This window comes from Erinaceus europaeus, chromosome 7, assembly GCF_950295315.1.
Source record: "Erinaceus europaeus chromosome 7, mEriEur2.1, whole genome shotgun sequence".
Lineage (NCBI taxonomy): Eukaryota > Metazoa > Chordata > Mammalia > Eulipotyphla > Erinaceidae > Erinaceus > Erinaceus europaeus.
Window position 1 is genome coordinate 113,721,612 of NC_080168.1, and position 60,789 is coordinate 113,782,400.

Consider the following 60,789-nt stretch of genomic DNA (forward strand, 5'->3'; position numbering starts at 1 on the left):
AGGCTCCGAAGTCTCGGGTTCAATCCTCCGCACCACCATAAACCAGAGCTGAACAGTACTCTGGTTAAAAAAGATATAAATAGGGAGTCGGGCGGTAGCGCGGCGGGTTAAGCGCAGATGGCCCAAAAGCGCAAGGACCTGCATAAGGATCCGGGTTTGAGCCCCCGGCTCCCCACCTGCAGGGGAGTCCCTTCACAGGCGGTGAAGTAGGTCTGCAGGTGTCTCTCCTTTATCTCCTTCTCTCTGTCTTCCCCTCCTCTCTCCATTTCTCTCTGTCCTATCCAACAACAGTGACATCAATAATAACTACAACAATAGAACAACAAGGGCAATAAAAGGGAATAAATAAATAAATAAATATTAAAAACTTTAAAAAAAACTTTAAAAAATATAAATAAATAAAAAGAGAGGAGGGGGAGACAGAAGGGGAGAGAAAGACACCTACAGACCTGCTACACTGCTTGCCAAGCGACCCCTGCAGGTGGGGAGCTGATGCTTGAACCAGGATTCTTGCACTTTGCACTTTGTGAACTTAACTTGGTGTGCTTGGTGGGCCCCCTCTCCCAAACACTTCTAATATGAATATTCATTGATGTGTTGATTTATTCACTCGTTTATTATTTATTTTGTGAACCTGGGCCTCATACCTATGTCCAGGTCAGTTTTTCTAAGATAAAAAAAATCTGAGAGATAGACACCATAACACTGGAGTTTTCCCTTATGTTGTGACACTCCCATGTAGGACTGGGGTACAAACCTGGGGCACACATAAGGTAAGGTGTGTGCCCTACTGGGTGAGTTATCATATGGCCCCTCCTTGCTTTATTTTATCATTTATTTATTTATTGGATAGAGACAGTCAGAAGTTTAGAGGAAGGGAGAGATAGGGAGAGAGACAGAGAGACACCTGCAGCACTGCTTCACCACTTGTGAAACTTTCCCCCTGCAGGTGGGGACTAGGGGCTCGAACCCACGTCCTTGTGCACTATAGTGTGCGTACTTAACTAGGTGCACCACCACCCAGTTCCCCTTTTGTGTACATAACTGGTTTACTTAAATTTTTTAAATTAATTTATTATTGATTGGATAGAAATAGAGAAACAGCGAGAAGGGGAGATAGAGAGAGAGAAAGACATACCTGCAGCACTACTTCACTTGTGAAACTTTCCTTCTGCAGGTGGGGACTGAAGGTTTGAACCTGGGTCCTGGTGCATTGTAACATATGTGCTCAACCAGGTACGCTACCACCCAGCCTCTTGGAAAGAGAGTTGTTTTTTTAAAATATTTTATTTATATATTGAATAGAGATACAAATTGAGAGTAAGGAAAGAGAGAAGGAGAGACAAAGAGAGAGACTTGCAGCACTACTTCACAACTTGTTAAGTCTTCCCTCTGCATCTGGGGACCAGAGGCTTGAACATGTATGCTCAACCAGTTACTCTATCGCCTGGCTCTGAGGAAAGAGATTTTTAAGGTGCAGAACTTTCTTTGTAGAGGTAGCAAGGATGTTTGTGCTAATCCCCTGTAGTCCCAGTGCTATAATTCCATATTTACAACGCTGGACTAGAGACAAGAACCAGTAGGGTATAGATTCTGTAGAAGTCACTGTCAGGTTCCATTTTGTTTCCCTCCACTTGATGGGAGCAGCTGGTGAATACACTATTGGATCTCAGTTTCCATAGTAACTGGCCCTGGAGGCAAATCCATGAGAAATATCCTGCCAACCTATTGCTAAAAGCTGAGCCAGCTAAACTGAGTGCAAGTTCCATAACCAGTTGTAAATGAGGGCCTGTGTCCTTTGAGGCCCTCTCCAACACTGGTAATCTAACTGCACAGACTACTCTAAACTCAGTGCATTGCTGCCCTGGGATAAGGGAATTGGGATTTGAATCTTGACCTCCAGAGAGGTGAGTGTAAGGAGAGAATATTCCTGCAACTAATAAGCGCGACATTGGAGCGTCTGGAAAGTAGTAAAAAGTCCCAGGAGTGGAGGCGGATTCTGGGAGAAAAGAGCAAAGGCTTTATACCTGCACTTTAGGATGATGGATTAAATACAAAAAGGAGGCAGGAACTCAAAGCAGACCGTGCTGAACTTTTACACCGCGACAACTGACAGGCGCCTAAATAGTCCCGCCCACCGTGGCACAGTTAGCCAATCATCATTGCCAAGGCCAACGACGTCTCGTTTTTATTGGCGAGCGACAGGGTGACGTCACGCCTGCGGGATCTGCAAAGAAAGAGGGTATCATGATTGGTTGGCTCTGGGGCGGCGGGCGGTGGAGGAGCTTGGCGAGTCTGGGTTTCAAGCCGGGACTGGACTTTCGCCGTCCATGTGTGTGGAGACTGTGGGCAGCTGTAGGGAGTGGGGTGCTGATTTTTTAGAAATCTGGATTTAGTTCTAGAAACCGCAGGGTTGCGAAGTGGTGACCGGAAGTGATCTTGGAACTGACCGGAAGCTAGGCCTGTAGGGGGAAAGGAAGAGCAGGTCCCGGGAGGAAGGGGTCTTCCAGCAGAAAGGGACCTGGGTGGGTGGAAAAGGTGCAGAAACCGAGTGGAAGCTCTAGGCAGGCAGCGAGCGAGTCGCTGCACCTGAGTTGTTTGAAAAGAAGCGTGTGGCCGGCATGAACTCAAGGGGCAGCCCACATAGAGTGCGGGAATGCTAGGCTGCCTCTGGGTGATCTGTAATATTAAGCAAAAGGAGCCTCTCGTGGCTCTAGAGAGCTCGGAGGGAGAGGCAGCCCAAGTTAGCGGAGATTAGTTGTTGGGGTTGGGGTTTGGCTACTGGGTACTGCCTGGGAAGTCTTGGCTTTCTGTATTGTTGACCCCACTGGGTAGAATCACACTACTCGCCTTTGTACAAGAAAAGGGGCCTCCTGGGGCAGGGAAGGAGCCAGGATGGCCTGGGCTCTGAAGCTGCCTCTGGCCGATGAAGTGATTGAATCCGGGCTGGTGCAGGACTTTGATGCTAGTCTGTCCGGGATTGGCCAGGAACTGGGTGCTGGTGCCTATAGCATGAGGTGAGTGAGCTTTTCCCCCTAGCCCTGCACCTTGTGAATAACAAAGGCACAACAGAATAACAGCTGTTGGGGTGAGTGGGTGGAAGGAAATGTTTAGAGTTGTCTTTTGTATGAAAAGTAACTTCTGTTGTGGAAGGAATAGAAGAGAGAGCTTGTAGGCAGTGTCAAGCCTGTGCAGGATGGGTGGGAAAAGGAAGAATGGTTTTCATTAAGCAACCGTTGGCTTGGACTGGGCTTGTGTGAAGAAGGGGCCACATTGATGATGTGAGAGTGTGTGCTTGTTCACAGAATCTGTGAGGCACTTGTGAAGTTCACATTGTTATTTTAGCCTGCTTTAACATCACTTATTTCTAGAGTTTTGGCCTTTGAAATATAAATTGTCAAATGAAAAAGTGTCAAGGAACTTTGAGATACTTTGCACCATGTATCAAGACAAATGTTGATTATAAAAATCTCATTTGAAAGCAACTTAACTTTCAATGTAATTTGCATGCAGCAGCATTTCATCCCCCCTCCCCTCCATAGTTTGCTTGTTATAAGATGTGCAAGAATCATGTCTGGAAATGTTGAGACACCTACATGTTAAGGCTAGATGGACTATCCAATTAAGATATGCTTTAAAGTTTTAACACTTTTGTTGGCTATATGAGTTTATAGGAATAGATGCATTTTTATGGGGAGAGCAGACAAAGTTGTTATACTCATGGTGAGATCCTTTGAGAATTATGCAAACTTCTACTTTACCCCCTTGCAAAGCCAAAGTGGACTTTCCTCATTGACATAAATTAATCAACTAGATTTTAACACTTCATCTCCAGGAATCCTTTCTTACAGTTAGAAATATATATATATATAATGTTTTCAAGGAAATTTGAGTTCTATCATACAGTTGCCTTATTCTTGAGAAATTTAATTCTACTTTTCCCTGACCTTGTTTATGTAAGTCTGACCATGAAAGAGGTTAACTTGGTTTGAAATGTCCAAAATGTCCTAAAAAATAACTTACATAGCATTTGGCCATTTATTCTTTTGTTCATGTAGAGATCACCATAGTAAAAAGTTTGGAGTGGTATGCCATATATGCATAGGGCCCTCGCTTTGAGCCCTAGTACGACATGGGAGCATCACTGATTGCACTGAGGAAGCTGCAGCTATGGTGGAGTGGTGCTAAGGTGTCTCTTCTCTGTCTCCCACACTTTTCTTTCTATCCCTAAATTAAAAAAAAAAAAAAAAACTGGGCCCAGGAGACTACTCTGCTTTGCTGTGCATAGATCATGCTCAGACATTGCCTGGAGCCATATTAAAAAAGGAAGAAAAATTTGGTTTTGTCTAGGTTCTGAGAGTTTAGAATGGAGATAATTCTTACTGTTAGAAAACCAGTTAACAGCAAGCATTTGCCTATCTCCTAAGTACTCCCTGTACCACTTGATCTTACATTTTAGAGTATTTTCCTATATCACACACTGGTCTTGTAAGATGACTTGCATATTTTCACATTTAGAATTTTTTTTCTAACATTATGTCCATAAGAGCTGTCAAATATTACTTTCTTTTTCCAGTGACACAATGTACCAAAATTTTTAATATTTTCTCTTTTTTATTTTTCTTTTTTCATGTACTTTGTTCTCACTAATGAATTTTATACATATTTAATCTTATTACATTAATTTGTATTTGATATTGGTTCTCAGATTTTTGTTTTCATAGAATTTGTCTGGTGTACTTATTTATAATACAATTTCCGAGGTCTTGTCTTTGTTGATTTTCTAGGGCACAAGCCATATATCTGATTTTTTTTTTTTTATTATCTTTATTGATTCACTGGATAGAGACAGCCAGAAATTGAGAGGAAGGGGAAAATTGAGAGGAAGAGAGAGACAGAGAGAGACAGAGAGACACCCATGTTCCACCACTCCTGAAGCTTCCCCCCTGCAGGTAGGGAATGGGGGCTCGATCCCTGGTCCTTCTGCATGTTAATTGTGTGCTCAGTTAGGTGTGCCACTATCTAACCCCTTCCTTTTGTTTTCTTAATTATACCTATGATTTCTTTTTCTACACCTTTACTAGGGAAAATGTTTATCTTGACAATCTGTTTTGTAAAATATCTTCACTAACATTTATTTTACCTGAGCTTATTTTTTTTTGATGCATCTTATAAATGGCTTTGCTTCCAATTGATTGATTTTCACTTTATAAAAATTCTTTTAACTTAATTTTTGGCTTTTGTGATCTATTGATTGAATAATATTTCATAAATGGTCCCCTAATATTCTCTTTACTTTTGCATTTTAATAACACAGACTTTATAGTTAGAGCAAATTCCCTGAAAACTTGCTGGCTGAAAGAAGTTAGTTACAAAAGATAAAACAACATGTAATTCTGCTTTTCTGAAATCACCAGAATAGGCAAATCTAAGGAGACAGAAAATAGATTAAGAGGAGGGACTGAAAAGTATTGCTAGAGTGTATTGGAACTTTTGGTGGGGGAGACGATAAAAATGTCTGAAAACTGCAATGCTAGCTGCACAATTCTGTGACTACACTAAAGATAACTGTGCCCCTTAAATGGGTGAATTGATGGAATAGGAATTGTATCTCAATGGAGCTGCTATGAGAAAAGAGCCAAAAAAATTAAAATTTGTACTTTGATTTAAATTTCTTTCCCTCTCATTTCGTTTTTTTTTTTTTTAAGTTGGGATGGGACACACATTATCATGAACTCATTTTAAAGGGAACAAGTCAGTGACATTTGGTAGGTTTACAGTGTTGTGCAATCACCACCTCTCTCTACCTAGCTCCAAAACATTTCATCACTCTGAAAGAAAAACCTTGTGCCAGTTAGGCAGCTGGTCTCCCCCCTCTCCCTAGTAACTGCCAGTGTGCACTGTGTCTGTGGATTGAGCTAGACTGGATATTTCATGTATATGAAATCATATAGGATATAACTTCTTGTGTTTGGCTTCTTTTACCTAACATAATATTTTCAGAATTTATCCACATTATAAAGTGTATCATACTTAGATATTTCACTCTGCTTCATGGCTGAATAATATGTCACTTATTTACTGATGGATCTTTTGGTTCTTTCTGCTTTTGAAGAATTATAAACTTTGTTAATATAACATTGTGTTTATAGAAGAAGTCATGAAATATTTATAAGTGTTAATACACAAGTTCCTGTGCAGTTAGCTGCATGGGTTCACTTCTCTTGGGTATATACCTGGAATTGGAATTTCTAGGCTATATGGCAATTCTGTACTTGGCATATGTGTTGGTAGACTTTTTAGAGTAGCTTGAGGTTCATAGTAAAATTGAGAAGAAGGTACAGAGATTCCCCATCTATCTCCTGCCTTCATACATGGATAGTCTTGCCAGTGTCATTTCCCACCAGTGTGCTATACACACTGTACCTGCTCTGATGAGTCCATGTTGACACATCATGATCATGTAGGGTGAGAAATTAACCTTAGGGTTCACTCTTGATGTTGCTTATTCTGTGGATTTGGACAAATACATATTGACATGCAGCATCCTTACAATACCATAGAGAGTATTTTCAGTGCTTCAAAAGTCCTCTGTGCTGTGCTCTGCTTGTTCATTTCTCTCTTTTTAAAAATTTTAAAATTATCTTTATTTATTTATTGGATAGAAACAGCCAGCAACTGAGAGTTGAAGGAGGTGATAGAGAGACAGAGACACCTACAGCACTGCTTCACCACTTGCAAAGCTTTTTCCCCTACAGGTGGGGATGGAGGGCTTGAACCTGGGTCCTTACGCATTATAATGTGTGCTCAACCAGGTGCTCCACCACCCTGCTTGTTCATTTCTCTACTACCACATCTCAACCTCTGGCAACCGTTAATAATTTTTATTATCTCCTTAGTTTTGCCTTTTTCAGACTGCCAGGGAAACCATTTAGTATGGAGGTTGCAACAGTGACTAGTGTCTGTGCTAGTTCCTTAGCAGTCAAAAAACAGTGATCAAAACACATAATCTTAATTTCTAGAGGATAAAGTTCCTGTTGCACACCCTACCACCAGCAACATGCACCAGAATTTTTTAAAGACATTTAAAAAATATATTTATTTATGTGGTCCGGGAGGAGGCGCAGTGATAAAGCTTTGGACTCTCAACCATGAGGTCCTGAGTTCGATCCCAGCAGCACATGTGCCAGAGTGATGTCTGGTTCTTTCTCTCTCCTCCTGTCTTTCTCATAAATAAATAAAATCTTTAAAAAATTTTTTTAATTTATTCCTTTTTGTTGCCCTTGTTTTTTAATTGTAGTTATTATTGTTGTTGTTACTGATGTCGTTGTTGTTGGATAGGACAGAGAAATGGAGAAAGGAGGGGAAGACAGAGAGGGAGAGAGAAAGATAGTCACCTGTAGACCTGCTTCACTGCTTGTGAAGCGACTCCTCTGCAGGTGGGGAGCTGGGGGCTCAAACTGGGATCCTTACGCGGGTCCTTGTGCTTTGCGCCACATCCGCTTAACCCGCTGTGCTACCGCCTGACTCCCACACAAGAATCTTATAACTGTCTGTACACTGTCTGTCATGGGATTCAGAGTTGAAAAAAGATAGCTGCTATGCCAGGTACTGAAAGTAACTAAAATCTATCACTTATTTCTTCATTAAGCACTGCTTTGGATGTTCCAAATGTCCAACTAGAGTTCAGAGTCCAAAAATAGTTACTTTAAGCATTTCTTATCAGCTCAGTAGTTGTTTTGGTTTATGAACTAATTCATTGAGACTGCTAGTTGTTCTTTCATTTGTTTCTGTGCCTTTTCAGCATTTTTTCCTTCAATTCTCAGTTCCTTCAACAATCACCTGTTAGTCTTCTAAATTTTCATCTTATTCTGTATCTCAGAGTTATTCAGTTGTTACTGAGTATCCCTTTGTTTTGCCTGGGTGTCATATGAAGGACAGCATATATATATATATTTTAATTTTATTTATAAAAAGGAAACACTGACAAAAAACAGGATAAAAGGAGTACAACTCCATACAGTTCCCACCACCAGAACTCCATATCCCATCCCCTCCCCTGATAACTTTCCTATTCTTTATCCCTCTGGGAGTATGGACCCAGGGTCATTATGGGGGGTCAAGTTCTGCCTTCTGTAATTGCTTCCCCACTGAACATAGGTGTTGACAGATTGACCCATACTCCTAGCCTGTTTCTCTCTTTATCTAGTGGGGCAGGGCTCTGGGGAAGTGGGGCTCCAGGACACATTGGTGGAGTTGTCTGCCCAGGGAGATCTGGTTGGCATCATGGTATCATCTGGAACCTGCTGGCTGAAAAAAGAGTCAACATATAAAGCCAAACAAATTGTTGACTTATCATGAACCTAAAGGCTGGAATAGTTCAGATGATGAGTTGAAGCCCATGACTATACTAGTTTTTTTGGGTTTTTTTTTCTGAGCCTGACATCTGATATGCAGGTGGATCTCTTGCCCTTATTCAGCTTTTGCAAGAAGGACAGCATATTAAGAGGAGATTCCTTCCTTTACCATAAAATTTTATTCACTATTTTTTTAAGGAGACACTACTAGAAAAATAAATGGATATGAATAAAATTTAAGATACTGCTGTTACTGAGGGCTTCAACTATTAATGTTTTGTTTGTTTTTGTTTTGCCTTCAAGGTTATGGCTGGGGCTCGGTGCCTGCACTATGAATCCACTGCTCCTGGAGGCCGTTTTTTCCATTTTGTTGCCCTTGTTGTTGTTATTGTTGTCATTGCTGTTGTTGTGGGTAGGACAGAGAAATCGAGAGAGGAGGGGATGACAGAGGGGGAGAGAAAGAAAGACACCTGCAGACCTGCTTCACAGCTTGGGAATTGACCCCCTGCAGATGGGGAGCCTGAAGCTCAAGGCGGGAGGTGGGGCACCTGGTTATAGCATATGGTACCATGTAGGATGACCTTTGCAAGGAAGGACCAGAGTTGGAGCTCCCCACCTGCAGCAATGAAGCAAGTCTACAAGTGTCTCTTCTGGCTCCCTCTTTTTTTTTTTAATTGCCTTTAAGGTTATCGCTGGGGCTCAGTGTTGACACACTAGCACTACAAATCCTCCACTCCTGGCTGCCATTTTTTCTTTCCTATTTGTTATTGTAAGAGAGAAAGGGGGGGAGGGAAGGAGAGAAGGGGTGAGAGACAGACCTGTTTTAGTGCTTGTGAAGCATCTCAGCTGCAGGTGGGGAGTGGGGGCTCGAACTCTGGTCCTTGAGCTTAACCAGGTGTGCCACCGCCTGCCCCTTCTTTCTTTCTATCTCTTCTTCCTCTCAATTTTCTCTGTCCTAGGGGTGGGGAGGGTAGAAAAAATGGTCGCCAAGAGCAGTGGATTCATTAGTGGAGGAACCAAACCCCGGTGATAACCCTGAGGATTAAAAAAAAAAAGGACCAAACATCTCATAAGACTGGTGTTTTGATATTTTTACATTTTTCCTGAAACTACCTTTCAATTAAAGTTTTGTTGTTGTTGCTGGGACATCACTGCTCCAGGCTGACCCTTCTTTTTTTTTTTGAGGGTGAGGGAAGGGTACCACAGCACCAAGCTTGAACCTGGGTTGTGTACAGGGCAGAGCCATGCACTCAACAAGTGAGCTGTTTTGCAGGCTCACAGGTAAAGGCTCGTGTTTTACCTCAGGGAGGGAAGAATGGAGGGGGCTGGGAGACTGCTCAGCTTTAAAGCTAAGCTTGGTAGTTGGGATGAAATAGTCAAGGCTAAAGAACCCCTGAGGAAAGTTGGTGAGTAACTCTTGCCAGAGGAAAGGGAGGGAAGCTTAACTGGAAAAAGAGAGAGAGAGAGAGAGAGAGATTTGGATCTGAAAAAAAATGTTTTTTGAGGGGCCGGGTGGTGGCGCACCTCGTTGAGCGCACATGTTGCAGTGCACAAGGACCCGGGTTCGAGCCCCCCCCCCACCTGCAGATGGAAAGCTTTGCAAGTGGTGAAGCAGGGCTGCAGGTGTCTCTCTGTCTCTCTCCCTCTCTATCTGCCCTACCCTCTCGATTTCTGACTGACTCTATCCAATAAATAAAGATAAAAAAAAAATGTTTTTTTTAATGTTTTTTGAGTTTCAACACTATAAAGCTAAGTATGATTTCCCTTTAGTCACAGGGGAAAAATATCTTGTTTTTCTCAGTTAGGTTGTGCTATAGTGGTAGATATCAGATCTGATATTGAGATGGGAGTTCTATATTCTATATCAATTTTTTAAAATATTTATTTTCCTTTTTGTTGCCCTTGTTGTTTTTATTGTTGTTGTTGTAATTATTATTATTGTTGTTGATATCGTCATTGTTGGATAGGACAGAGAGAAATGGAGAGAGGAGGGGAAGGGGGGTGGGAGAAAGACAGACACCTGCAGACCTGCTTCACCGCCTGTGAAGTGACTCCCCTGCAGGTGGGAAGCCGGGCTGGAACTGGGATCCTTGAGCCAATCCTTGCTCTTTGCGCCACTGCCTGACTCCCCTCTATATCAATTTTTAAAAATTTCTTTATTGGGGAATTAATGTTTTACATTCGACAGTAAATACAATAGTTTGTACATGCATAACATTTCCTAGTTTTCCATATAACAATACAACCCCCACTAGGTCCTCTGTCATCCTTTTTTGGACCTGTATTCTTCTCCCCACCCACCCCTTATATCAAATTTTTCATATTCCCTGGAATATATAACAATTGTTCAGATATCTCAACAGAGATATCTATATATAGATATAAATAGATATGTACTTATAGATAGATACTGGCATATATTCACACACACACACACACAAATTGGTACTCACCACCTGAATAGGAAGAGTCGGCGATTTCAGACACATAATGAAAGAACCTAAGTATTAATGATGCTACAGGTGGTGTTCTCAATTAGCAGTCTTTTAATAAGATTTGTAGACTGGTCACAACTAATCCTGTAATGTAGGAAAAAGCCTGAGAAACTATATCTGGCAAATCTCCTGAGGAAAGGCTTTACTGGTTCAGATTTCTTTAGTTTGACTTTTAATATCTTAAAAAACTTTCTGCAAATAAATTTGTATGTACCTTACCTTTGTTAGATATTTTTCAGCTTCCAAAATAAGCTTTGTGGGTAAAATTGAAATTAGAAATTTTTGTGTCTTTCTACACTAAAGGCAAATAAAACAACATTTTTGCTTGTTTGAGGCAAGTCAGTGTCTATTGATTAATAATATAGCAGAATAGAAATGAGGGAGAGTCAAAGATTTGGGTGATGAAAAAAGTTAGCTACTTTTTTCTCTTTTTGAGGGGTAAGCTTTGAGATGTACATAATAAATTAGTTATTTAAAACCCCTTGTCTTCATAATTGTGAAAAGAAAGACAATTATTTATACTCAGAAGCACTTCTTATAGTACTTAGAGGACAGTGAGCCCAGTATTTAGAACTGAGAAACATTTCAGAAATAAGTTTTCTTAAAGAAAGATTATCAGATGATCAACTTTTCTGTCAGGGGCATTAGCATGAAATCCAGATGATAGTGTTTTTTGTTTATTTTTAACTATTGCTATCTTACACTCAATCATCCTTGTTACAGGCTTAAAATTAGAGGTAAAGATACTCATATAAAACATCTACTAGAAACATATTAGGTCCTTTCAGTTTACATAGTTTTTAATATATACTTTCAAATGATTCATTTATTCATTGTGGAGTTATACCCTATAATCAACCCTGGTGATCAATGGGGTGACAGATGTCACAGCCAGATCGCCCTCACATTCAATACACCCTACAATCTTATAAGTCATTATTAACCACAAATTTTTAAAAATGGCTTGAGACATTAAGAGAAAAAGTTTGTGGTCTCTAAGTACAAATTGCTTTTTTGGAACAAAGCAGGCTCTGACTAGTCTACTAATTCACAACTATAGACTAACCTCTTGCTCTGGCCTATCAGCTGTTGAGTGGCCTCTTACATAGTCTAAAAAAGAATGAGAGGGAGGTTTGATGAACTTCTGCCTTGAGTAAGAGAAGCAAGCAGACAGATGTCCAAAGTAAGTAGTATTGTAGTATTGTAAAGAGGACTGAGATGGCTTACGGGTAGAGTGAACAGTGTGCAAGGATCCAGGTTTTTGCCCTCAGCCACCACATAGGAGCACCATGGGAAAGGGGAGCTTCACTAGTGGTGTCTGGTGTCTCTACTTTTCTCTCTCACTCCCCCCATCCCCTTCCACCTATCTGAGGTGAGGGGTGGGGAGTCCTGGAGCAATGGATTTCACTACATTGGGGCAGCTTTTTCTTTCTTAACTTTTCTTCCACCAAGGTTATCACTGGGCCTCACTGCCTTGCTATGTGTGAGATCCAGGTTCGAGTCCTGGAACCATAAGTAGGAGCAGTGAAATTGTGCATGAATTAGACTTCCTCAATATCTATATATTAGTAAGGACTAAAAGCTGGGCCAGGATGGTTACTAACCAATAGACTACATATTTTGCATGTGTGAGGCGCTGGCTTTCAGTACCCTTAGCACCACATAAAAAACAAGACAGAAGCAATGTCGGGTAGCAGCTTTGGCTTCTGTTATATACTCCCCCACCCCCATATCTAGCTGCGCACCTTGTTCTTTCTTTTTCATATATGTAATTTTTATTTGTTTTCTTTTCTTTTTTATTGAGAGGCTAATGGTTTATACTACAGCACCTGGCTCTTTCTTTCTGTCTGACTTGGTTACTTTCTATTGAGGCTTCCTTTTTTGACAGGACAGTTTTTTTCCCTCTATCATCAAATTACATTCAGGGTTATAATTCTGCTAATTTCTCTTGCCCTCTGGGTATTAGAATAGTTGGCTTTTTTTTTTTTTTTTGATGCTCCTTTTCAGGTGAGTGGGATTTTTCAGTAGATGTTGAGGTAGCAGAAATCGTTTACTATTTTTTACAACAGAATCCCTACAAAAATAATAAGCTAATGTTGCTATTACTTGGTAACCAGGATGTCTCTGGTTTCGTGTTAAAACATGCTGAGTCATCTCTCCTTGCCAGGCTTTCTTCCTGATCTGTCCTACCATCCTAACCACAAATTCTAATGAATCAGTCTACTTTTCTCTCCTCTTTAAAGGTTGGTCATGGCCAGTTTTTTTTTTTTTTTTTTTTTGTATTGGACATTTTTTCTTGTAAGTTGATCTTAGAGTAGGGTATAGTCTTGGGGTGTTTGTTTTTACTTTTTTCTTTTTACATTTATGAGAGAGACAGAGGCAGATAGACAGAACCAAACTATCATTCCAACACATGATGCTGGAGATCAAACTCATGACCCATGCCTGTGAATCCAACATGTTAGCCGCTATGACACCTGGGTTGCTATTTCAACTATTTTATTCTCATCTTCATAGGATCTAAATGAGGCTCACAGATTTTTAATTTCTTTTTTAAAAAATATTTATTTTATTTATTTGTTCCTTTTGTTGCCATTGTTGTTTTATTGTTGTAGTTATTATTGTTATCGTTGTTGTTGGATAGGACAGAGAGAAATGAAGAGAGGAGGGAGAAGACAGAGAAGGGGAGAGAAAGATAGACACCTGCAGACCTGCTTCACCACTTGTGAAGCGACTCCCCTGCAGGTGGGAGCCAGGGCTCGAACAGGGATCCTTATGCGCCACCTGCACTTAACCCGCTGCGCTACAGCCCGACTCCCAGATTTTTAATTTCTTTATATACTTTGGACATCTGTCTGCTTGCTTCTTTTACTCAAGGCAGAGTTCAACAAACCTCCCTCTCATTCTTTTTTAGACTATGTAAGAGGCCACTCAACAGCTGATAGGCCAGAGCAAGAAGGTTAGTCTATAATTGTGAATTAGGAGACTAGTCAGAGCCTGCTTTGTTCCAAAAAAGCAATTTGTACTTAAAGGGAACACATACTAGCCAGTCCTTTGAAGAGTTCCAATTACAGATGTGAAATCAGGGGGCCAGGTGGTGACACACTGGGTTAGGCACACATAGTATGAAGCACAAGGACCTGCTCAAGGATACCAGTTTGAGCCTCTGGCTTCTCACCTGCAGGGGGTTTGCTTCCTCAAGTGTCTCTCTGTCTCTCTCCCTCTCTATATCTCCCTACCCTCTCAATTCCTCTCTATCCTGTCCAATAAACATGAAAAATGGCCACCAGGAACAGTGGATTCATAGTGCACGTTCGGAACCCCAGCAATAACCCTGAAGGCAAAACAAACAAACAAAAAAACAGATGTGAAAAATCACACCTGATGTAGTTTCATTCCTCACTTCCACTCAATTGCTTTTTCTGCAATGCCTCCACCCTGAGGTATGGCTTTCTTCTTAGTGATATATATATATATATGCCACCAGAGTTAAGGCTAGAAATTGATACTCCCACAACTTCTCTACTCTCAGGGCCATTGTTTTATTCTTTCTTCTAGATAGAGGGAGAGAAAGAGGTCAAGTGAGATGGAGAGAGGAGAGAGACCACAGCACCACTTCACTGCTTGTGAATTTCCACGGTGCAGGCACTCCTTTGTAGTGGACTGGGGCTCAAAACAACATGCTGGCACACGATAACATATGCTTTAAGGGCTGAGCCACCTTCTGGCCTCCGTGGTGTGTATTTTTAACATTTTGCTAACAAGGTAGAAATTTTGGTATCCTTCTGTTTGATCAGAGATATTGTGAGATGTCAAGAATTCCAATGTGATCATATGTATTAATGCTGAATATTATGAAGGATGCAAACAATCATAAGTTGTATCTACAGATCGTCAGAGAAACTATTCCTTCAAATAGCTTATATTTCATTAGAATGAATTAACTACACGAGCAATCAGAGAATGCTAAATTAAATGTTGATAGATAGCATCTTAGAGCCCACTAGAGTGGATTATCCTAATCTACACTCAGAAGGTCAGAGAAGGTGAAACATTTGTATTTCCAGAATTGTTTCTTGCTGAACAGGGAGCCAGCTGAGTGCTACTTGTATTCCTACTGCACAATAAAGGAAATGCAGTGGAGCAGGAACTGGAGCAATTCGGGTATTTTTGAGGTTTTTAGATGTTTAAATAATCTCTGATAAAACCGATTTTTATGTATTTAGCATAACTGCTCTGTTGTTAATTTTAGAGGGTAACTTTTAGATTCAATTTTAGAAATGCAGCCTCTAAACATGATACTGCTTTGATTGGTCATGACGGATTAGGTATAAAGTCACCTTATGTTGAGAACACAGTTACTGTATACTAACCTTGCAAGGCAGTGACATTTGAGAAGGTAAAAAAAAAAAAGTACCCTGCATTCATAAAGGCTGAGCTGTTGCTATGTTGCAAAATCCGATTTGCCTTGATTCCTGGTAACCTTCACTAATCTTTCAGGGAATCATCACGTGATATATTTGAGGATGATACAGCAATATAGTCTCCCAAAGACCAAAATAATGTTAAACGTTGTAGTGTTTGGTTTTATTTTCTACCCTTTTTCTGTAGGAGTAACCTTGAAAAGTAAAAGAAGTAGGACAGGGTACTTTTCTAGAAAACCCCATTCTTCTCTAGTTTTCAATGGTTCCAAGTGAATGGTACATTTCACCTGATAAAGTAATGCAGGCACAGAGGATTCACCCACCTTCTTTATTCTATCTCTCCCTCTCTCTCTCTCTCTGTCTCTGGCTCTTGTCTCTCTCATTTTTAAAGATTTACTTAGGAGAGAAAGAGAACTAGAGTAGCACTCTGGGATGTCAGGGACCAAACTCAAGACCCTTGAGAACCCAATGCTTGAGAACCCAATGCTTTATCCGTTGTGCCACCTTCTAGGCCCCACATTCTTTTCTCTTAACTCAACCCATATAAACAAAGTACACACACTTTTACCCATGAATAAGAGGAAAGCGCCTGGTTTCCCTGCCGTCTGAATACAGTTTAGCAACAAGAAACCTGTGTTTGATGAATCTGGTTTGCATTTTATTTTTACCTATAGACAATGACCCTGTAGTCTAATATTTGAGATTGTTTTTATAATTTATATTTAAATTATAAGTGCATGTAAGGAACTGCCTTTTCATCTGTGGATAGTAAAATTGATCTTGGGCTTTGTTCTATATTATAAATATAATATTTAAATTCTTTTTTTTAACAATTTTTTGTTTTCTTAATATTTATTTATTCCCTTTTGTTGCCCTTGTTTTATTTGCCTTGTTGTAGTTATTATTGTTGTTGCTATTGTTGTCATTATTGTTGGATAGGACAGAGAGAAATGGAGAGAGGAGGGGAAGACAGAGAGGGGAAGAGAAAGACAGACACCTGCAGACCTGCTTCACCACTTGTGAAGGGACTCCCCTGAAGGTGGGGAGCCGGGGGCTCGAACCGGGATCCTTATGCTGGTCCTTGCGCTTAACCCACTGCGCTACCTTCTGACTCCCAATATTTAAATTTATTTATTTATTTATTCCCTTTTGTTGCCCTTGTTGAATATTTAAATTCTAAGTAAAGATTTTCATTTTGAATGTGAGGAATATTGACAAGAATCACTAGAATCCTTACCTCTTACCTTTTGAGGAAATCTCCACTGTTTATATTACGTATCAGCTTTCTTTTGTGCTAGAAGTACTTTTGGTATATATATGTTTTTTAAAAATAACTTTTATTATAGAAAGCTTCAAATATAAGCAGAATGGTATAATGAGACCCTATGCCTACCCCCACCATACACACACTTAAAAATTCAGTATGATACTACTTTTTCATCATTTGTACCATTCCACATACTTTCCACTATGATTTTTTTTAAAGGTAAAATTGATGTACTTTGAGATACATAGATTTTAGCTATATAATTAGAGAACAACTAGTCATGTGATCCACACAACTAATACAGTATAGATCATTTTAATCTCCCCAAAGAGCTCTTTTTAAAATTTATTTACTTATCTTTATTTATTTGCTTGTTGATTTTTATCAGTGTACTGCTCAGCTTTGTTTTAGAGGGGAGCCCAGAGTTAAATCTGGGACTTTTATGCTGTTTCCTCTATTCTGACAACTGCTTTTTTTATGCCTCCCAAGTTAAAACCTGCCCTGCCAAGAAAGCACTATTTTTTGTTTTGTTTTTCTTTTTTAGTTGGCCTGTTTTCAAACATATAAATAGAATCGTGTTATAAATTATTTTAACTTAGATTCTTCTGTTATAAATTCTTTTAACTTAGATTCTTGTGTCTGAGACTCATCCATATTGTTGTATTCCTTTGTTTTTGTGTATTTAGTTGCTGAGTAGTATTTAGTTGAGTACTATTTAGTATTAGTTGAGTAGTATTTAGTATTTAGTTGAGTAGTATTTAGTATTAGTTGAGTGGTATTTAGTATTAGTTGAGCGGTATTTAGTATTAGTTGAGCAGTATTTAGTATTAGTTGAGCAGTGTTTAGTATTAGTTGAGCAGTATTTAGTATTAGTTGAGCAGTATTTAGTATTAGTTGAGTAGTATTTAGTATTTAGTTGAGCAGTATTTATTAGTTGAGTAGTATTTAGTTATGCCAATCTGTACATTCATTCTCTTAATTATGTACATTGGCTTCTTTCTAGTATTTGATTTTATGCTATAAACACTTATGGAAAAGTCATACTGTAGATTTCTATTTTTGTTCTTTGGATAAATACAAATTTCTAGGTCAAAAGATAGATGTACCTTTACTTTCATGAAACTGCCAAACCATTTCTAAAGTGGTTGTATACTAGTATTCCTTAAGTTGTATTCCTTAAGTTGTCTTTAGTTTACAAACTTACATAAACAAATGTAACTGTAACATTTTTCTTAGAGGCAGCAGCTATCATAACATTAAATTGTATTATACAGAAAATAAACTGACCTTGAAATATATGCTGATTGGGGCTGGGCAGTAGTGCATTGGGTTAAGCGCACATGGCATGAAGCCCAAAGACTGGCATAAGGATCCCGGTTCGAGTCCTTGCCTCCCCACCTGCAGGGGGGTTGCTTCACTGGTGGTAAAGCAGGTCTACAGGTGTCTGCCTTTCTCTCTCACTCTGTCTCCCCCTCTTCTCTCAATTTCTCTCTGTCCTATCCAACAATAATGACAAGGGCAACAAAATGGGGAAAATGGCCTTCAGGAGCAGTGGATTCGTAGTGCAGACACTGAGGCCTAGTGATAACCCTGGAGGCAAAAAAAGAGAGAAAGAAATACATGAAAATCACTCATTTGTGTTTTCCATGTGGCTTTTAAGGAGTTCTGGCTCTTGTTTTAGTCCTTAGATCAGCTGATGTAGTTATAAAGGTCTGGTTACAGCAGCCGAGGATGTGGTGCAGTAGTTACAGCATTGGACTCTCAGGCATGAGGTCCTGAGTTAGGTCCCTGACATCACATGTACCAGAGTGATGCTTCTAATATGGCCCTAAAAATATTGTAATTGGTGCTTTTCTGAGAGCAAAGAACACTTAATAATAGTGTCCTAAACAGCATTTTAGAATTCTGCATAGGATCTTCAGAGCTCTTAAAGAAACTTCTGATTCTTAGAAATTCCCTTTGGCCAATTCGATTATCTTAGCAGTGAGTTATCTGTCATAACCCACATTTTATGGTCAGAGGGATATCTGAACTGAATGGTTGGAAAGTAAGTAAACTGAAGTAACCAATGTTTATAGCATTCTTTAAAAAAAATTTAGTTGTTTATTCATTTTACTGCCACCAGGATTATTGCTGGGCCTCAATGCAGGCACTACCTATCCACCTTTCCTGGTGGCCATTTTTCCCTTTTATTTATTTTATTTTATGTTTTATTGGATAGGACAAAGAAAAGTTGAGAGAGGAGGGGGAGATAGAGAGGGAGAGAGGGAGAGAGAAAGAGAGACACCTGCAGACCCTCGCTGCTAATAAAGTGTCCCTTGGGAGGGGAGCAAGTGCTCTAACCGTGGTCCTTGAGCATGGTAGTATGTGTGTTTAACTGAGTGTGTTGCTACTTGGCCCCTATTTGTATTTTCTTTTTTTTATTATTAAAAGATTATTTTAAAATTATCTTTATTTGTGGGATAGAGACAGTCAGAAATTGAGGGGAGGGGAAGATAAAGAGGGAGAGAGACAGGGGGACATCTGCAGCACTGCTTCACTACTAGCAAAGCTTTCCCCCTGCAGGTGGGGACTGGGGGCTCGAACCTGGGTCCTTGTGCACTGTAACATGTGAGCGCAACCAGGTGCGCCATCACCTGGCCCCGTTTACAGTTTCTGAAGCAGATTGAAAAATGTTTCAGTAATAAGTCTGCCTTTACACATTTGTTAGAAGGCATTGGGTGGTAGCACAGCAGGTTAAGCACACATAGCATGAAGCGCAAAGACCGGCATAAGGATCCTGATTCGAGCCCTCAGCTCCCCACCTGTAGGGTGGTCACTTCACAAGCAGTGAAGCAGGTCTGCAGGTGTCTTTCTCTTACCCTCCTCTCTTGATTTCTTTCTGTCCTATCCAACAACGATATCAATAACAACAACAATAATAACCACAACAATGATAAACAACAAGGGCAACAGAAGGGGAAAAAATAGCCTCCAGGAGCAGTGGATTTGTGGTGCAGGCACCAAGCCCCAGCAATAACCTTGGAGGCAAAAAAAAAAAAAAAAAAAAAAATATATATATATATATATATACATATATATATATATACATATGTATGTATATATATATTCAGAAAAGGTAATAAAAAAGATGTTAATGTAACTCACTTGTTTTATTTCAGTGATGTCCTCGCATTGCCTATTTTTAAGCAAGAAGAATCAAGTTTGCCACCTGATAATGAAAATAAAATCCTACCTTTTCAATATGTGCTTTGTGCTGCCACGTCCCCAGCAGTGAAACTTCATGATGAAACCCTGACTTATCTCAATCAAGGTTAGCTGCCTCTTCCTTAATTCATCAATATGATTGCAGACCTGCTGGATTGATGTTTTATTAGGTATACTTTTTATGTTTCTAGTGTAACCTGTCAAAACCTAACTCAGATATTTGAGTTTTCATGTGGCATTTAACCTTTATTACTGACTTCTTTTGTCCACCTGTCCAGTGTTAGTCCCCATTTTCCTTTTTCTTTCTAATACACGATCTTATATCACAACTATCTTGGGAAGTATTAGCCTATACCCAGTTCAATTATTTACTAGTATATGGCCTTGGACAAGTAACTTAAACTCTTTAAGTTTCCAATTTCCTTATCTGTAAAAATGGATTTGTAATGCCTAATGAGTGTATCAGTTAAATGATAAGACACTCGAAAACACTTAGCACTGTAGCTAGCATAAAGGATACTAGTTGTTGCTAATATTATTACACTCTTGTATATTGAACCAACTGAAATTTTTCTTTCTCAATTTTGAAAAGCTGTGATGAATACAATATGTAACTACTTTTTCTTCTAGGACAGTCTTATGAAATTCGAATGCTAGATAATAGGAAACTTGGAGAACTTCCAGAAATTAATGGCAAGTTGGTGAAGGTAAAAAAAAAAGAAAAAAGAAAAAAAAAAGCAAATCATTCTTCTGCACAATATTCTTTACTGACTCCTTTTAAATAATATTCTTTTGCTTCCATAAAAGGGTTGGTAGTGTCTCTAAACTGTCACAGTTTCTGGAACAATTATAAACTGATGTTATTTCTTTGAGGTTAGAATGAACCTTATATGAATTTTTCAGAACTGCAGAAATGGAAGGCTTAGCACTCCATGTCAGGGTAGTCTGATCCAGTGAATTTCTTTTCAGCTAGAATAAAATAACCTCCTTGAGATCTTTATAGAGAAGCTCTAATGTCTGCTTGTTTATTTTTTTCTCAATTGTATTTATTTAGTTAGTTGTTGCCAGGCCTTCTCCACTCTGGGATTTTTCAAATTGAAAGAGAAAGACAGACAGACAGATAGAAGGAAAGACACCAGAACATCAAAGCTTCCTCTAGTGCAGTGGAGACTGATGTGTGTGTATGTGTGTGTGTGTGTGTGTATATATATATATATTTTTTTTGTTTGTTTGTTTTTTAAATTTATTTATTTATTTATTTTTTTACATCAAGGTACTCATTTATTCTGTTTTTTTGGCTTCTCCAATAAAATGTTGGCTTTTATGTCAGCTCTTCTTTGGGCACAAGGCATTGACATAGTGAGAGGGGTTATTACCCTTCAGAGTGCCTGGGAGGTAGCAGGTCCAGCCATGGGAGCAAAGTGGTCTGTTCTCCTGGTCCCCAACACAGGTGTTGGCCAGAGTGGAGGCTGATCTTGAGGCTGGGTTGTATCCATGGCAAAGCAGGCATACTATCTAGATGAGTTATTTTGCCAACTCTCTTTACTTTTTGTATGAAGAAATGTAGTATTATCATAAAGAGAAATTACAGGTAGTACAGGATAATGATAGAGAGGGAGAGAGACACTTGCAACCCTGTTTCACCACTTATGAAGCTTTCCTCCTGCAGGTGGGGACCAGGGGCTTGAACCTGGGTCTTTTCGCACTGTAATGTGTGTGCTTAACTAGGTGTGCTACTGCCTGGCCCTCCAGTCTTCGAAGGCATTTTAAGAGTCGTGTGAGACTGATTCTATAAGGAAAACTTAATTTTTTTTGAAGTGTCTAACTTATTTTTTCCCATTGTTATATTTGTGATTAAAGGGAAGTCACAAGATTGTAAGATTACAGTGTAGAGCTCCATACCACACCCACCACCAAAGCTCTGTGTCCCTACCCTGCCTCCTCCCAAAGATAACCACCACAGTTCTCACAAGTCTTAGAAACAAAACCTGGTGCTTTAGATTATAGGAACTTTGTGAAGAAATGCATAACAAAATCAAAGTCAACTGAGAAAACAGTGTGATATGTTGCTCTAAAAATTGTTAATATCCTTAGTATGCTAGTGGTATTGCATCACTAGTATGAAAATAAACATGAAGAAAAATGGAAGAAAACACTTAAGAAAATATAAAAATGGTTAATAATTTCAGTAGTTAGTGATTTTCTGGGAGTTTATTCATTTCCATGGACAGATGAACCAGTCTCTGAAAATAAAAAATAGGACCAGGGGGAGTTGGGCGATAGCACAGAGGGTTAAGCGCATGTGGCGCAAAGCACAAGGACCGGCCTATGGATGCTGGTTCAAGCCCCTGGCTCCCCACCTGCAGGGGAGACACTTCACAAGCGGTGAAGCAGGTCTGCAGGTGTCTGTCTTTCTCTCCCCCTCTTTGTCTTCCCCTCCTCTCTCCATTTCTCTCTGTCCTATCCAACACTGATGACATCAACAACAACAACAATAATAACTACAACGATTAAAAGAAAAAAGACAACAAGGGCAACAAAAGGGAAAAAAATAGGACTAGGGCAGTGACTCAACAGTAAAGCACACGTATGAAACCCTTGGTTCCTTCTTTGGCATCATGCTGAAGAAATAATATAAAGCTTTTATTTATTTACTTTTTTTTTTGTATAGAGACAGAAATTCAGAGGGGAGGGAGAGGTAGAGAAGGAAAGTGAGAGAGAGAGTGAGAGAAAGATACCTACAGCATTGCTTTATCACTTCTGAAGCTTCCACCTTACAGGTGGGGACCAGGAGTTTGAACCTCAGTCCTTGCACATGGTAACATGTGCACTCTACCAGGTGCACCAATGCCTGGCTCAGTGTAATGATTTTAGATTAGATCTATAAATCAGCAGAGGGTGACTTGATAGTTTTCCTTTGTCAGCACTGATTTTTAAGAAATTCAGTTATCATTTGATCTCTCTGCTTCTTTTTAGAGTATATTCCGTGTAGTGTTCCATGACAGGCGTCTGCAGTACACTGAACATCAGCAGCTAGAGGGATGGAGATGGAACCGGCCTGGAGATAGAATCCTTGACATAGGTGAGTTAAAAAATCTGTTGCCTGTGAGATGCATATAACTATGAACTAAAATTTGATACTTTTTTTTAAAGGAAATTTTACATTGCCCAAATTATATATATTTTCTAATGGGAGCAAGAGCTACACCAACACATTGTTCCACCATCCATGGAATTCAATTTGTCTTGTCTTTGTTGCTCTCATGTGGTGCTGAGGATGGAATCCAAGAACTCACACATTCAAGACATGTGCCCCACCACTCACTGTGATTTTAATTTACATTTGTCCATTAATGAATGATGATCTTTTTCATTTGGTCATTGCCATTTGTGTATCTTCTTTGGTTAAATGTGTAGTCACAGCTTTTGCCCAGTTTTGAATCTGGTTATTGTTGTATAAAAGTATTTATTTGTTTATTTTATTTTAATTTTTTTTTACCAGAACACTGCTCAACTCTGGCTTATGGTGGTGTGGGGGATTGAACCTGGGACTTTGGAGCCACAGACAAGAAAGTCTTTTTGCATGACCATTATGCTCTCCCCACCCCCACCCTACAATAGCCTTTATGAAGTTAAAAACTAGAGGAGGAAACCCAGGGACACAGGTTAGTGGTAGAATGTCTCACGTATTTCAGGCCGTAGCTTTCATCCCTGGTACCAAAAAAATAAAATAGATAATGCTAATGTCTAAACAATTAAAAATACTAAATGAGAATTTATCAGTAAATAAAGAATAGGGCACTTGTGGTCCAGGAAGTGGCTTAGTGGATAGAAAACTGGATTCTCAAGCCTGAGGTCCTGAGTTCAATCCCCAGTAGCACATATACCAGAATGGTGGCTAGTTCTCTTTCTCTCTTTCTTCCTGTCTCTCTCATTAATAAATTAAATTAAATTAAATTAAAATAAGAGGAATGGAGCACTCAATTAAAGTAGGCCATGAACACTGCCCATTCAGATTCAAATGCCCAAACTAAACATGATTACATAATGTGTAACTACGGAAGTCTGAGAGAATATGAACTGTAACATATTAGAAAAAGGGCCAGTTACACAATGGATTACATCACTCTGGCACATGTGGTGCCAGGGATTGAACTCAGGATCTCATACTTGGGGGTCCACTTTATCCATGGCACCACCTTATATTAGCCTTATATTTTCCCATTTTGTGTGAGTTAATTTTCCACTGTGTTGATACTAACCTTGGATTCACAAACGGTTTTAATTTTGATGTGGTTCAATGTACCTCTTCCCCTCCACCACACACATGCGCAGTGCACGCACGTGTGCGCCCGCTCACACACACACGTCTCTGTGCTTTGGTGTTATATCTAAAAGACTGTTGCACAATCCAGTGTCATTGATGGGGAAATAGCTCAACAAATAGAACAAATTGAACTTACATGCCTAAGGTTCCTGGTTCAGTTACCAGTGTCACATGTCCTCATTGTTTTCTTGTTCTCCTTCTATAAAAGTCTCTCTGATATATAATAAATCTTTCTAAAAATTAAGTGTCATGAAGCTTTTTCTGTTTTTTTTTTTCTTTAGAGAATTTTAGATATAGCTTTGATCCAGTTTATAGTTAATTCTTATCTATGGTATAAACAGTGGTCCCACCTTCTTTGAAAAGACTGCTTATCCCCCCATTGAATTATCTTGATACCCTTATTGAAAATCATTTGATCATGTGTGAGCATTTGTAGATTCCTATTCTGGCCTGTTGCTCTAGATCACTGTCTTTTTGCCGATGCTACACTGCTTTAATAACTATAATTGTGTAATGTGTTTTGAAGTTAGGAGACATCAGCCCTTCAATATTATGTGTGCGCATGTGCGTGCATGCATGTGCATGTGTGTGCGAGTATGTGTGTGTGCGCATGTGCGTGTTCGTTCATCACTGGGGTTTCACTGCTTCAAACCAACTTTCTTTATTTAAAAATTTACTTATTTATTTTTGATAGAACAGGGAAAAAATTAGGGTGGAAGGGGGAATAGAGAGGGAGAGAAAGACACCTGCAGCACTACTTCACCACTCATGAATCTCCCCCTCTGCAGGTGGGGACTGGGGGTCTGAACCTGGTCCTTGCGTATGGCAATACGTGTGCTTAACCAAGTGTGCCACCGCTCAGCCCCAGGTCAACTTTTCAAGGAGGAAAACACAACACCAAAGTTTCCTTCTGTGTGGTAGAGACTAGACTTGAACCTGGGTCATGTGCATGACAAGGCAAGTGCATATCCAAGTGCACTGTCTTACCAGCTTCACCTCTAGCCTTGTTATGTTTCAAGACTGATATTTTCAAGTATGTCATTTTGTTTTATATATTATGTAAAACTGGCCATTTTTTCCCCTAACACATTGTAAGTTCTTAATTTTACTGATACCCGAGAGCCAGAATGCTGGTGTGTTTTGCCTAGAGTTAGAGGCCTGTGACTAGAAGTTATCTATCTAGGTGTGCAGTTCAAGATTTCCCCCTACTTTTCGAAATACAGTAGGACTTGTTTTTTCTCTTCTTTTCTTTTTAAATTTTATTTACGTATTATTATATAGAGACAGAGAGAAATTGAGGAGTGGAATATAGGGAGGGAGGGAGACAGAGAGAGAGAGAGAGAGAGAGAGAGAGACCTACAGACCTGCTTCACCACTTGTGAAGTTTTCCCCCCTGCAAATGGGGACCAGGGGCTTGAACCTGGGTCCTTGTGTGCCATGTGTGCACTTCACCAGGTGTGCCGCCTTCTGGCCCTGAGCTTGTTTTTCTTAAATCATGAAATATAAAGGACTTTAAAAAAATATTTATTCCCTTTTGTTTCCCTTGTTGTTTTATTGTTGTAGTTACTATTGTTGTTATTGACGTCGTTGTTGGATAGGACAGAGAGATATATAGAGAGGAGGGGAAGACAGAGGGGGAGAGAAAGACACACCTGCAGACCTGCTTTACTGCTTGTGAAGTTACTCCCCTGCAGGTGGGGAGCTGGGGGATCGAACTGGGATCCTTTAAGCCAGTCCTTGCGCTTTGCGCCACTTAACACACTGCACTACCGCCCAACTCCCAATATAAAGGACTTTTACAGATATACATACTGTGTTTCTTCATTGGCATACTTCAAATTCAGTATCTATATCTTTGATCTGCTAATGTAAACATAGTTAAACAAATCTAACTACTACTAGTTATATCTGAAAAAACACTGTTTTTATACAGATATCCTGATAAGACTTTTGATAAATAGCAGTTAGGATAGATCAGCAAAACTAACACTCTTAACACTGCTTTCTCTTTAAATCATTGATACTACAACAATAGTATAGTTATTGTAATAAATTACATCCCCTGGCCATATCTCCCCGGTTTGAATGTTAATAGCTATCAAGGAGTAATATTTGAAAATATACCATGTGAACCAGAAAGCAAGGTTTTACTAAACATACTTGTTCTTGCTTCCCTCTTGAGTATAAGATTTGTCACACTATTATAGGATTATTAAATGATTTAATAAGTAAGCATTTCTTATAGGTCTGTTTGTGCCTTTCTTCTGATACTCTGCTTTAACCTTCCTTGGCAATTTTTATAGTATGCTTTTAGGACCAACTCTCAGTGAAATGCACAATAAACTACAGTGTTCATGATAATGAGCTAGTAGGTAGACTTAATCTATACTAGGTAGAATTTTGGCAAATTAAAATGAAACTATATATCATCTTTTTTTTTTTTTTTTTTAAAAAAGCTTTTTATTTAAAGTGGAAAATAAGATACTCAGGGGAGGTGGGCAGTAGCACAGTAGGTTAAGCGCACATGGCGCAAAGCACAAGGACCAGTGTAAGGATCCCGGTTCGAGTTCCCAGCTTCCCACCTGCAGGGGAGTTGCTTCACAGGCAGTGAAGCAGATCTGCAGGTGTCTTTCTCTCCTCCTCTCTGTCTTCCCCTTCTCTCTCAATTTCTCTCTATCCTATCCAACAACAACAATAACTACGACAACAATAACAATGACAACAATAACAACTACAACAAGCGCAACAAAAAAATGGGGAAAAAAAGAAAGAAAATGATACTCAGAAAGAAACAACTAGGACAATTTTAGCTCTAATCACCCTTTTCTTTTTCATTTTGACTTTTGTCATCAGAATTTCACTGTTCTGGGATGACTTTTTCTGATAGAGGAGAAGGAGCGCTACCAGAGCCCCAAAGCTTTCTCTAGTGTTGTATTCCCATGTGGTGTACTGGGGGGTTCAGCCTAGGTCTCAAGTATGGTAAAGCAAGCTTCCTCCTAGATGATCTACCTTGCCAGCCCTAAGCCCTTTTCATAGATCAAAAGGTTTAGGGTATGATACATAAAAATATTGGTAACTAAGGACCAGGAATATAAGAATTGTGCCCTTCTAACCTAAGCCCAGTAACTGCCTTCTGAGTGTTCAATGATTATTATTTTGTTTCTCAGATATCCCAATGTCTGTGGGTATAATTGATCCTAGGGCTAATCCAACCCAGCTAAATACGGTGGAGTTCCTATGGGACCCTGCAAAGAGAACATCTGTGTTTATTCAGGTAAGGCATCGCACATGTGCTTTCAGTTCTGAAAAGCAGCTTTTTCTTTTTCTTTTGTCTCCAGGGTTATTGCTGGGGTTCAGTGCCTGCACTACAAATCCACTGCTCCTGGAGGCTATTTTTTACCTTTTGCTGTCCTTGTTGTTTATCATTGTTGTTATTGCTGTTATTGTTGCTAGGCTAGATAGGACAGAGAGAAATGGAGAGAGGAGGGGAAGATGGGGGGGGCGGCGGAGAGAAAGATAGACACCTGTAGACCTGCTTCACCACCCGTGAAGCAACTCCCCTGCAGGTGGGGAGCCGGGGGCTCGAACTGGGATCCTTACACGGTCTGTGCACTTTGCAACCATGTATGCAAAGCATCTTGTTAGCTATTTGTTTCTTGAAGGATAAAACATGAAGTTGAAATCTTGACAGGATTCAAGCCTAAATGCGAACTCCTCAACATGTGCCTGAGAGACATGAGGAGTAGTAGTTTCTCAGTTGCTCTTCTTTTTTTCTTCCTCCTCCTCCCCTTCTTTTCCCCCTATTTTATTATTTATTGGGTAGAGACAGAGAAATTGAGAAGGAAAGGGAGGGAGAGAGAGAGAAAGAGACACTGTAGCATTGTTTCACTACTTGTAAAGCTTCTCCTCAGTAGATGAGTACTAGGGGTCTGAACCCAGGTCCTTACACATTGTCACATAGGGGCTCAACCAGGTGCACCACCTCCCAGCCTTATGAGTTGCTCTTCTAATTTCTCCAATTAAAAAAAAAGTTAGCACCCCAAAATGCTTGCTAGTGGCTACATAATACTTTTTTCTTCACAAGCTCCATTACTTACTAAAAACTACCTAGCATGTATACTTAATGTTTTTTCACTGTAATACATGACTGTTTTGAACATCTTTAAACCTCGAGTTTGATTTGCATACTTAATTATGTCCTCTGAGTAGCTGATCATATATATATATATAATTTTTTTTTTAACAGAGCACTGCTTATCTCTGGCTTATGGTGTTGCTTGGGATTGAACCTAGTACCTCAGAGCCTCAAGCATGAAAGTTATTTGCAGGGAGTCAGGTGGTAGCGCAGCATGTTAAGCGCATGTGGCACAAAGCTCAAGGACCGGTGTAAGGATCCCAGTTCAAGCTCCCAGCTCCCCACCTGCAGGGGAGTCACTCCACAGGCGGTGAAGCAGGTCTGCAGGTGTTTATCTTTCTCTCACCTCTCTGTCTTCCTCTCCTCTCTCCATTTCTCTCTGTCCTATCTAACAACAACAACATCAATAACAACAATAATAACTACAACAACAATAAAAAAAAGACAACAAGGGCAACAAAAGGGAAAATTTAAAAAATTTTAAAAAGAAAGTTATTTGCATAACCACTATACTATCTCCCCAGCCTGCTCTAATAATTCTTATTTGCAGTATTGATAGCTTATTAAGTATTTCCCATGAGATAGCTATTGTGTTAAGAAACACTTTTTATACATGATTTTATTTCATATGTCAACAGTAATTCTGTAGTATAGAAATTATCCTTGAGGGGTGGAGAGATAGCATAATGGTTATGCAAAAGACTTTCATGCCTGAGGTTGTAAAGCCTCAGGTTCGGTCTCCATGAAGACAGAGTTGAGCGGTGCTCTGGTAAAAGTAAAAAAGTAAACTAAATTATCCTTGAGGGTTAGAAAAATTAATGTCTTACCCAGGTTAATATGTGGTTAACCAGTGCTCTACTATTAACATTCATTAAAATCTTACACTTCATACAGTAACAGGGCAACCTGTCACCTTTATTGTCTGTGAGCTGTATAGTGACATGAGTGGAACCTCCTCTTTCTAAAATTATCTTGCATGTCCAGGAAACTTTTACTAATAGAAGTCATTTCTCCTTTGTGCTTGCTCAGCATTCTCTGAAACAGTTTACAGATTTGATTCCTCATAGTAGCTTTGCCAGCTTTAGATTGGTGCATTTCCTTTTTTGCATTAGTAATTCATTGCAGTTTCCTTCATTCCTCTCATTAATGTTTAAATCTTAGATACCAGAAAGAGTATAAAACTTTTACATGTTTTTATAAAGCTTTTGAAGGTCTTACTATTAACAGTTGCTCATAAAATGTTGCTGGTAGTAGTACTAAAAGCTGGGTTTTTTTTTTTTTTTTTTTTTAGGTGCATTGTATTAGCACAGAGTTCACCATGAGGAAACATGGTGGAGAAAAGGGTGTGCCATTCAGAGTGCAGATTGATACCTTCAAGGAGAATGAGAACGGGGAATATACGGAACACTTACATTCAGCCAGCTGTCAAATCAAAGTCTTCAAGGTATTCCTAGGCATTGTGCCGACAAACAGTGGAACTCTTTTCTTCATCTTTCAGTTTCACCATTAGTCAGCAAGCTGACATGCCTTTTAAAGACATTATGTCGACCAGGGAGGTTTATCAGTAGTTAAAGCACAGGACTTGCATCAGTGATACCCTGGGTTTGATCTCTCTGGCACTACATATGCCAGAGTGGTGCTGTAGTTACTTTCCCTCTTGTAAAATAAGTAAATGAATAAATCTTAAAAAGAGAGAAGAGAAGAGAAAAGCACAAATTATGTCCTGCCTATCTAAATTCCTGTCTTCTTCCTTCCTCCCTCCCTTCCTTCTCTTCCTTCCTTCCTCTCTTCCTGACATTTATTGAAAAAGATGAAAGTGAAAGAAAGGAAAAAAAAAGTCTCTCCATTTTGTTGAGGTGTGATTGGCATGTAAAGTGCTGTATTTAGGGGCAGGGAGGTGGCTCACTGGTAGAGTACCTGCTCACACGTGTGGGGTCCCCAGCAATACGTGGCAACAACAAGGAGCGCTCCAGGGAAGGTAGAGCAGTGTTTTCTGCTTTTTCCCCTCCTGTTTGTATCTCTCACTATTCTTATTGTAAGAATATAGAAGAAATGTTGGACTGAGGAGTAGCTCGGCAGTGGTATGCATGTGTGAGACTCAGTTTGATTTCTTGTACCACATTAAAAATAAAGGCTTATTTAATGTAAAGGAAAAAAAGTGAAAATTCCATCTAAAACTATAGTCATTGAAATCACTAATGAGATGGACAGCACAAAAATTTAACCACGGGCTGGGAAGACAACATAATGCTTATGCAAAAATACTTTGATGCCTGCAGTGCTAAAGGTCCCAGATTCAATCTCCAGCACCACTGTAAGCCAGCACTAAACAGTGTTTTGGTTAAAAACAAACAAATAAATTAATTGATAGAATGTAAGAGACTGAAAATAAGAGAGGGGGAAAGAAAAAGAGAAAAGGAGAAATACGTGCAGAACTGCCTTACCACTTGTATAATTTCTCTGGTCCTTGTACATGTCCTTGCACATGCTTTACTGAGTGAGCCTCCAGCCCCCAGTTATCAACTTTTGGGAAAAGCTCACATATTGAAAACTTGTAGAAGAGTTGATAGTTATAGCATACATTCATACTTGATCTTTTCTTTATTTTGATCTTTTTTTATTCATATATATATATATATGTATATATATATGTATATATACACACATGTTCTCATTGCACACGGTTTATTATACAAAAGTATTGGGGCTGGGTGGTGGTGCACCTGGTTGAGTGCACATATTACATTGTACAAAGACCCAGGTTCTAGCCCCCAGTCCCCACCTGCAGGAGGAAAGCTTTACAAGTGGTAAAGCAGGACTTCAGGTGCCTCTCTCTCTCTCTCTCTCCTTCTCTCACTCTGTCTCTCTTTACCCTCTCAATTTCAGGCTGTCTCTATCTAATAATTGAAGATAATAATTTTTTAAAAATCACATAATACAATTCAAAAGTATTCAAAGCATGACACCAAAGTCCTCCTTTTCCAATCTTACCCTGATTCCCCAGCCTCTCCTCAGAAGTAGTCATCACTTAATATGTATCTTCTGGCCCTTCTGTGCTTTTACATACACATGTAGGTAGGTATACACATATTTTCTTTGAAACATAAATGGAATTATATCATATGCATTGTCTTGAGACTTGCTTTGTTTTTCATTTGACTGGGTGCTTTAGAGATCTTCCTATGTCAGTCATTAAAAATTTCTTGTTCTTTTTCTTTATGCCGGTCCTTGCGCTTTGCGCCACGTGCACTTAACCCGCTGCTACTGCCCGACTCCCTCTTGTTCTTTTTCTGTTCCACCAAACATATAAAAATCCTGTTTTCAAACTTAGATGCAATGATGCATGTTGTCTTTACATCATTATGTATATATCTTTGTTTCACTAAGTTTTTAGAAGTAATTTATTGGATCAAAGAATGAGTACTTGAGTCTAAAACAAAATATTTCTCATTTCAGCCCAAAGGTGCAGACAGAAAGCAAAAAACAGATAGGGAAAAAATGGAAAAACGAACTCCTCATGAAAAAGAGAAATATCAACCTTCCTATGAGACAACTATACTCACAGAGGTAAAAGAGTTTCTTTTGTGGACAATTTATGTCAATACTTTGACTCTTGAAAGAATAATCAACCACTTCACAGTCTATACAGACTCATTATTATACATGGAAAGCTACTGTATTGTTTTGTGTCAATTATATATCAATTTTTAAAAACCACTTCCAGCTTGTTTAAAATTTACTTGGTGTGAATATATTCTTTCTTTGTTATGGTGGCCTCAAAGGACTTAAGATTTACTAACAGAATGTCCTATTGAAGTGATGGTGTTTAGGTGGAATGCTAAGATGAACTACTCTTTTCATTCTGTAAGTTATCCTTTGTTTTTAGTGTTCTCCATGGCCTGAGATCACGTATGTTAATAATTCCCCGTCACCTGGCTTCAACAGTTCTCATAGCAGTTTTTCCCTTGGGGAAGGGTAAGTCTGGGAAGTGTGTACTCAATATGTACTCTTACAGTACTTTTCCATAAACAAGGTCTTTCCAAATATAGGCCTACTTGTATTGGGTTAATGTTTGATTGATTTGTGTATTAACTGAGGTTTAGATGATCTTTAAAAAAACCTGAGTTTTATATAGCTCTTTCTTCTTTATTTTTTTTTTTTCTTCTGGATAAAAAAAAGAGCAAGTCAGCTTTTAATGATTTGGGAACTTACTTTCTGGAGTTTTTACTTCTCCCTATTACTAGAAAGTAGTCATAGTTGAAACACAGTTGTGTAAACACTCAGATGTATTTTGCAGGTGGGGATAGGTAATTCAGCAGTAGAGTGTATACTTTGTACCATGAGGCCCTGGGTTCTGTCCCTGGTTTCACCCTGCATAATGGCAAGAAAGACAGAAACAAACAGAATCACAAATGACAGAACAGTACTTTGGGGTCTTTTCTTTCTTCCCTCTCTATCTCTTGTCACTTTATCTCTTTCATAAAATAAATTCAAAACAAGATCTATTTTGTTACTTACTAAGATTGATCCTGTGACAGAGCAGAGCTATTGTGCATCAAGTAGAGAGTTCATATCACCATGCACAAGGACCTGGGTTTAAGCACCTGACCCCCACTTGTAGGGGAGCTTCATGAATAGTGAAGCAATGTTGCAGGTGTCTCTCTGTCTCTCCTTTCTTTTCTATCTCCCCTTCCCCTCAGTTTCTTTCTGTTTCTGTCAAAAAGATAAAATGAGAGAGTAAGAGAGAGAGAATACAATCCTATAGCAAAGTACTACAGCACAGAACTTGGAGGTGGAAGTTCTCAAATGTACTTCCCAGCACTACATATGCCAGAATCATGTTCTGATCCCCTTCCTCTCATTAGTCAAAAAAATAAATCTAAAATAATAATAACAACAATAATAATGTCTCTAACATCTAGTTGGTTTGACTCTTAACAAAAAACAAAGACAAAAAAAAATTCCTTACTAAAGAGAGAAAGAGAGAGACAACTAGAGTGTTACTCTGGCATATGCAGTGCCAACAATTGAGTTCAGGACCCTATGCTATGACTCTTTGATTACTGGGGAAGAAGGTTGAAGATAGTAATCAAAGTGATGTTTTGGAACTATCTGTAGGATGCATTTAATCTTGCCTCATGGCCTTTTACTATTGGAGATAACTGAAAGTATTACAGGTGACTGTCTACTCCACTGAAAATAAGTTGTCTTATAGTCTTAGCATTTAATATGTATTCCACATAGGCCATGTTAAAATTTGGAACAGGCTATTAACTATGTGAATATATTGTTTGCTTATATGTTTTTCAAATTATGTAGGCACTGTGTTCAATCTCTGTCGAAAAGTGATTAAAGTAGCTTAAGTAATTAAAATATAATAAGAATAAAAATAAATAGACAGAAAAGGTGATGTGAGGGCAGTGGGTGGATAGCTTAACAGTTATGCAAAAAGACTTTCATGCCTGAGGCTCTGAAGTCTCAGGTTCATTCCCTTGCATCAGCCAGAGCTGAGCAGTGCTCTGGTAAAGAAAGAAAGAAAGAAAGAAAGAAAGAAAGAAAGAAAGAAAGAAAGAAAGAAAGAAAGAAAGAAAGAAAGGTAACTTGACCCCTGAGTTAATTACTAAATTTTTAAGTACTGAATACTTTTTTTTTTTTTGCAACCAGGGTTTTTGCTGGGGCTTGGTGCTGGCACTATGAATCCACTGTTCCTTGTGACCATTTTTTCTTTTCTTTTTTTTTTTAAATTTGACAGGACAGAGAGAAATTGAGAGGGCAGGAGAGAGAGAAAGATTAACACCTGCAGGCTGCCTCACCTATAGAGAAATGAACCCCCTGAAGGTGAAAGGGGCTCAAATCCAGGTCCTTGTGCATAGTGATATGTGTGCTTACCCGTCCGGCCTCTTTCAATTTGTGTAACTAAGGCAAAAAAAAAAAAAAGATTTTTTTGCAGAAAAATAATTTGCCATCCAAAAAGATTATGCAGTTTACTTATTTGCAGTTTTTTTTTTTTTTTTTTTGCCTTTAGGGTTATTGCTGGGGCTTGGTGCCAGCACCACAAATCCACTGCTTCTGGAGGCTTTTTTCCCTTTTGTTGCCCTGGTTGTTTTATTGTTATTGTGATTATTATTACTGTTGTTATTGATGTCGTTGTTGTTGGATAGGACAGAGAAATCGAGAAAGGAGGGGAAGACACTGGGGGAGAGAAAGATAGATACCTGCAGACCTGCTTCACTGCTTGTGAAGCAACCCCCTGCAGGTGGGGAGTCGGGAGCTTGAACCAGTATCCTTACACAGGTCCTTGCACTTTGCTCCATGTGCACTTAAATTTATTGGCAATTTTAAATAATAGATTAATGAGTTATACTTAATATTTCCCTCTTTTATTGTCATTATCTCATTGGTAGGATATAGTTTTTCTTTTATAAAAAGGAAGAAAAGTAAGCTATTTGAGGGAGCTTACATGATTGCTAGAATGCACAGTCCTAGCCTGCAGGACCCAGGTTTAAGCCCTGGGTCTCCACCTGCAGGGAAGGAAGCTTTCCAAGTGGTGGAACAATATTGCAGGTATCTTCTCTGTCTCTCTCAGTTTTTCTCTTTGATGTTCTCCCACTCCCCAGCCTCCCTCCAGAGCAATGTTCAGTTCTGGATTATGGTTGTGCAAGGGATTGAACCTGGGACTTTGGAGCCTCAAGCATGAGAACTTTTTGCATAACCGTTGTTACCTCCCCTGTTCTTCTCCTACTTTTTCTTCCTCCCTCTCCCTTGATCTCTAAAAAGAAAGGAAGGAAGGAAGAATGAAAGAATGAAAGAAAGAAGGAAAGAGTGAGTATGCTTAGTTGTAGCAAAAGGAAATGTAAGGGAAAATAATGTAAGGGAAAAAGCCCTTGGTCCACAGATTAAGTAGCAATTTTAATTTTTTATTATTATTATTTTTACCAGAGCTACTGTTACTCAGCTCTAGCTTCTGGTACTGAGAATTAAAGTTGGTTCCTTTGGTGCCTCAAACATGAAAGTCTGTTGTGCTACCCATAGTGCTAACTCTCATTCTTAGCACTAAAATTTCTGAAGTTACTTTGCAAGTAGTTACTGTGTTTTCTACTATAAAAATGCATGGTTGGGGCCAGGAACATATCATAATGGTTATGCAAGCAATTTTTTTAAAATAATTTATTTCTTTATTGGGGAATTAATGCTTTACATTCAACAGTAAATACAATAGTTTGTACATGCATAACATTCCCCAGATTCCCATTTAACAATACAACCTCCACTATTTCATACATCATTTTTCATGGACCTGTATTCTCCCCATCCACCCACCCACCCCAGAGTCTTTTACTTTGGTGTAATACTCCAATTCCATTTCAGGTTTGACTTGTGTTTTCTTTTCTAATCTTGTTTTTCAACTTCGGCCTGAGAGTGAGATCATCCCATATTCATCCTTCAGTTTCTGACTTATTTCACTCAACATGATTTTTTCAAGGTCCATCCAAGATCGGCTGAAAACGGTGAAGTCACCATTTTTTACAGCTGAGTAGTATTCCATTGTGTATATAGACCACAACTTGCTCAGCCACTCATCTGTTGTTGGACACCTGGGTTGCTTCCAAGTTTTGGCTATTACAAATTGTGCTGCCAAGAACATATGTGTATACAGATCTTTTTGGATGGATGTGTTGGGTTCCTTAGGATATATCCCCAGGAGGGGAATTGCAGGGTCATAGGGTAGGTCCATTTAATATATTGCTGTAGCTCTTTCAGTAGAAGTTTGATGTATTTAGATGGCTTCTCATTGGGTGCATAAATATTAATAATTGTTAAGTCCTCTTGATTGACTGATCCTCTCAGCATTAAGTAGTGTCCATTCCTATCTTTTTTAATCTTATCTATTTTAAAGTCTATCATGTCAGATATGAGAATAGCTTTTCCTGCCCTTTTTTGTGGGCCATTGGCTTGTATGATAGTTTTCCATCCTTTCACTTTAAGTCTGTGTTTGTCTTGTTGAGTTAGGTGAGTTTCCTGTAGACAACATATTGTTGGGTTGTGTTTTCTGATCCATCTTCCTACTCTGTGTCTTTTAATAGGTGAATTCAGGCCATTGACATTTATTGATATCAAAGATTGAAGATATTTTAACGCCATTCTTGTAGAGTTTTAGAGTGTTTTGATATATGTCCTATTTGTGGTGGTCTGGTTGTTTATAGGAGACCTTTCAGAACTTCTTTCAGGGCAGGCTTGGTGATGGTTGCTTCCTTCAACTGTTGCTTGTCTGAGAAGGTTTTGATGCTTCCATCTAGTCTGAATGACAGTCTAGCAGGATATAGTATTCTTGGCTGAAAGCCTTTCTCATTGAGCACTCGATAGATATCTTGCCATTCTCTTCTGGCCTGTAGTGTTTGTATGGAGAAGTCTGCTGCTAATCTTATGGGTTTTCCTTTGTAGGTGACTCTTTGTTTTTCTCTTGCAGCCTTGAGGATCCTTTCTTTATCCTTATTCCTTTCCAATCTAAGTATGACATGTCTTGTTGTCTTTAGGTCTGGGTTAATTCTGTTTGGGACCCTCTGGGCTTCTTGAATCTTTATGTCTTTGGTGTTGTCTAGACTAGAGAAATTTTCAGCTATTATGGCCTGGAGAATGCTTTCTTCCTCCCCTTCTCTTTCTTCCTCTGGTAAGCCAATAATGCGTATATTGTTTCTTTTGAAGTCATCCCATAGGACTCAGTTGTTGTTTTCAGCATCTCTTAATCTCTTTTTGAGATCTCTTACTTCTTTTTTAGTTGTCTCTAATTCATCCTCAATCTTGCTAATTCTGTTTTCAGCCTCATAGATTCTATTCTCTCTGCCCTCTACTGCTTTCTGGAGTTCATCTATTTTGTTGCCCTGCTCTGATACTGTTTTAGCTTGTTTAGCTAGTTGCCTTCTTAGCTCAGCGATTTCAGCTTTCAGCTCTCTAATAACCATGAGATAATTAGAATTTTCTTCCATTTTCTCATTTGTTGTTCCTGCATTTCTGATTACAATTTTTTCAAATTCTTTACTCACTCCTATTATTATTTCCTTAGCTAATGTTTGGATGTTGAACTCATTGTTTTGTGCTTCACCCTCTGGAGGAGTTTTAGCTGGACTCTTGTCCTGGTTCGAGTCTCCAATATTTTTTCTTGTTGTTTTAACCATTTTATATATGTTAACAGTTTTTTCAATCCCTGAGTTGGAGCTCAGTGGTGTAAAAGCCTCTTCTTTTTTCTTCCCTGTAGGCTATGGGAGCCTGAGGGCTTTTAAACTATCAATAGGCTTCTTAGCTTAATCACTGACTCCTGACCAAGAGATAAAGCAGGGTGTGGCAGAGATAATCCAGTGGTTATGCAAAGAGACTTTCACAGCCCCTCAGGTATGCCACCGAGGTATAGGTCTCCTGAGTTTCCCGGTTAGATCTCTGTCCCCTGGTGTCCCTCCCTGCTGCTGCTCCAGATTCTGAGGGTAGTAGCAATGGAGACTCAGAGTTGCACTTGGTGAGTCTCTGGGGAGTCCTTTCCTCCCTTCAGCTGTCCCCTTGTTGGTGGAGCAGACTGGAGGTGGTGTCTCCACTGATAAACTGTTGAACTGTTAGCAGTCACTTAATCTCTCCTTAGGCCCCTCTCTCCTCTCTGTCACCAGCCACGCATGTTTGTACTCACGGGTGATTTACTGGGTTCCTGTGGTCATTCTAGTCCTGTCTTGTTTCGGTCCGGGTAGTCTCCTTTGGTATTCCTAGTTGATCCGGGAGAGGAGAGGAGAGGAGAGGAGAGAAAGCGATCTGCTGCTCGTAGCTCCCTGCAAGCAGTTTTTGTGCTTAAGTCTCTGTGGTGAAAGGTTCAATTCCAGGCTAGTACTACTATAAGCTAGAGCTGAGCAGTGCTCTGACAAAAATTAATAGACAAGTAATAAAAGTAAATAAATAAGTAAAAGTGCATGATCACATTGCATATATTTTCTTGTAATAGTTTTCTTGTATATGCTTATGTATTTGTATGTCTGATATAGCAGCAATATACTGATTATGATTTTTTTCTTTGTTGCAAGGAGAAAATTCAGTATTTCTCTGCCATTTTATGTTGTCCTGGAGATTGACCTTAGAGTCCACACATACAAGTCCTAAGCTCGCCCACTCAGAGAGAGCATCTGAACCCCTGGCCCTTGATTACTTTTACATTTTGATATTTTTAATTTATAGTTTAATAAATTGCTTATGTTCCTTATGCTATATTTTACCTGATGAGTCCCAACTTATTGAAATTATGGTCTTTAATTTCCTCTGTGACAAAAAGTGTTTTAAGTAATATAATTAATTTTCCTTCCCAAATAAAATCCTTTTTTCATTCTTTAGAAGGAAAAGGAGAGACAGAGAGCAAGAGACAGAACAGCACTGCTCCATTGTCTGTAGAGCTCCCTAGTGCTGTCCTGTAATGCTCCCAACTGGTGCTGAGACTCAAACTTGGGGCTTCATACTTGGTAAGGTGCATGCTCTACTAGATGAGCTACCTACTAGCCCAGTAAAGTCTTTACAGTTGACCATTAATAGAAGTATCAGGTCTAAGAGTACGACTGTTTTATGAATGAGAACAGATTTAATTAAATCTCTAGCTTAAGATGTATTATGAGGATAGCAAAGCTTTTTTTCAGGTTCATTATTATGAATCCTCTGTGTATCATAGACTCATCCTTTCATTTTAAATGTTTCTTTAGAAATGGTTCTCCAAACCACCAACCAGAGCCGCCCCCTCCAGTCACAGATGTAAGTCTAAAGTTAAATACCAGTTATTTGTAATGATGATATATATTTTCCCAAAACTACTTTATTGGTGATATAATGGTTTGCAGTACAATTGTTGATACTTGGGTACAATTTCTCTCTCTTTTTAAAAAAATTTTTTATTTATTTATTCCCTCTTGTTGCCCTTGTTTTATTGTTGTAGCTATTATTTTTGTTATTGATGTCATCGTTGTTGGATAGGATAAAAAGAAATGGAGAGAGAAGGGAAAGACAGAGAGGGGGAGAGAAAGATAGACACCTGCAGATCTGCTTCACTGCCTGTGAAGCAACTCCCCTGCAGGTGGGGAGCCAGGGCTCAAACCAGGATCCTTACGCCGGTCCTTGGGCTTTAAGGGCCATGTGGGCTTAACCCGCTGTGCTACCGCCTGACTCCCTGGGTTTCTCATCTCCCTCTGGTAGGTATATAGTTTGAGGACTGCAGTTCAATGGAAATTTCTCTTTTAGGGAGTATTATTCACTAATTCATTAAGGAAACACTTGATAAATTTTGACTATGAACCAGTCAGATACTATGCTAAGAACTAGAGGTATGAAATAAGTCATGGAAGGTACTTGAATTTATAAAGAACTGAAAGCCTAGTGGAGAAGGCAAGGATGGGATTCTGTGGGTATCTTGCTTAGGAAAAGAAGACTAATATAGTATAAACATCTTTTAAGCAAATTGCGTTTGTCTGAATATGGGTATGCTTAGCTATGTGTTAACTAATGGTGTAACATACATTTTTTAATAAACTTTTTAAAAGTTCCTTCTAGCTCTGTTTTTATTGAAAACAGAAAGAAGTTGAGAGAGATGGGGCAGATAGAGAGGGATAGACTAAAAGAGACACTTGCAGTACTGCTCCCCCGCCCCCACCTCTCACCCCCCTACAGGTGGGGACCAGGTGCTTGAACCGGGATCCTTGTACATTGGAACATGTGCACTCAACCTGTTGCATCATGACCCAGCCACATAACAAGTATTTTTAAATACTAAAAAAATCCTTTCTCTCTTTCAGAACCTCTTGCCAACGACTACACCTCAGGAAGCTCAGCAGTGGTTGCATCGAAATCGTTTCTCTACATTTACAAGGCTGTTTACAAACTTCTCAGGTTAAATTTGCTTGTCCTTTTGTTTCCCCCAGCATGGAATATTCCTTTAAATTCTATAGCATCATCTCTTTCTCTCTCTCTTTGTCTCTCTCTCTATATGGTCTGAGTGCATTTTTTTCTTGTTAAAATGAATTACATAGAACCCCTTTCCACTATCAGCTTCAACTCTACTATGAAATAGTTAACAAGGAAGAATACTTATATTCACTTTGATTTTAAAATATGTGTTTTGTAGAACACTTTAAAAATGTATACTCCACTTAGTAAAAAACATTTGCAAATATTTTGGAAATTTCCCTTGATGTCACTGTATTAACTTCTTTTTACATGTTCATCTTGTAATTTAGCAATTTCTGTGGACCACATGTGATAGGAATACACAAACAGAAAAGGCATACTTCCTAATTATTCATCTTCTAGTAAAATAAGATTCAAAATAAATATTAAAGCCCTTCCAAAAGTAAATAAAAGGTTTTGATGCAGTATATAAACGGTGTACAAAATAATGCACTTGAGAAAAGGTTTGTGATTAGGAAATATGTAAGCTGAGTCTTGAAGGATGAAGAGTCAGATGGTGGAAGAAATGTGACAGGAGAAACAACCTGCTCATTAGACTTAATCAGTTTGGTGACAGCACGTGACTAAGTGAAGTAGTTGATTGGGTGGCATCTGAGGTGGGAGAAGAAGCAGGTTCCAGGTCACGGAGGGTTGTATATACCATTCAGAAGATTATAGGCTGTAATGTACCAGTAACAAAATGTCTTTGTAGTAGTGTCTATTTTAATAACCATGAACAAAGAGGATATTTGCCTTTATCACCGTTTTCTTATATTAATTCCAGGAGCAGATTTATTGAAACTAACTAGAGATGATGTGATCCAGATCTGCGGCCCTGCAGATGGAATCAGACTTTTTAATGCATTGAAAGGGCGGTATGTAATTAGCGTCAAAATATCAGAGAGATTGGATTTCAGATAGATTTGGATTTGGTAACTCTTCACTGTATTCTTTGCACAACTAAATATGCCTTGTCAAAATATTCTTTTTTAATATCAGTATTAGATAAGCAAAGATGGAAAAGACTTTCCTAATACTTGATTTAAGGAATTCCCTGTGATGTTCTATTTCTAATTTTCAGGTAGTTTTTTTTCATTTAGTAAATGTTCCTTGTCAGGCCAGCAACACAGCACAGCAATAGCAAACCAGTTTGCAAGTAAGAAGTCCTAGGTTCACTCCCTGTCACTGCATAATGCCTGCACTGAGTGGTGTTCCACTATCACACTCTCATGAAAACAAACCATTATATATATAAATATATCTGTTAGTCCTATTATGAAGTAATAAGTACTATGATAGATGCTGGGTATATACATCATGAGGTTTACTTTCTAGTGGGAAGAAAAAAACATAAACAAGTATTTTGAATAATGATAGATGCTTTCAAGAAAAACACACAAACAATAAATAAATAAAAAGCAATATTGTAGCCTATTCAGTACCCACAATGAGACCAAATGATCTCTATAGGGGATTTTTAGATTGAGTTATGAGAAGGATGAAAGCCAATGGGTTGTGTGAGGGACGCACACTTTGGGAAGAAAACTCAGCAGGTACGAAGACTCTGAGTCAGTTTTACCTAAAGAAGGGGTCATTTTTATTTTATTTTATTTATTTATTTTCCCTGTTGTTGCCCTTGTTGTCTTTTTCTTGTTGTAGTTATTATTGTGTTGTTATTGATGCTGTTGTTGTTAGATAGGACAGAGAGAAATGGAGAGAGGAGGGGAAGACAGAGAGGGGGAGAGAAAGGCAGACACCTGCAGACCCAGACCTGCTTCACCGCCTGTGAAGCGACTCCCCTGCAGGTGGGGAGCCGGGGGCTTGAACTGGGATCCTTACGCTTGTCCTTGCGCTACTGCCCAACTCCCGAGGTCATTCTTAAATGTGAATAGAAAGGGCTGGTGAAATAACTCGCTTAGATAATGTACTGCTTTGTCATGTGTGAAACCCAGGTTGAAGCCCAGGCCTCCACTGCATTGGAGAAAGCCCCCATGCTGTAGTGTCTCTCTCTCTCTCAAAACAAACAAACAAACGAAAAAGGGCAGGAATTACTAAATGTTTGTTCACAAATATTATTTGTAATGCACAATAATTTATAGTCCCTATTTATTTGTGATTTCCAGATTCAAATAGGCAGTAATAATATTGTGGGTAAAACCACAAAATGTCATAGAAACAAATCAATGACTAAATAATGAAATATTGGCAGCATAGTGGAAGAACACACTCCTTGAATATGGAAACCTGGGTTTGAGCATCATTAGATGGGGCAACAATATTCTTGTCTCTCTCCCAATAGAAAGTTACAATAATGAATGGGTAGTAGAGATAGCATAATGGTTATGCAAAAGAATTTAGTGCCTGAGTCTGAAATCCCAGGGTTAGTCTCCCTACTTGTGTACATCACAAGATAATGAATCAAATTAGTTATATTGAAACATTTTAAAGAACATGGTGAGGTTTTTTTTTTTTTTTTGCCTCCAGAGTTATTGCTGGGGCTTAGTGCCTGCACTATGAATCCACTGCTCCTGGAGGCCATCTTTTTCCCATTGTTGTTGTTGTTGGATAGGACAGAGAAATTGAGAAAGGAGGGGAAGTTAGAGAGAGGGAGTAAAAGATAGATACCTGCAGACCTGCTTCACCACTTGCAAAGTAACCCACCCATAGGTGGGGAACTGGATCCTTGCATTGGTCCTTACCCTTCCTATGCCCATCATACTATGTGCACTTAACCCAGTACACTACTGCCCCGCCCCCCAATCTTACTTTTTAAAAAAAATTTCTTTATTGGGAAATTAATGTTTTACATTCAACAGTAAATACAATAGTTTGTACATGCATCACATTCCCCAGTTTCCCATTTAACAATACAACCCCCACCAGGTCCTCTGTCATCCTTCTTGGACATGTATTCTCCCCACCCACCCACCCCAGAGTCTTTTACTTTGGTGAGATATGCCAATTCCATTTCAGGTTCTACTTGTGTTTTCTTTTCTGATCTTGTTTTTCAACTACTGCCTGAGAGTGAGATCATCCCATATTCATCCTTCTGTTTCTGACTTATTTCACTTAGCATGAATTTTTCAAGGTCCATCCAAGATCGGCTAAAAACGGTGAAGTCACCATTTTTACAGCTGAGTAGTAGTCCATTGTGTATATATACCACAACTTGCTCAGCCACTCATCTGTTGTTGGACACCTGGGTTACTTCCAGGTTTTGGCTATTACAAATTGTGCTGCCAAGAACATATGTGTACACAGATCTTTTTGGATGGATGTGTTGGGTTCCTTAGGATATATCCCCAGGAGAGGAATTGCAGGGTCATAGGGTAGGTCCATTTCTAGCCTTCTGAGAGTTCTCCAGACTGTTCTCCACAGAGGTTGGACCAATTGACATTCCCACCAGCAGTGTAGGAGGGTTCCTTTGACCCCACCCCCTCTCCAGCATTTGCTGCTGTTACCTTTCCTGATGTCTGACATTCTCACAGGAGTGAAGTGGTATCTCATTGTTGTCTTGATTTGCATTTCTCTGACAATCAGAGACTTGGAGCGTTTTTTCATGTGTTTCTCAGCTTTTTGGATCTCTTCTGTGATGAATATTCTGTCCATGTCCTCCCCCCATTTTTGGATGGGGTTATTTGTTGTCTTATTGTTGAGTCTGGCAAGCTCTTTATATATGTTGGTTATTAAACTCTTGTTTGATGTATGGCATGTAAAGATCTTCTCCCATTCTGTGAGGGGTCTCTTGGTTTGGGTAGTGGTTTCTTTTGCTATGAAGAAGCTTTTTAATTTGATTTAATTTTTTAAATTTAAATTTACTTTTTAATTTAGTCCCATAGGTTTATACTTGCCTTAGTCTTCTTTGTAATTGGATTCATTTCATTGAAGATGTCTTTAAAATGTATGCGGAAAAGAGTTCTGCCAATATTTTCCTCTAAGTATCTGATAGTTTCTGGTCTAACATCCAAGTCCTTGATCCACTTGGAATTTACTTTTGTATTTGGTGAAATACAGTGGTTCAGTTTAATTCTTCTGCATGTTTCAACCCATTGTTTCCAACACCATTTGTTAAAGAGACTCTGCTTTCCCCATTTAATAGTCTGGGCCCCTTTGTCAAAGATTAGATGTCCATAGGTGTGGGGGCTACATTTTTTTCAAGTGTGTAGAAAAGATAAGTGTAATATGATCATATCAAGAGGTAATTATCTCTAAAAAATAAGAATAGAAGGGCCAGGTGTTGGCTCACCTGTGGAACACATGTACACAAGGAGTAAAGTTCAGGTCCCTGTTCTCCACATGCAGAAAGGAAGAAGCTTCACTGACAGTAGAACTGTGTGGCAGGTGTCTCTTCTCTCTCTCTCTCTCTCTCTTACCTTCTTTTAAAAAAGGGGGGGGGGGAATGGCCTCTTAAAATGGTGGAGCCATCCTGGTACCAGGCCCCAGCAAAAGCCCTGATGGCAAAAAAGTAAAAAAAAGTAAAAAAAAAAAAAAACCCAGAAGTGGGGAACCGGGCAGGGTGCAGTCAGTAGAACATGCATGTTACAGAGCAGAAGGAACCAGGTTCAAGCCCCTGGTCTCCATCTGCAAAGGGGAAGCTTCACGAGCAGTGAATCAGTCTGGCAGATGTGCATCTTTTTCTCCCTCTCTCTCCCCTATCCCTCTCATTTTTTCTCTGTCTCTATACAAAAAAAATAAATTATATATATATATATGTATATATATATGTATATATATACATATATATATATATTAATGAACAGAAAGAGGGCTTAAGCTACACAGGAGAATGTAGTAAGGAAAATAAGGTTCTCTAGTTCACTGTATTGTCACTTTTAAGTAAAAGGTACATTTGGGAACTGGCACTCTTACACATTTTGGATCTTTCTAACCTTTACCCAAAGGTTACAAACTCCAGTGGCTTCAGTAGCCAAATATGAGCATGTGTTAGTCAAGGGTGGGGTTTGCTGAAGAATGTGTATATCATGTGAGGAGAATAACTAGTGTATTGTTCTCTTAAAAGAATGAGGGCCTCGGATTGCCAGATCTGACTTTACAAGAAAATGCAAAGATTCAGAGGTTTATGAGATGCCTTCTGTTGGAAGGAGTTCAGTTAAAACACTCATATACACACCAGTAGAGAACTAATAAAATGTAACTGATGGACTTCTCTGGCCCAGGTGCTTCCAGTTTTCAGTCCTTCCTCTACAGTACTAGCATTAAATGCATAGATTCACCCTTGAAGTTACCTTACAGGGAGAAATGTGAGACTAGCAGTCTTTTTTCCCTTCTTAGGATGGTGCGCCCAAGGTTGACCATTTATGTTTGTCAGGAGTCTTTGCAGCTGAGGGAACAGCAGCAACAGCAGCAGCAGCAGCAGCAGAAGCATGAGGATGGCGAGTCAAATGGTACTTTCTTCGGTAGGTTTTTCTGGACAGGCCAGTGATGAAGTAGGTTAAGAGATGACTTACGAGCATGTGTGATGGGAATGTAGCAAACAGCGGGTTCAGCATTTGCTAAGAGTAATGATAATTGCTAATGTCTATGAAGTTCCTAATAGATGCTGGGCCTCCTCAGTACTGCCATGTGCTCTGATTTTTTATAGCTGTGATCTCCTTTTTGATCGTCACAAACATGTAGACGAGGGGTGTGAGACTTAGGAATGTTGAGTTAACTTGCCCTGGGTTACCTAGCTATCAAATAACTATGTCAGGATTTGAACTCAGTCTGACAGAGTACTTCAGAAAAATGCACATTTCTAGTGATTCGATTAATATTAAGAGCAAGGAAACTTTGTAATGACTGTCTTTACTTTCTCTCTTTTCCAGTGTATCATGCCATCTATCTGGAAGAACTGACAGCTGTTGAACTGACAGAAAAAATTGCACAGCTTTTCAGTATTTCCCCTCGCCAGATCAGCCAGATCTACAAGCAGGGGCCGACAGGAATCCATGTGCTCATTAGTGATGAGGTATATGTTCAGTCCAGTCAAATCATCAGGTGACCGTTTTTTAGGGCATAAAACAAGGATAAGAGCAGTTTGTTTTTTTTTTACTATTTTATTTTATTTTATTTTTTTTTTCCTCCAGGGTTATTGCAGGGCTCAGTGCCTGTACTACAAATCTACTGCTCCTGGAGACTTATTTTTATCCCCTTTTGTTGCCCTTGTTGTTTATTGTTGTTGTTACTGTTATTGTTCTTACTGTTGTCATTGTTGTTGGATAGGACAGAGAGAAATCGAGAGAGGACTGGAAGACAGCAGGGGGAGAGAAAGATAGATACCCGCAGACCTATTTCACCACTTGTGAGGTGACCCCCTTCAGGTGGGGACTCTGGGGCTTGGACCAGGATCCTTCAGCCAGTCCTTGCTCTTTGTGCCATGTGCGCTTAACCTGCTGCGCTACCACCTGGCCCCTGATAAGAGCAGTTCTACTGCTTCCTATATCAGGGGTTTTCAAATGCTTTTGCTTGTTTATTTCCTAAAGACATTTTGCCCCTAAAAAATGTTTACAAGCCATGCATCTCTTTGTACATTTTTTTAAATCTTTTTTTTAATATTTATTCCCTTTTGTTGCCCTTGTTGTTTTTTTTATTGTTGTAGTTATTGTTGTTGTTATTCATGTCATCGTTGTTGGATAGGACAGAGAGAAATGGAGAGAGGAGGGGAAGACAGAGACGTGGAGAGAAAGACAGACACCTGCAGACCTGCTTCACCGCCTGTGAAGCGACTCCCCTGCAGGTGGGGAGCTGGGATCTCGAATCTGGATCCTTACGCCAGTTCTTGCGCTTTGCACCACCTGAGCTTAACCCGTTGCACTACCACCTGACTCCCCTCCTTGTACATTTTTAATTGACTTAAAATTTGAGATTAAGTTTAAATAATTACAAGAATCATTTCTGGGAATATTAAATGGTATTTTTAAATGAAATGGTCACATTACTATTATAACTGTATTCCCTGTGATGTAAATACATGAATGATCTAATATCACCATCACCTCTTTTATTTGTGGGAGGACATCTTTTTTTTATTAATGAAACAAAGAATCAGAGCCTCACTCTGACATATGCATTTCTGGGTTCAAACATGGGACCTTACTCATGCAAGCCTGTGCTTTATACACTGAATCACCTCCCATATGCAACCATCAACATCTTTTTCTTTTTTTCTAGTAGTTTACTGTGGCTAGTACTTTTCTGCTCCAGGCCAGACTTTTCAGATAGAAAGCAGTAGACAGAAGGAGAGATGATGCTATAGCACTGAAGCTTCCTCTAGAGTGATGGGGGCCAGGCTCAAACTTGGGTCATACACATAACAAAGTAGATGCTCTGCCCAGGTGAGCAAGGATCTGTCTTCAAACCCCTGACCCCCAACTGCAGGTTGGAAGCTTCTTCAGTGATGAAGTAGTGCTGAAGATATCTCTATCTCCCCCTTTCCTCTCAAATTCCCTGTCTCTATCCAATACATAAATAAAATTTAAAAATAAATTAAATATATGAATATGCTGTCTCCTCTCCCCCCCCCCCCAAAGCTTCACTACTCAAGGCCAATTTTTTCAGATAAGAAAGAGAAGGAGACATACCACAGCACCAAAGGTTTCTCTAGTCTTAAAATGGTTCCATGTGGTGTACCAGGGGCTTAAATCTAGCTTATACTTAAAGCAAAGCAGGCACCTTCCATAGGTGGATTTCTTGCTGACTGACCTGATTTTTTTTTTTTTTTTTTGGTCTCCAGGGTTATCAGTGGGGCTCAGTGTCTGCACTACGAATCTACTGCTCCTGGTGGCTGCTTTTTCCATTTTATTGGATAGGACAGAGAGAAATTGAGACAGGGAGGGAGAGAGAAAGACAGAAACCTGCAGACTTGTTTTACCACCTATGAAGTGACCCCTCTGCAGGTGGAGTACAGGGACTTGAACCCAGATTCTTGTACTTTGAAGCACTATGTGCACTTAGCCCAGTGAGCCACCACTCGGCCTGACCTGGATTTTCTTTTATCAGCTCCCTCCTTTCCTTTCTTTCTCTCCTCCCCTCTTCTCTCCCTCCCCCCTTGCTAGTGCTTCTCTGGAGCTTCATGCCCACATAATTCCACTTCTCTAGGTATACTCTTGTGTTTCCCCCTTGGCTATAAAGTGAGACAGGTTGAGCAGTAGCTCACCTGGTTAAATGCACACTTTACAGTGTACAAGGATACAGGTTCAAGCCCCTAGTCTCCACCTGCACAGGGAAGCTTCCACAAGAGGTGAAGCAGTGCTGCAAGTGTCTCTTTCTTTGTACCTCTTCCACCCCTTTCAGTTTCTCTCTGTCCTATGAAATAAAAGAAGGAAGAAGGAAAAAGTGACTGCCAGGAGTGTTGGATTTGTTTTGTGGGCACTGAGCTGTAGTGATAGCTCTGATGGTAGGGCGGGGGGCAAGGAGAGAGAGATAGGGAAGGTGCTTGAGTATGACAGAATATATTCTACTGGGTGAGCTGTTTCTCAGCCCCCAGATATACTTTGCTTTAACAGAATTTTTATATCATTCTTGTTTATTTAAATGTATACTTCCATTTACTTCAAAGAATTTTATCCTACCATTATCTATCTACTTTGATACTTAATCTTTTAATAATTAACCCTACTGTATTTCTTTGAAACAAAAATAAGGATATAGCATAGTGACAAGCACCAGGCTCACATGCCTGAGGTTCAAATCCCTGGAACCACCATAAACCAGTGTTAAATAGTTCTCTGACTAGATGATGATGATGACAATGATGATGATGTTGTTGTCAGAGGAGTTTTGGGTTTTTTAATTTTGTTGACTGGGTAGGGGAGATAGCATAATGGTTATGCAGCAGAGTCTCATGCCTGCGGATCTGGTGCTGCAGGTTCTGTCACCTACACCTCTCACCACCATAAGCCAGGGCTGAGAAGTAGTTTGGTAGGAAAGAAAGAAAGAAAGAATGAAAGAAAGAAAGAAAGAAAGAAAGAAAGAGAGAAAGGAAGAAAAAAAAGAGGAAGGAAGGGAGGGAAAGAAAAGAAGGAAGGAAGGAAGGAAGAAAAGGAGGAGAAAGAAGCAAAGAAAAAGTTGCAGGCGGGGAGAGAGCGCAGAGCTATGCACCAGACTCTCAGGCCTGAGGCCCCAAAGGTTTCAGGCTCAATACTTTGTCCCCATATACCTGAACTGAATGGTTTGGTTTATGTTTCTCTCTCATGAAAATGAATGAAACAATTTCAAAACTTGGTTTTGAGACTAGGGAGATAGCACCGTGGCTTGTGCACTAGACTATAATAAATAAATCTAAAAAGAAAAGGGAAAATATTTGAGAGGTCCTGGGAGCTGTCTCAGTAGCTGAGTACCTGCCTTGCATACATGAGGCACTGGGTTCAATCTCTGGCACCATATGACATTATCACCAAAGACATTAGGAGTAGAACCTCAATGATCATGAAGAGCTGCTTTGTTCTCCCCACCCCCATCTCTCTCTCTCCTCTCTCCCTCTATCTCTCCCCACTCTCTCTCTCTCTCTCTCCACCCATCTCTATCTCACTCATAAAAAAGAAAAGAGGGGGGTTGGGCTGTGGTACACCTGACTGAATGCACATGTTGCAATGAACAGGAGATCAGGGGCTTGAACCTGCAGGAGGAAATCTTCATGAGCAGTGAAAGAGATGCTGCAGATGCTATTCTCTCTACTCCTCCTCCTCCTCTTCCCCTTTCCTTTCCCCTCCCCTTTTCTCCCCTCCCCTCCCTTTTCTTTCCTCTCAATTTCTCTTTTTCTTTCTTTCTTTTCCTTTTTTTTTTTTTTTTAAGATTTTATTTACTTATTAGTGAGACATATAGGAAGAAAGAGAAAGAACCAGACATCAAACTCAGGACCTCATGCTTCAAAGTACAGTGCTTTATCTACTGTGCTACCTCCCAGACCACCTCGATTACTCTTTTTTCTATTCAATAAATACTATTCATTATTATTTTTTAAAGAATGAGAGGCTGGGAAAACATCTCAGTGTTAGAGCACAGGGATTTCCTACAGGAGCTTCCAGTTTAGCCTCAGCACCACTATGTGCCAGTTTGGAATGACGCTCACCTGTCTCTCTCTCTCTCTCTCTCTCTCTCTCTCATAAAATCATGTCTTTAGGTAATCTGCTAATGAGATGAAGAAGATTTCAATTCCATACCTTCAACCCTCCATTCATCTGTAGATAAATACTACTTATTGATTGCTGAGAGAGTTCAACATCCATCCCATCACCTTATTTTCTTCTAGATGTGTGTGATCTGGAACCTAATTCACATAAGTTGTCAAACAAATTAATAGATTTTACTTATACTAACAGCATCACTGTATTTAATTGAACTTTGAGTTAGTTGCTAAAAGGTACATTGTAATATTATAAAAATATTTTGAACCATCATTTGACAATTTGTTATTATCAGGTAACTAATTCTGATGAAAGGAAAGACTCAAAAACTATATGACTTTCCGCATTATACTCTGGGTCCTTACACACTTAGCAGATGCATTCTGGTAGGGTTCCAGGAGGGTGAAACTCATGCCTTTATTTCACAAAGTAAATAAAAAGAAAATTGAGGAGGGAATGTGAGAAAAGAAGTCTGAGGAGGCTCTCAAGCAGTTTTAGGGAAAAGTACATATAAAAGTTGAAGACCCAGAAGTCAGCTCTCCCACATTCTTTTTCTTTTTTCTTTATTTATTTACTAAAAAGGTAGAAGGAGAGAGAGAAAGAACCAGACATCCTTCTGGTACATGTGCTGCCAGGGAGGGGATCAAACTCAGGACCCCATGCTTGAGAGTCCAGTGCTTTATCCTTTTTTTTTTTTTTTTTTTTTTTTTAACCAGGGCACTGCTTAGCTTTGGTTTATGGTGATGCAGGGATTTGAACCTGGGACTTTGGATCATCAGGCGAGAAAGTATCTTTGCATAACCATTATGCTATCTACCCCCACCCCCATATGGTTCTTTCAGTGTCTGTATATCTCTTAGAAAGTCTTAAAGTCTTAGCTGTCACCTAGAAAAATATATATTACAATGTTCGAGTTGTCTGTTTCACAGTAGAGGCTGACACTGCTCCGCCATTTATAGTTCTAGGGGTTGAACATGTAAGAAATGCTCTCCACCTGCTGAGTCACTTCCATGACTCACTGCTTAGTTTAAGAAAAAGAGCAAAAAAAAACCCTGAAATTATTTTTTCTTTAAATCAAATGTAATAAAAGGCTATGTAGTCAAAATGAAAGTAGACTGGTCTTTAATAATCAGTAAATTCTCTTGCTTTTTTCAGATGATACAGAACTTTCAGGAAGAAGCCTGTTTTATTCTGGACACAATGAAAGGTAATACAATAGTAAGCCAAGCACTGTCTCTATGACTTTCAAGAGCTCTTTTCATACTTTGTCTTTGAGAAGTGAAAGAAAACATGAACTGCCTTATCTGTGGTAGAGAAAGCTACATTACTAGAGAAAGTTCCTTTACATTAGTTTGCTTCGTCCCATTCTCATGGTAAACAAAGTGTTAACTGATGACTCTGCCATTCTCTTCCACATCCCATGGGCAGATAAGGAAGTTGAGTCACTTGTTTTATACTGCATGTTTATTCTAAGTATTCTGTGAAAATTAATAAGCATATTATCCTTTGCCCTCTATTTTTGTCCTCTAAAATTTTTTTTTTTCTCATGTGTTTTAGAGGTAACTTAAAATTGTTATCTCTCTCCCTTTACAGCAGAAACCAGTGATAGCTATCATATCATACTGAAGTAGGTGTGGAGCATTCCATCCTCAGTGGCTACTGCTTCCTTCACCTTTTGGGGACATACCCCACCCTTCTGGAAGGGAGTCATGAATGGAGATTTGAAGGTCTACAGGAACCTGACTCATCTCATTGTATGTGGGGGAGTCCAGGCCATGGAGGCAGAAACCAGGCCAATTTGTACTGAAGCATACACTTATGACACACACAGATTACTGCCTAACCTACATTACTTCAGTCATTTGTTAAAATTGCCAGACCCTGTTGTTGTCAAATATCAATAGAAATTCCATATTTAGGGTGTATGTTGGACATAATGATTATGAGAATTGTGTGATATTTAATCAGATACTGTTAAATCTTGTGATATGGAGCCATGTAATCTTTTTTCCTAATACGAAACTGAACATCTATATTCCTCAGAGTGAATCCTTATTCTTTTTTGCATTGACTGTACTGGCTTTTTGCCATAATTTGGCACCGAAAACCTTGTCAAAGAGGAGAAATACAGAGATCGAGTAGAAATTTTCTTTTGGTTACCCTGTAAGATTATGACTAATAATAATTTTAGCTAACATGTTGAGCTTTTTTTTTTTTTTTTTTTCCTCCAGGGTTATGGCTGGGGCTCGGTGCCTACACTATGAATCCACTGCTCCTGGAGGCCATTTTTCCCATTTTGTTGCCCTTGTTGTAGTTATTGTTGTTATAGCTGTTGTTGTTGGATAGGACAGAGAGATCAGAGAGAAGGGGGAGACAGAAGGGAGGAGGAAATGCAGACCTGCTTCATTGCTTGCAAAGTGACCCCCCTGCAGGTGGGAAGCTGGGGGTTTGAACCCAGATCCTTATGCTGGCCCTTGCTCTTTGCTCCTTGTGTGCTTAACTCGCTGCACTACCACCCAGCTCCCCGGAATATTTTCTTAAGCCCAGGCAGTATGATAAATAATGATCCCTAATTGAAGGTAGGAAAATGGAGACATATAGTGGCCTAGGAGCTTGCTAACAGGCAGCTAAGAGATAATGATGCTGAACTCAAAACCCAGGCAAGCTGGTTCTTTTAGCCACTGTCCATTACTGCCAGCTTTGTACTCGCCATCTTTTCTTACTGTGGTTCTTCTGAGTGAGAACTGAAAAATCAACCACTGGTAGGGATAAACCACATCTAAATATTGATAAATCAAGAAATGAGAGTATAGATGGTTTTTAAGCATCATCAGTGACAAGTTTGTAGAATATAAAGTTGTGGTGAAAAGCTAGCATTTGGCAGTATTACCTAAAAGTCACTATTCTTAGGACCTTCTCAAACTGTTGATGAGTTAGGCTAACCCCTGCTATTTGATTCCACTCTCTGCATCTTCTCTTGGTATTCAACGATTTTTTTTAACCCATGTAGCTGCTCTTTTTTTCTTCCTGTCTTCATGTTTGTTTGGCTTTTTTTTGTTTGTTTTGTTTGTTTTTTAACCAGAGTACTATTCAGCTCTAGCTTATGGTAATACCAGGAATCGAACCTGGGACTTCTGAGCCTCAGGTTTGAAAGTCTGTTATGTAATTCCTGTGCTAGTTTCCCCTGCCCTCATGTGGTATTCTCTTATATAAGCTTTACAAGACATTCATTCCATTCTCAGTCACACTCATATTTTTGCTTTTTTTTTTTTAATGGTATATGTGTGTGTGTGACGTGTGTAAGATCAGTGATCCTCTTTTTTCACATGTAAAGTTTTATCCAGAAATCCCTTTACATGTTGTCTTGAGATGAAGAAGCATAATGTTCCAATATTATGTATTAGATTTGGATCTCTGTGTGTGTTTTTAAAGCATTTGATAAAGTTTAAATGGTTTTATACAGAGATTTTTTGTGTTCATTAAAATCAACCCTGCAGCATGGTCTGATTTGTTTTGGTTTGAAAAAAAAAATCTGAAAACTTGGAAACTAAGAAATTAAGTCCATTGACTTTTTAAAAACTAATGTGGGCAATTTGACGTATTAAATTAAAATACATTTAGTGATTAAGATTGCCAGATATCCCAAATTGGGGCTTGGGCATTTCTGATTGTGTTGTTCTCCTAGGATTGGTCTGTGCTTCATGGAAACCAGTTCTCAGCAGTTTGCTAGTGGGTCATTCCTGCTGTGTGAGGACTGGATTAGATGGCTCTCAAGGTTGCTTCTAAGTCTGTGACCTGTGTTGATTGCAAATGAAATATAGAATTTTATTAGCATATTTATTATGAAGTACACTTACTGATGGTTACTTGGAGCTGGGTTTCTTTCTTCAGAATAGTCTTACTTAAGTAATTTTGTAATCACATGTCCTTAAATTAACCAGAAAATCTCTTGGACTTTTTCTTTTTTTAGCTCCAAAAGTTATTTACAGAACCAATAGTATATAATTGACAAGAATTGGTATAGTGGTAGAACACCGTATTTTAATTACTTTATTAATTTATTTTTACTGACAAGACTATGTTTTGAGGTACAATTTCACACTGTTGGATTTGCTTTAAAAAATTGAATCTGTTCACTATTGATCTTTTCTACTGAATATAAATTTAATTAAATCTGATTAAAATCATAACTAAAATATAAATTAAATCAAATTGAAAAATAAAAATTATACATTATAAATAATAATTTAATTAAATATAACTTGAATCTTTTTTTTTTTTTAGCCTCCAGGGTTATCACTGGGGCTCATTGCCTGCATTATGAGTCCACTGCTCCTGGAAGGCTGTTTTTCCCTTTTTGTTGCCCTTGTTTATCGTTTTTTTGTGATTATTATTATTATTGTTGTTGTCATTGTTGTTGGATAGGACAGAGAGAAACCGAGAGAGAAGGGGAAGACAGAGACGGGGAGAGAAAGACAGACACCTGCAGACCCGCTTCACCGCTTCACCGCTTCACCGCTTCACCGCTTCACCGCTTCACCGCTTGTTAAGTGACCCCCCTGCAGGTGGGGAGCCAGGGGCTCTAACTGAGATCCTTAGCTGGTCCTTGCGCTTCACGCCATGTGCGCTTAACCCGCTGTGCTACCGCCCAGGCCCCTGAATTTTTTTTTTAAGGATTTATTTCAGGGGCTGACCAGTGGCTCACCTGGTAGAGCACACAGGTTTCTATTATCAAGGACCCAGGTTCAAGCCCCAGGCCACCACATTGAAACACCTGCAGTGGAGCAGTGCTGTGGTGTCTCCTCTCTATGCCTCTCACCCCCTATCTAGATTTCATCTAGGGGAGGTAATCTTTTTTTTTTTTAAAGACTTTCTTTTAAAAAATGTTTATTTATTTTCCCTTTTGTTGCCCTTGTTATTTATCGTTGTTGTTGTTATTGCTGTCGTTGTTGTTAGGACAGAGAGAAATTGAGAGAGGAGGGGAAGACAGAGGGGGAGAGAAAGACACCTGCAGATCTGCTTCACCGCCTGTGAAGCGAATCCCTTGCAGGTGGTGAGTCAGAACGTGTCCTTGCACTTAACCCGCTGCGCCACCGCCTGGCTGGGGTGGGGGGTGGGGGTAATCTTTTACCTTTATGAGAGACTGGAATATCGTTCACCTCTGGTTTAACATGGTGATGGGAATTGAAGTGAACACATCGAGTTATTTTCCCCAGCTCTAAATGTAAATTTTATAAATTGTCTTTTTTTTATTATGAAAATAATACACAAAAAGCAAGAAAATAATAGAGTGATAGATTCAACAATAGGGTGAATTTTTTTCTGTGTACTGTCTACTCCTATTTATAGAGATAATCACTATAAAAAAAAGTTTTCCCAATCCCATACTAGTCCTCTCTTACATGCACACACACACTCAAATCCCCTACTAGATACTCTGATGGATTCTTCTTTTTTCCCTCCAGGGCTATTGCTGGGGCTTGGTGCCTGCACTACGAATCCACTGCTCCTGGAAGCCACCTTTTCCCGTTTTTTTGTTGCCTTTGTTGTTGTTGCTGCTGCTGCTGTTGTTGGATAGGACAGAGAGAAATGGAGAGAGATGGGGAAGACAGAGAAGAGGGGAAAGACACCTGCAGACCTGCTTGACCTCTTGTGAAAAGACTCCCCTGCAGGTGGTGGAGCCTGAGACTCAGACCGCGATCCTTGAGCTGGTCTTTTGTGCTTTGCACCATTTGTGCTTCACCTGCTATGCTACCGCGCAGCCCCTGGACTCATTTTTATACTGGTTATCTATAATTTTCTGTAACATAACCTTGAACCTATTTCTACATTAGAACTTAGAGCTTGATATCATTTTCTTTTATAAATGGCTATTCCCCATGGATACCATTTAAGTTAAGTTATTAACATGTATCCTCATAAGTTTTTTGCATATATCTCTAAGATAACTCTGGAGGCAAAATTTTCTAATTTTATTTTATTTTATTGCTTCCAGGGTTATTGCTGGAGCTCGGTGCCTGCACCACAAATCCACTGCTCCTGGAGGCCATTTTTTCCCATTTTTGTTGCCTTTGTTGTCATCATTATTGTTATTCTTGCCATCGATGTTGTTGTTGGATAAGACAGAGAGAAATTGAGAGAGGAGAGGTGCCGGGATAGCCTGAGGGTACTTCTTCCCGAGCTAGTGCTCTCTGGGTTGGAGAGAACTCAACTGGAGCTGATCTAGGCTGCTGCGTGGGAGAGGGATCAGGAACTCGTGCCGCACTAACTTCGCAGGAGATACACTCTGGAACTCTCGGAGCCGGAAAGCAATTTCCAAGTGTCTTTAATCAGAAGAGCAGCTGTTTTTATACTCTCCAAGTAGGGTGGAAACAGGATGTGATATAGAGAGGGCGGAGCGAAAAGTGACTGGTGAAAATCAGAGTGTGACAAGGAGGGGGCAGAGCAGGCGAGAATCCTATCACTGATGCCCTGGAGGCAGTGCTTTATGTAAATGTAAAAGTGATTTATGTAAATAGACCAAAGCTTTGAATGGGATTAAATCTATTCCTATATAGGCATATGGTTAAGCAGAAGCCAGGGGGAGCTGGCATACTATCCAACAGAGAGGAGACAGAGAGGGTGGAGAGAAAGATAGACACCTGCAGACCTACTTCACCGCTTGCGAAGTGACCTCCTGCAGGTGGGGAGCCGGGGGCTTGAACCGGGATCCTTAAGCCAATCCTTGTACTTTGTGCCATGTGCGCTCAACCTGCTGCGCTACCACCCAACCCCCTATTTTTACCTTTTTAACAGTGTGATGACTGATATTTAAGATAAATTGATGGTGTTTCAATTAGAGTGAGGGTACATGATGAAAAGAGTTAGATTTTAAGATTCTCATAGTTCAGAGTAGCATCCTATATGACTTATCAGTGTCTTATTATTTACTTAAGGTGTAATGTGTTACATCTAAAAATAAAACAAAACAATCTGCTGTGAAAAGACTTGGTATGAAAGTAGGAAGGTCATTGTGACATTCTAAGAATACACTCGTCAGTACATGAAATGTGGCTATTAAATAGTAAGAGCTTTCATATAATATTATGGCCCCATAAGAAAGTTTACCAACATAAATGGCTTTTGAAGAAGTCATTTAAAGGGAGGAGAAATAGTCATATTGTCTGCAAAGAGATTACAAGACAACAGGGACCTGAAAGACCTGAGAAAGTGAGGTTCATATGAAGGAGTGGATTTCTGATTTCTGGAAGTCAGGTCACTGCATGTGTGGCAAGGACTACGGCACTAGCCATTTCTAATTTATGCCTAATGAAAGGAGTGTTTTGAAAACCCTTTATGTCCCTAAGAATTCTGAGAAAGTCTTTTTAGAAGTTGTTGCAAACATTTGGGCTATCTTACAAACTACCAGAAGGGGTTGGAATGAAGCTTCTATACTCAGTTTTGAAAGTAACAGAAACTTGGGATGCAAACATTTAAAGTCAGGACCAAGCTTCTCCCTCTTCACTGTAACTTTTTATTTCTGGCCTATACTTAATAATTCCATATAGCACAGGGCCCCAAAGCTGACATTGAGCCAGTTTGTTAAGTCACTAGTTCACTTCCTTTGCCATAAATGGTTTCTCTGTAGGCATTTGGTTTCTTATGGCATCTGCTGGCCTGGTGTGAGAACTCCATTTTAGTAGGATTTGCATAAACGTCCCACCTAGTTGCATGATTATATACTAATTTATACAAAATAATTTTGCTTCATTCTGCTCATTTAGTTGTGGGCTAATGCTTTTCATGCTCCAGATAATTCTAGTTTGAGATTGTGTTTTGTTATATGAACTCCCAACGTTTTAAAGAGGAAGAATTTACTACCTGCAAAATGGAGTGAACTGGAAAAGATGTGCTAAGAGACAAATGCCATCAGCATTTGTTTTTCCTATATCATTAATACTTTATTTTCCCCTTGCTTCTTTTAAAAAATAATTGTTTCATGAGAGTAAGGAACTGAGAAGTCAGAGCACTGCTCTGGCCCTTGTGGTGCAGGGGGATGGTGCTGGGAAGGGAGGAGCAATGGCCATTGTGCTCCAGCCCACACCCTTTAATATGAAGCATCGTCTGTTCACACATCTTTCTTTTTCTTCTTTCGTCATCACTTCCAGTTCTTCTCTGTGTTGTTCTTTATGAATATAAGCCTATTTAACAAGATACCTTGAACATTTGCAACTAAGCCTAGCATTTGCATTCTGATGACAATAGTTTTATATTTTAAAAGAATTTGTTTACGTGGTCCGGGAGGTGGCGCCTTGGATAAAGCATTATATTCTCAACCATGAGGTTGCAAGTTTGATCCCTGGCAGCACATGTACCAGAGTGATGTCTGGTTCTTTTTCTCCTATCTTTCTCATGAATAAATAAATTCTTTTAAAAAAAAAGAATTTGTTTACAAGAGAAAGAGAACCAGAGTATCAACTCAGGTCCTCATGCGTACAGACCCCTTGTTCCACCATTGTGAAGATTCCTGAGCAGCACATTTACATTCTAATATTTGGAGATAGAAAATGTCTAAATTAAAAGTTTAAATTGGATTGGTTAATGCTAATTTTAAGGAAACCTGTTGTCTTTATATTAGTGTTTATTATGCTGTTTTGTACCCTCTGAGATATTTTTGAATCATGAGTAATAATCACCTTATCTATTATATGAATTCACATATATTGTATAAGATGCAATATATACTACTCATTTTAATACTGCAGGTTCCTACTTCCTGAGCTATAAATTTTGTTTCTTTTCCCATCAGGGTTATCTCTGGGGCTCTGCACAACTCCACCATTTCCAGTGGCCAGATTTTTTCTTAATAGGGGATGAGAGACAGAGAGGTAGAGAGAGGGGAGTAAGAGAAGGAGAGAGAGACAGGAAGAAGAGACTCCTGCATTACTACTTGTGAAGATTTCACCCTGCAAATTTGAACTGGGGGCTTGAGCTTAGGCCCTCACTCACAGCAACTTGTGTTCTCTACTGGGTGAACATAAACCCAGCCCCCTAACTTAATTTGTTTAAGGATTTCATTGACATCTGTCCATATATGTCATAAATTTGCTCAGACTTTCTATTCCCCTCTATTGTACATATTAAACTTGTCCTCTAGATTTACTCTTCTACCCTTCAAATCTGGCTATTTTGCTTTATTTAGCTGTATGGGTGAGAAGGATGCATATATATATATATATATATATATATATATATATATTAGACTAACGTGGATATAATTTTTAAAATTTTGTCTGTGATAACATTCATATAGCTTCTTTGTACTTTAAAATTGCTGTTGCCCCTGTCTTCTCCTCAGATTTGTATGTATTATTCCTTCCTGATTGGTATGAAATTAGTTCCTAAAAATCTCTGTCTTTCTAGATCAGGATTATATAGTTAAATCAAATTTAGTAAAAGAACATACAAATCCAGGGCTAAATTTACAGATTCCTTATCAGAAAAGCAAATACAATGCCTTAGATTTTTATTTTCATTTTTTTTCTCCAAGAATCTCAGCTATAGCACCTTCTAACCTGCTCATTTTAAGCCATCTGGCGAGTATATTCTGGTTTATTTTAGTGGCAAAGAGTAGTTGATACAGTATATACTTTGGTATCCAGAAAACCCTGTATTCAAGCTCCAGACCTTCTCTCTGGATGTAACCTTGGACAAAATAACCTCTTAAAACCACAACTTTCTTATCTGAAAAATGAAACATTTAATTCATAGGGTTACTGGGGAGATTAAAAGGATGAGTATAAAACAGCATTGTTTTGAACTGATATACTCAGTTGCTCAATAAATTTAAGATACTGTTGACTACAAAATCATCTCTACATGTAGATCTGAGTGTAAAACAGATATATTGATATAGACACTGTCTAGGACATGATATTATCTGACCTTTGTTTTCATCAGTGACTGCAATTTTTACACATATGTCTTTTCTTTCAATTTTCACTTTCTTAGTCCTAAAAACAACCCATCTGTGATTTGTGTATTCTGATCTGGTGCATACAACAGGTGTTCAGTAATGTCATTTTGATCAACACCATTTTGTTATAGCTAATGTGGGGGAAAAAAATCCAGCTGATGTTTAAGTCAAGGCCCTACTTTGCAGATTACTAAATTACTTATCTTGCCAGTGGTCATACTAGTGAGTAGAGGAATTAGGATTTATATTCAGGTAGTATGATGCCAGGGTCACATTTTATATCACACCTTGATTTCAGCAGATAGGGAAATGATCTGTTTATAGTGCCCTAAGAATTGCTTTTTTGTTGCTGCTTTTCCATTTTACAGCACTGTTTCCTAGCTTCTTGAAGTCACTGATTTCACCCTACGCAGAAAACTAGTATTATTTGGGGGCTGGGTGGTAGCACAGTGGTTAAGTGCACATGGCGCAAAGTGCAAGGACCAGCATAAGGATCCTGGTTCGAGCCCCTGGCTCCCCAACTGCAGGGGGCTTCACAGGTGG

General features: G+C 39.2%; 1 protein-coding gene across 2 annotated transcripts; it reads left to right on the top strand.

Moving 5' to 3' along the window:
• The first annotated feature begins 2,258 nt into the window (after positions 1-2,258).
• On the top strand, positions 2,259-53,787 carry TFCP2 (transcription factor CP2). Of its 2 annotated transcripts, XM_060195361.1 has the most exons (15): positions 2,259-3,017; positions 19,705-19,856; positions 20,381-20,457; positions 22,727-22,832; positions 27,245-27,351; positions 29,504-29,656; positions 31,669-31,779; positions 32,099-32,187; positions 38,934-38,982; positions 40,017-40,110; positions 40,952-41,042; positions 45,460-45,584; positions 45,993-46,135; positions 51,447-51,498; positions 51,885-53,787. In XM_060195361.1, exons 1-15 carry the CDS (start codon positions 2,896-2,898, stop codon positions 51,920-51,922), a joined length of 1,509 nt encoding a protein of 502 aa, XP_060051344.1. In that variant the 5' UTR covers positions 2,259-2,895; the 3' UTR covers positions 51,923-53,787. The 2 variants fall into 2 exon arrangements, with proteins under 2 accessions (XP_060051344.1, XP_060051345.1); XM_060195362.1 differs by lacking the exon at positions 2,259-3,017 and having other exon boundaries at positions 19,784-19,920.
• The last annotated feature ends 7,002 nt before the right edge of the window (positions 53,788-60,789 follow it).

Coding starts and splice junctions, on each gene's coding strand:
- TFCP2 (XM_060195361.1), top strand. CDS start 2,896: ATGGCCTGGGCTCTGAAGCTGCCTCTGGCCGATGAAGTGATTGAATCC. Junction 27,352..29,503: donor GAACATCTGTGTTTATTCAG/GTAAGGCATCGC, acceptor TTTTTTTTTTAG/GTGCATTGTATTAGCACAGA. Junction 51,499..51,884: donor TATTCTGGACACAATGAAAG/GTAATACAATAG, acceptor CTCCCTTTACAG/CAGAAACCAGTGATAGCTAT.